The 72,089-nt window shown below is 46.3% G+C and overlaps 1 protein-coding gene across 1 annotated transcript; it reads right to left on the reverse strand.

Moving 5' to 3' along the window:
* Positions 1-4,420: 4,420 nt before the first annotated feature.
* Positions 4,421-23,689, reverse strand: GDF6 (growth differentiation factor 6). Its single transcript, XM_070630695.1, has 2 exons — positions 22,203-23,689; positions 4,421-7,529 (listed from the first exon to the last, which is right to left on the reverse strand). The coding sequence occupies exons 1-2, from the start codon at positions 22,624-22,626 to the stop codon at positions 6,568-6,570; spliced, it is 1,386 nt and encodes a 461-aa protein (XP_070486796.1). The 5' UTR covers positions 22,627-23,689; the 3' UTR covers positions 4,421-6,567.
* Between the last annotated feature and the right edge of the window lie 48,400 nt (positions 23,690-72,089).

Here is a 72,089-nt window from a genome sequence, read left to right on the forward strand (position 1 = left end):
CTGCTGTAAGTCACTTGGCATTCCCAAGGAAATCACTAGGTCTTCTGATTCTCTCTGTCCCAAAGAGGGTCACCCAAATCTGCCACTGTGGACAGCCAAATTTCTGCATCATGGATGTATCCCATTGGGTCATTGCCCTAGGTCAAGAGTAAATAATCCGGCTTAACTTATTTTAAAATTCCCTGGACACACACTGTTGTTTTCCTAGCTGTTTTGAGGAGAAAAAGTATATTAACTAATTTCAAATTCCTGCTACTGAATAACTATCTTGATTAAGAGCTCTCAAGAGAGGTGAAAGAATAATCACTTGGAAATATGAATTCTCAAAAACAAAGCTGCATCAAGAGGTTCTCATTTCCAATCACGTGCTTGTTCTCAGTTACATTCGGGGAATTCTGCCTCTAGTCACAGATGACACTGAAATATAATAAGTATTTATTAAATTCTCTCTTTTTAAATCAAACACATTTTATTCCAAATAAGTTTGGACTTCTTGGAAGGGTTAGCATTACACCCTTTGTAATTCTGAACATCTGAACAGTTCAGAGAACCCATGACTGCAAATGTGGCCCGTTTCCTCATCCCTCAACCCTAACCCTATTCTCCCCGCTTCCTCCATAGTTATGGAGGAAGGGAGATTACGCTTTCAGAGAATTTGTGAGTTGGACAGGAAAGGAATAAGCCATAAAAAGCAGAACTGAGGTAGAGGGAGTAGCCTGCCTTTAGGAGTCTGCAAAGTCTTCGGCTCAATTTTGGAACATCCTTTATTCCAGTTCTATTTGTAAAGTTGCCCAGAGTCTCACACAGTGCCTGCCAGACTATGGGACCGGACCGAGTGACTGCCCAGTGACTGCGTGGATGAGAACGTGCTCTGGATTCTATCAGAGTAGATCCTAGCTCCTCCCCGAGCCTCTCTAAGCTTCAGTTTTCTCATCTGTAAAGCAGAGTAAGAATAACTAGAGTTTTTGTAATGATTACCTAATAAGATAATAGTAATAATGATAATATTCCTGTGAACTCTTCAAACCTAGGAATGCTTTTTCATTAGCACAACTTTAGTATTGTGACCATAGAACTAGACAAGGAACAAGGGATGTGAGTTTCCACTAGATGTCATTTTACTATCTGTAAGAGTTGTACATCTTCCAGATAGGAAGAATATAGGAAAAAATACAGAATTCTGATTACCAGAGTCTGATGATAAAGTTGAAAGATATTGCGTAAGAATTGTGTAAGGCCAGGGGCCCGCCTGGTGGCGCAGCAGTTAAGTTCGCACGTTCTGCTTCTCAGCAGCCAGGGGTTCGCCAGCTTGGATTCTGGGTGGGGACGTGGCACCACTTGTCACGCCATGCTGTGGCAGGCATCCCACATATAAAGTAGAGGAAGATGGTCACGGATGTTAGCTTAGGGCCAGTCTTCCTCAGCAAAAAGAGGAGGACTGGCAGCAGATGTTAGCTCAGGGCTAATCTTCCTTGAAAAATAAAAATAAAATAAAAGAATTGTGTATTGAATAATTCAATAAAGAGGCAGTAAAGTAATTTTAAAGCCAAAGGTGAAAAAAAGAGGTGTCCTAAGATAGTTAAAGAAATGTGGAATCCAATTAATCAGTGAAGAAAGTTAGCTACAATCTTAATGGGCAGTGTGGAATTCAATTTACTCAAATCAGGAGGAAAAATTAGTTAATGGCCTATCTTGAACCCGAGAGAGACCAACTCATAAAAGACATGGATTTAGGGTTTCTGCTGTTTCAGCGACTATTGGAGTCGGCATGCTGGTCAGTGTCCCAGGGAGAATCCATCCACTCTTTCAACTGAAGCCTCTGGTAAATTTGCAGCCACAGTCTGCTAAAATGTCCTCGCCACCTTACTGGTGACATTATAATTTTTCAGTAATGGGTTAGTGTTTTTAACCCAAAGAAATTTTGGAATAGATTACAAAGATTCAGTAAATCAAATCTAAACTACTAACACTTTTAAGTTCAAAAATAGTGTTTTTTAAAAATCATTAAGACAATCTTTATACCTTTGGTATTTAAAACTCCTGCAAGTTTTAAGAAAATGTAGTTTATTAAGGTATCCAACAAGTTAGTCTTCTGACATCAACTTAAATGGGTAATTGAGTAATTAACTTTATATTCCTAATGTTAAGTCAAAAGGTTTAAACAGTACTGGAATGCTTAATTGAACTTAAGAATCATCATCTTCAGAAGTTTATCACCCTTACTTGGGGTAGTTTAAGTATATGGGAAGTTTTTTCCTGCTAGAGAAATCTGAAAAGTTCTAAAAAGAAAATTGAATATATTAAACCGATAAAAAGCAATGTACAGCATTTAAAGGAAGTTTATTAACTGGATTTGTAACTTGAATTGTTTGATTAAGGGAAGTTGGTCCCCTCAACTTGAGTTGAAGAGACATAAATCAAAGGCTCCCTTGAAAGTGCTTGTTAAAATTTCTAGATTTATAAGTAAAATAGGATTTGTAAATTTATTCATTCAACATATTTATTGAGTGTCTGCTATGTGTCTGGTACTATTCTGGATGCTAGAAATATAGCAATGAACAAAACAAGGGCAAAAATTCTTTATGGGGCCTACAGTCCTTAAACCTAAGAGCTTTAGGTAAAAACTAAGTTATTAAATGTTTTGCCTTAATACATTGAAGATTAATTTTAAAACAAGTTAGCTATAAATAGCCTCTTCATTTGCACAAAATTCCCCCAAGGGACACCAAAAAATTCAATTGACAAGTGTCTCCATTCATCCTTGTATCTTTAGTGCCTGGCTCACAGGCAACTCTCAAAATCACGTGGCTTCTGGAGTGCTGAATCTTCTCCTCTACTGTCTTTCATATCATTCACAAGAAATCTGAGTTAGTCAAGATTTTTTTCTTAAAATGCAAATGTCTCCAAGCTTCAGATGCTAGGAGATATTTACATCTTCATGTAATTCAATTAGATTGCGTTTCTCCTAACATCTGAGTAAAGGAGTAAGCTTTCTGATGGAGGGAAGAGAGGCAAATAACTTTGGAGATGGAAGCATTCGCGCAGAAAAGGGAACTATTGTGGATTGGGGACATAAAGCATAGGGCTGGGAGTCCTCAGGGCTGTTGGGACGTTGAGGGAACTAAGCGAGGTGTGTAGAAGGAGTGGTGGAAAAATGCAAAGAATTCTCAACTATTTCAAAAACAGCCTCCACCCGGCAAAGAAAAGAGCCTCTTTTTTGCTTTCCCAGGTGATTATCTGTTCCCCAAATCCAGAGGTCAAAATTGTTTTCTTAAAAAGTTCCAATTGGGTAAATAATGCTTTTGCAAAATGCAAAAGAAACTCAAACATTGTTTCCATAGGAAAACATTTCTCAGTTCTAAACAGCCCACTTACAACCAGTCTGTTGAAACATAACCTATTTGTAAACCGATCATTATTTTGATAACCAAAACTCACAAAAATTACACCTAAGGCAGTCCCAGAAAACTGCAGAGAATCTACGGAAGCCTGGCAATAACCTAAACTATGGATTTCCCGAGGCAAGCCCTAAGCTAAGAACTCACTGAGTTTTGCAACCCATACCCATTTTTCAGTTTCCCCTATCCTAGCAGTCACAATTCACATTTTCCAAAACTGCAGGCAATGCTGGTAGCCCCTGTCACAACTCCTCTTCTACCAGCTGGCTGCCCCCAATAATTGTGGCTAGTTGCAAATTCCCCACAATGACATCTAGGGACCAATTAAAGAGCAGGTAGATGATTTGGGAGGCATAGTTGTATAGTAGTTAACTCCTCAGGCTCTAGAGTCTGAATGAACTAGTTTTGAAACCTAACTACCACTCCCTGGTTAGATAACCACTGCCAGGTTACTCAAACTCTCTGCACCTCAGTTTCCTCATCTGTAAAATGGGGATTATAATAATATGTACCTCGTGGAGCTTCTGAGACAACGCATGTACAACATTGTTCCCGACATACAGTGAGCACTGGGACTTACACTTGTCTATGGCTCCCTAATTTACAGCAAGTGAAGAAACAGAAAAACATGTCATATCTTCTGCTTCCAGCCCGCCATAAATGTAAACAGTAATTACCAACATCTCGGTTGGCTTAGGTAACTTACAGCTTTTTTTCAACATTAAAGAAACCAAGAAATAATCCAATTCCTACTTGGGCTCTTGAGATGCTGGAATGAGTTACAGGTTTATCAACATTGTTCTAATAGTTGACAAGGATTCGGCTCTAATCTGGTGAATGAAAAGTTCATGAAAAGAGAGTTATGGAGGAGTTATGATGAAAAAGTGCGATGTTCTAAACGATGGATTTCAAAACATCAGTGCCTTTTCAGACATTTGGTCCCATACTGGACCAAGATATCACCGACAATAATTCCTTCAGAAAATGATTTTTCTAAATAGATCCATATAAACCAGGCTGAGTTATTAAGGAGGAAAATGAGTTTAATAATACAGTATTAGATTGAGTAGCATCCAGGAAAAGTGTACTGTAAAAAAAGTTTTGAATATCGATTGACCTCTAGTAACTTTAGTGTTGAAAATACTTGTATTATAGTGAGGTAGACAGTTTAAAAAAACTCTCCATTAGACAGACTTAAATTTTTGTAATAATATTTAAGAAAATGATAACATTATGAAAGAATGAAATATCTGATTAATGCTTAACTTTGTACAACTCGAATATAAACTTTAAAAATATTAGAAATTATAACATTTGAGTGCATATAACGTTTTGTACATTAAGATGAATTGCATGCTGTCCATTCCCTCTTTGCACTTTCAGTCACCTTAAATAAACAAATATATACAGCCTCAACAGAACGACAGTGCATCCACAGCAAATGTGCATTTTAAATTATTTCTCCTGGCCAAGTCTTTGTTCTTACTTAGCACTTTATACTAGCATTTATTATCCTTCTCACCCTTTTTTGGACAGTTTGTAGTTCTCCGAACCAAACAACCAACAGGTTAAGATGGGAGAGAGCAAAACCACTTAGGAGAAACAAAAACTTTTTTTAATGGTTGGTGCAAGTTCCCTTGTTTAAACCATTTCATGGTCAAAGATGAGAAGGAAGCCAACTCTTCAAAGGGCCTACTTACGGGCAATGTTTGAAAATAACACTGGTGCAGGTTGGGGGAAACTTCATGTTTTTGACAGTCTGGGAATGGGTATTTAAGTTGCGCTGTGCTCTCTCCTGCTTCCTTCCGGAAGATGAATTCCATCCCTGTCTCCTTCCTCACTGGCCTTCCTCAGCGCCCACCCCAAGCTCAATGTAACACTTTGCTCTTTTCACAGTTCCTCATTACTAAGTTTTAAAAACATTGCCTAACTGGTAATTACAATCTGAAACAATTCTTTTGGGGGAGCCCTGGGCTATTGCTGGCTGGTAATCTTCCAGGAATGTCAGAGAGAGGGGAGGGAATATAGATTTTAAAGAAACTTTGGAGACGGGGACTTGCGTCCCCTTTCATCCTTCTCTCTCCTGTTCCTGGCCTGCCCCTGCAGCCCATCTTTCCTGGGGCACACCACCTCCCCTCCCGACTCCACCCTTCTGCTTCTGGGGTCCTATCCCTCCACTGCGCCTCTTCCTTCCTCAGATAGCTCTCCACCCCTGCCCATTTTTTGTTTAACTGGGAAATCACCTTTCCCTGAATAGGGGATGTCTGAACTTTGGCAAATTCTGTTCAAAGAAATCAATTAGAAACAGACAGCAAGAAGGCTTTTTGGTGGGTTCCCTCCAGCAGGGTCTAACACACCTCAGTATCAGCCCCCTCAGAGGCAGGCCTTGTGGTTTCTCATTATCCTTCAAGGGGTTCCATTTGGACTCATTCTTGTCATTCCATCCATACCAACACCCTTTCTCCCACCAGAAAGAGCAACAGTAAAGGTAACAACCCAAGTACCCTGGCGAGATGCAGGTTGCCAGTTTCCTCTACTCAGAGAGGGCAGGGCAGAGCCGGCTACACAAGCTAGCGCAGGCCGGCTGGGACCCACCTCTCAAAACTCTTCTAAAGGCAGGGCCCATCCTGGCTTTCCTATTCCTGGTGCCAATTCCTCTATTTTAACACTTTTTGCTCAGGAGGTCACAAGGCATGGTTATGACATGACCAGAAAGATCCCACCTTCTTTGCACAGGTAGAAAACAATCAAACCAAGATGTGGTCAAGGGTGATTCTTCCTCTCACGCTGTTTCCCTTCTTAAACTATTATTTTTTTAATCCATAGAGCAGTTGAGAAACAGGTATGTGTCTCCCCTCCTCCCACCTTCTATCAAAACCTGTGAGATACACAAGGAAATCCAAAGCCACAATAATAAAGAAAAAAACTAAAGAAATCCTCCTTGGCTTGTTTTTCAAAGGTGGCCAGGCAAGGTGTGAAAATCCGTATCTCCCTCTGGGCTGACAGGTGGAAGGTTCTGGGAAGGCCGAGCTCCCTCCTCCCCCACTTGGCTGCTAGTCCAGGCTGTTTCCCCACCCACCCTCCGCCTCCTCCAAGGCCAGCTCCTCCCCCGCCTCTCAGCAGTCAGGCCTCCCCTGCGGCCCGGGCCAAGGCGGCAGGAAAGGCGCCGCTACCTGCAGCCGCAGGACTCCACCACCATGTCCTCATACTGCTTGTAGACCACGTTATTGCCGGCGTCGATGTACAGGATGCTGATGGGAGTCAATTTGGTGGGCACGCAGCAGCTGGGCGGGGTGGAGCCGGGATCCATGGAGTTCATCAGCGTCTGGATGATGGCGTGGTTGGTGGGCTCCAGGTGCGAGCGCAGCGGGAAGTCGCACACGCCTTCGCAGTGGTAGGCCTCATACTCCAGGGGCGCGATAATCCAGTCGTCCCAGCCCAGCTCCTTGAAGTTCACGTGCAGGGGCTTCTTGCTGCAGCGCAGCCTCGACTTCTTGCCGTGCCGCTTGCCGTGGCGGCTAGCGAAGGCCGTGCGCCGCCGCCGGCGGCCGGGCGAGGGCAGCCAAGGCCCGACGTCCGGGCTGCCCGACGGCGGCGGCCAGGAACCCTCGGCGCCCCCGCTCGGGCCCGCAACCTCGGCGGAGCCCAGCTGCTCGCGCATCTCCGCGAACAGGTTCTTGCGCTGGGATCTGGTGAACACGACGAGCAGGGCGCGCTCCTGCGGAGGCCGCACCCTCCGGCCGAAGCCCAGACTCCGCAGGTCCGGGGGCGGCGGCTGCTGGGGCCCCGGCGCGCGCGCCTCGTCCTCCCCGGCGCCCAGCTCGCCCCACGAGGCCCGCAGCTCCAAGCACAGCTGCTTCCAGGGCTGGTGGCGCAGGCCCTGCCACACGTCGAAGACTTCCCAGCCGGCCCGGGGCGCCCCCTGCGGGTCCAGGGTCCGCGCGTCCAGCTGCAGGGGCGACAGGCAGGGGAAGAGCTGCACGTGGAGTGGCCCGGCCGGCGGCCCCCAGGGCACTGCGGGCGCCTGGCGAAAGAGCCGCAGCTCCGCGCCCACCAGCTCTTCTTTGTCTGAGAGCGTGGACACATCAAACAAATACTTCTGTCTCCGGAGAGGAGTGTGCGAGAGATCGTCTGCGAGATAAAAAATAATTACAGTCAGTTTCACTTAAGGGGGAGATCAGCCCGGTGCTTTGCGGCCGCCCCAGGAGGGAAAGGGCGGGGAGCGGGGCAGGCAGGCCGGGAGGCCAGCTCGGCCAGCCCGGGGCCTGACCACCCCGGCTCCCCGCCCGGCCGGTGCTCGGCGAGGGGAGGGGGCCACCAGGGCGGGCCCCCTCCTCCCATCAGCCCCAGACTCCCAGGGCGGAAGTCGGTGGCTGCTGCAGAGGCGGCCGCGGCCGAAGCCTCCTGGGTTGTCCCCCAGGATCCTGCGTAACCACTAATGTGCCCTTTGTGGTCGCCAGCCTGGGCCGCGCCTCCCCCAGACCTCCTTCGGGCTGGCTCATTCTCATCATTCACGTCTCGTTCAAATGTCCCCTCCTCCGAGAGCCATCCTCGACCACCCTGATCTGAAGTAGCCTCCCTGGGTCACAATCGCAGGACCCTGGTTCATTATCTTCCCGGCACTTAGCACTATCTACTATGATCTCGTTCATATTTGTCTCCTCAGTGGTCCGTCTTTCCCAAGAACACCCCGCCCCCCTCCACCGGCCCGGAGGAGCTCGGACCGTGTCACGTCCATCTTGCTCACCACAGCGCCTAAAGTACACGCAGCTCAACAAGTGAGAAACTTCTAGAGCAGTCATTCTCAATCTGGTTGTCTGTTGTAATCATCTAGAAAATTTAGAAATTACCAGCACCAGGGCTTACTTCAGCCAATTGAATTAATATCTGAGGACAGAGCCTGGGTATTGGGGTTTTGTTGGCTTTTCCTTCGCTTTTTTTTTTTTTTTTTTTTTTTTAAGCTCCAAGGTGATTTGGTGGTGCAGCCCTAGTTTAGACCCACTGGTCTGGGTGGAAGTTGCTGCCCATTAGGCAGTTTTGCTGAATCTTTTAGGCCCAACACAAAGCTGACAGAATGAATAGCTGTTGCGTGATTTTTCTTTCTTTTTTAAACCTCAGCCATAGACACGCACGCACGCACACACAGTGATATTCTCCCCTCCTCCACCTACCCAGTCTGAAATCTTCTTGCTTTGCAATTAATCATGAGGACAAAATTTTTGGTTACAAGTGAGAAAAAGAAATTTGGGGCTCATGGCGACATATAACAGGCTTTTAAAATCCAAGGCGAATTATTTGGGACCAAGGCAAAACTGGGCTTCTTTTTTGATACATTTGTGCGTGAAGCCAATGCCACTTCAGAGTGCAAGGAGGAAAGCTACCCAGATTTTCCTGGGCTGCCTTCTCATAAAATATTTACAACCCAGCAAATACAAAAATCCCCAAAGCCCCCATCTTTCCCCAGAAGCTGGTAAAGTTTGGGTCGATTTCAATAATAAAAGTGTCACTGGGTCCCAGTCCAACCCTCACTGCCTGTCCAGATGTAGCCCCAGGGCACTGGATCTGGAGCCTCAGCCACACCTAGTCCCTATTCTGAGCTGACCGCCAGCCGGCTGCCTCACTCTGCTGCACATGTCCCAACCTGAGAGGGAGCTGTGGGGAGGGTTAGAGAGGTGAAAAGGGAAAAGCTGCTGGAGGCAGTTGATTTATGGAAGCCAAGACCTTCAAACCAGCCAGGGTCATTTTAAAATCAGTGCGAATTCAGCACACTTTCTTCTCCTTTTAAGATACCTGTGTCTGACAATGCTCGGCCACCACCCAGATCTCTGGACCTTTCGCCTTAGGCCTCACTTTCCTGCCTCTCATATTTCTCTCTCCCCAAACTAAGGATGTGATGAGAGGGACAAACCTAAGGCACTTGCTGCACCAGTGAAATGTTGTGAGGGCAGGCATATTTTTCATCTTTAATTCATCCACAAGCACAGAACAGTTCTGTAAGGTAGGTACTCATATTATTCCCATTTCAGACGGGAAAACCAAGGCTTGGATAAATTAAGTTAATTACCAACGTCTGGTGGCTGGTAAGTGGTGAAGTTGAGATACAAACCCAGATCTACTTAATTCCAGAATTGGAGCAGTTAGCCCCTAAGCCCCGTTGCCTCACTATTATAATCCAGGTACTGGAGTCTAAAAGCAACCAGAAGTGGCCAGGGTATAAGGTATGGGGGATGTAGTCCAAATGGTATTTGCAGGGCTTGCCAGGATTAAAACCTGTGCTCCCTTAGGAAGTTATTTCCATGTCTGCTTACATAACTCTTGAGGAAGTTTGTCATTGGCTGAAGAGCATTAGGCAGGTGTAAAGGCTAATGATTTATTTCTCTTTCATGCAACATGGAGAGATCAGCCTGCTTTTGTTTTCCTTCTTTTCTTTAAGTGTGGGCTAATAAATAGTCTGAGTCATATTTCTCCAGTCCTCAAGAGTGGTCAAAACAGAAGAAAGCATCTGTAGAAAGCGGGCTCTACTGATTCTGCAGTCTTGGGATTTCTGATGATCTTTCCAGCAAGATCAGCCCACTCTCACTCTTTCCAGGGCTCAGAGAAGAGTGCAAACGGGAGCATCAGCCCATATCCTAACTCCCTTCTCTCCCCATACCAGCTCCATCCCACAATTGGAGGGCCTCACTCCCCTGCGTGTGGACACTCTCGCCCCCAGGTCCAAGCTCCCTAGGCCTACAGGTGCACACATCAGTGGTGTGATCTACTCTTAGGAGGACAGACCCAATGAAGAAGCTGCCCAGGCCCTGGAAGTGGACTGAGGGCTATTTTGGCAAGAACTCTGTGGCTCCAGTACAATGGAGTAGTAGCTCTCAAAGCCACTAAACCTAGAACAATCCCTAAATTGACATTATTAGCATCACACAGGAACTTGTTAGAAATGCAAATTCTCTTGGGCCCAGAAGTTCGTGGTGGGGCCCAGAATTTGCATTTCTAATTAGTTCCCAGGTGATGCCAATTCTGCTAGTGGAGGATCCCACTTTAAGAACCACTAATCTAGAGGAGTGTGCCCCTTTGGCTCTTCAGATTCCCCATCATGTGGGGAGAGCACCCTGGAGGCAGGACAAAACAAGGCCCTCCAAAGCTCAGGGACCAGGGCAGGGTCTAAGGTGACTGTCCCTCCCAGTCCCTTCCTACCCCTCACAGCCATCCCCACATTTTTTTTAATCTTTCAGCCACATGCACTCTCACTGGGTCTCCAGAACTTCTAACCCCTAAACAGAGGGTCCGAGAAGGTGGCCGCTCTGTGCACCTCCCCTACAGGACCACATTCCCCACCTGTCTGGACCTGCTCTGGAGCCATGCATCACAGAAATAGCCCAGAGGAGGCATTCGACCTGGGGAGTGCACAAGCCACCAGCCGCTGAGACCCTGCAGACACTTTGTCTGCTGACCTGGCATCACAAGGCCTGGCTCTGCTGCCATGGCCACCTGTGGTCAGGAAGCTGGCCCTTCACACTTACTTCTACAAGCCTCCTGTCCCATTAAGTCCTGTATAAATGAGGGCTGATATCATCAAATGACCCTCTCTCCCATGCCCCTGTCTACAAACATGCACTTTTCATTTCAAAATCTATTTGTGGCACTTTCTTACATCCTGGAAGTGAATCCTAGCTTTTGACTTTTAAATTGAAATTGATCCGGAAAACATCATGAGAGCTTTTTATTTTGCTTTTAATTTGCATCAACCTGGTTTGTTACAACTTAGCTCACATCCTAGTGAACTCAGTATTTGTTGAGTATTAAACATATAGTCATTTCAAGTTACAATTGCTAGATATGTGCTTATCAACTTTCCCTGGCGGGTGGGTGGAGGAAGGAGAGGCGGGAGGCAAGGAGAAGGAGCAAACCACCCGCATGTCTGAAGAGAATTCTTCATAAGTAGGTCAGCCTTTTTTGAGTTAAAAACAAGTTGGGAAAAGGCTGAGGGCACCTCAAACGTGCACTTCTGCTGTGGAAACGACAAAAAATAAAAAAGAAAGCACATGAGGGAACGAGAAAAAGAACTAACCTCTTGCAAAGTAGGGACTTATAGCGCCCATTTTAAATGAGGAAACTGGCTCAGAAAAGTAGTAGTCATCTGTGCAGGGTCACAGCACGTGGCTGGAGGAAGCTAAGAAGCAAACACCAGATTGGCTAGGAAAGGATGCCCACGGTGCCAAAGACGGGACACCGGGAACCTGAGCCCCAGCGCGGCGGCCTAAATTTGGGACGCGCAGCGGCCGGTAACGCGCCTCGCCCGCCCATCTGCGCTCCTTGGCTGCTGGCAGCTCCTGGGACCATACTGTACAGGGTTTCCGAAATCCCGCAACTTGTTTTGGTTTGGGGCAGGAAGGGCCCACAGTGCATCTTTTCCAAGACACATCTGAGATATGTATGCAGCTTGAGGTCCCTGTTGGAAATCCTGGTTGGATTTTCTGTCACTCACCGGCCCCGAGGGTGCCCCGGCGGCTCCAGCTCTCCCGACCCCCAGGGCTCTTCGTGCCGCAGACTGTGGGCTCCCCAGCGCTCCTCAAGCATCCCACTGCCATCCACCGGATTCGAGGGGACCCTGGACGGCCACTGGCCAGGCTTCTGGCCGCCCCGCTGCCATCTCCCCGTCCCGCCTGCACTCGCCGCCGCGCCACGCCTTTGGCCGCTTGTCCTCTGAAGGCACAGACCCTAGCACTAGGCACTGGCTCAGAAAGCCGAGATGACAGGGCTTTCCCACTCCCCTAGATGGGGATGAGAGGAACGGGGACAATCGCCTTTCTTTACAAAGCAAACTCCAGATGTCTTTGCCCCTAAGCCTTTCCCCCACCCCTCATTTTCGAGCCAACAGCAGCACTGAACACTTATGGGGCAGCCTTTGTGCCAGGCACTGCTCAGGGCTCTGATGGGTCTGTCCCTGAGTCCTCACCGCAAGCATCCCAGGCCTGCCCAGCTCTTATGCTCATTTATAGATGAGGAAACTGGGGCTCTACGAAGTGTCTTCACTTGCCCACAGTCTTGCAATTACTAAGGGACAGGTTCTCATGGTCTTAATTCCAAGTGAGGCCCTCAGACCTGCGGCCATGCCCTTCCAGGGTTCTGATTCGTTGGTGGAGCAAGAGGGAGGACACTGCACACACATTCCTCACCAATGCCATCAACACCAGGTGAGCTGCCTTCCCCTAGGATTTCCCTTTTTATCTTTACCAGAATGAAGAAGACCTCCAAGCAGAGAATTCATGGCTGGGTTTGGAGTCTCTTCTTTCCTAGGTCCCTCAGCTTCAGCAATGTCCTGAGGTGCCAAAGTCCACAAGTGTACTGGGTGAGTTAAAATGAGACACCAGCCCTCTCCCATGGGATGTGAAGGCCTCTGAGTAATTTGTGCTCCAGGAATTACCCTCTACTGGGACCTCCCTGGCATCCCCTGTACTCTTGTCCTGAGTCTAGCCTCTGATGAGATCTGAGCCTTGGAAACTGCTGACCTTGCTAAGCATCCTCACTGAGGTGCGGATTCAGGAGGCAGTCCACACAGTTCACCCTCTCCAGGGTACTCTTGCTTGATCACCCAGCATAACCACAGCTAACATTGGTATAGCACTTACTGTGTGTTGGGCATGATCTAAATTCTGATAATAACTCATTTACACCTCAAAACCACGTATGGGAGGGAAATCACTATTATGCTCATGTTATGGATGAGAAAACTAAAACACAGAGCTTGAGAGTGACTTGCCCAAGGTAGTAAGAGGTAAACATAGCAGTCTGCCTCCAATATCTGTGCCACTACCCTAGGCTTCCCAGCCCTTGACCTCTGTGTCTTGTAGAAACCCAAAGTCTCCAGCTCTTTCATGCTGCCCATGCCTGGAAAAAGGGCAATAATCCCTGGCCTCCAAGAGTCATTCACTTTCGAATCATCAGAACTGAAGGGATGCCAATAATTAGACTTTTGAAAGAGAACTTACAAGGAAACTTAATTTTCTCATCTACAAAATGAGATAATAATGCCAGCTCACAGTCACTGAGAGAGGGATGACAAATGAGAGAAAGAGTGGGAATGAAGTCAGAAGACACATGCAGATGTTGATGACTACTGACAATGTGGAATGGGAATTAGAGTCTAAAACACATAGATTTGAATCCTGACCAGTGACTTGGTGGCTGGGTCACCTTGGATGGACTGGGTCACATAATCTCTCCCAGCTTCATATGCCTTTTCCGTAAAATAGGAAAACTACCCCTACTTTGCAAGGTCATTGTAATGGTCAGAGTCAAAGCACCAAGGACAGTGCAGGACACACTGAAGCAACCAATGAATACGGCCAGTATTACTGTAACTACCTACATCCAGGTAGGGGGAAGATGCACCTGTCCTCCCCTTGGCCTTCTCTCACAGTCCAGTGTTCTCAACAAGATTTCCAGAAGTAAGTGGAAGAAAGGTGATCAGCAGAGTGGGTGAAGAGAGAAGCAGAGGCGTCCAGTTCCTGTCCATCTGAAGTCTAGCCAAGTGCAAAGGCCCATAGGGGCTTCGGCCTTGAGCCCCCTACCCCACCCCCCACCCAACCAGGACCTGATCCTTCTCAGTCCTGCCATGCCAAATGCACACTCCAGTCCCTCTCACAATGCCAGGTGAACAATCCACCTCTGACCTAAACCTCATCATGGACAGGGCCCTCCTTGCCTGTTCCCTTCTCTGAGGGGTCAGGCCCAGTGTCAGCCCATGTGCCAACCCATCTGACTCCTGGGCTGAACAGAAGCAGCCCTGAGAGGCCTGGGGGTTGGTCTCCTTACCCACTCCCATATCCCCCTTTGCCGCCTTTTTGGGGGCACGATCTGGCCACTGAGCCAATTTAGGGTCAGGATGGGGGCCATGTCCCCAATCTTCTCCACCCAGCAAAGGACCAGGAACACCTTGGAGGGGAGAGGCGTTGTAGCAGTGAATGACCCCTTGGGCTGCCACGTGAGGCCTGGCCAGCGTCGCTAGTCCCCGGCAAAAGTCCCATCAGTCGGTCAGTGTGCATGCCTCCTTGTCACTCACTCACCCACCCAGCTTCGCTCTGGGTCTCTTGGCTTCCCCAAGGTTTTCTCCAATAGCTTGCCCTGCATTTCTCAGCTCCTTTCCTTCTCTCAAAGACCAGAGAGGCCCAAGGCCAGTTCTCCATGGAGTCTCAGAGAGGCTTTTTCCACCCTTTCTCCCAACCCATGAACCTGTGTCCTCCTCTATCCGACAGGCCTGGGCCTTATGAACTTCACGGGATTAAGCAGGTCTGGTGGCCTGCCTGGATCTAGAGGAGAATTCTCATCCTTAGCACAGCAAGCTCTGGCTCAGTGTGAGGCAAACGAGTGAGGTTGTGAGGGGCAGGGAAGGGGAGCCCCGACTTCCACCTGACTGAAAACCTAATTCTGCCCACCCTCGGAGCCTCAGCATAGCCTTCAGTGGCAGTCACCCCAGTTTCTGGCGGGAGACGTGGGCCAGCCCTTGTCCCTGAACACTGGGCACTAGGTATTGGTCAACCCCAGCAAGAGTCTGAAGGCGCTTCAAGGAGACTCCTTCTGTCTCTTGTCTCTCCAGAATGAAATGGATTCATTTATAGAGTATTTTCCATGAACTAAGTCGGTGCAAACTCTCCTGGCCAGCCGTTCGTTCTCAAGAGTGGCCCAAGAGCCAGAGATCCAAAACTGAGATCAGGGACGGTTCACCGGGCCATTTCCTTGAATTGCGGTCCCACCCGGGGCTCCCGACCACAGCAAATCAAATCTTAATTTGACATCACTGCAGATGAAATCCAAAGGGAAGTTTGGTACCGTCCCCACACACTGGACCCTCTCTGCCCATCTTCCCGCTGTGCCTAGACGTCCTCCGCGCCATCATCCTACGCAGGTCACTGCCCTTCCCCTGGGGCCGCTAGTGCAGGGCCTGGACCAAGCTGCTCTGCTGGAGGCTGCCCTCCCTGTACCGTCCTCCAGTAGGGTCACCCGTGAACCCAGGGGAGTGACACAGGCCCTGGCCAGGGGGGAGGAGGGGGAGATTCGCAGTTTTGAAACCGTCCTCTGGACTGGAACATGATGGGACCGTTTGACTTGAGATCTTCGAGATTAAACGTAGAAGAAAAGGTTCCCACTTTATTTGGTTTCCCCTTCCGGACCACTTCTGAGGTTGCAGGGGGCGGGGATGGGTGGTTCAAATTGGCGTGTTGTGGTGGGCAGGATGTTGGACCCTCAGTGCCCAGGCGACCTGCGCAGGAGAAAACTCAGTGATGTGTTCTCTAAAGTGCTGGACCTGGACCGGGCGCAGCTTCTGAAGAATGGATTGCCGCAACTCCTCTCGGCTGCTTTCACCCTGGGCTGACTCCCGAAATAACGTCAGCAAAGTGAGATTCATAGTGGCACCCGTGGGCCATCGTCTAGCATTATTCCATTTCCCTTCCCCTAGGGAGTCAAAGCGGCAGTTGGCTGGGAAGTGGAGTGGAGGCTGGACCAATTTGCTTAAAAGTCAGACTTGGAAAGCTGGCGCACAGAATCTCTTTGGTTCCTGCGTTATTTAGGGATTGGGGGTGCGTGTGTGTAAACCCCTCCCGACCCCAAAGCCAAGCGTCCGCGCTGCCATGACTTCTGTTTTCTGCTGGGCTCCTCATGCTAACTTTGCACCAGCCTGGGCCAGAAGCCCGCCGGTCCCCTCTCCGCTACGCCGCCTGCGGGGTTCCCTGAACGGTGCCCCGCCCCCAGGCGCCCGGGCCCTTCGCTGCGCAGCGCGCCCATCTCCGGGAACGCTGGCCAGCGCCGCCCGCCGCCAGCCCCTTCCAAGCGCCAGCAGCCCCTCACCCCAAGTGGACCCAACCCTCGGCCCCCAGCAACGCTAACGGACTGTCCTGGAAGACAGAGGACGGCAGCCCTGGAACCCATTACACCAAAGAGGACCTGTTTGATTCCTGTGAACGGGGACAACATTTAACCGACATTGAGCTTAAAAATAAACAGCTATGGCTTTAAGGTGGGGGAGAAAGGCGGTAGATGCCAAGCAACGAAATGGCGTGGTGGATTCTCATTCCCGCTTTCCTCACCTCGCGGCCTCTGCTCGGACTCGGACGGATCCGGTCCAGAAAGCATCTCTTGAGCAGGGTTAACGAACTAATACCCTTTACTTTACTTAAAAGCCCCCAGGGATTATTGTTGATTTGCTCTGGGTCATTTGATGAACGCAGCAGTCCTGGCAGGAAACAAAGGTTTTCGTTCTACCCTGTTTCTGTCATACTATCTTTCCCACAGCTCTCCGTCCCGTTCCCTTCTCCCTTTCCCCAAGCCTCCCCAGGAAGACGTCACCAATTTCAAGGAGGTGCGCAGCTGGAAGCCCGAGAACTCCAGCTGGGGAAAACGCGTGGCGCTAGGGCCTCCATGGGCGCAACACCCTGCGTTTCCCGAAGGTTCAAGCGACAGGCGTCCTCTCTGGTCGGGGAGGGGAGCTGTCATGTCCTGATTCACTTTTCGGGAGAAGGGATTCACAAGGCCTGTCGTGGGCTGTGGCTTAGGTAATTTTAATTTTTAATGTGCAGAAACTACAAGGATGTTTGAGCACGTTTTTCGATCCCCTTCCCCCACCAGCAAGTCTACCACGCAAACTCCCAAAGCCCCAGAGCCCACCGCCCGAGGGAAAACGCGCAGTTCCTTCTCAGATTAGCCTCCCCGGCCGAGGAAGCGCACCCGCCGTTCCGGCGCAACCTGCACTGTCGATGCAGAAGACTTTAGATGTTCTTAGCTTCTAGCTAAATGACCCTTGTAAGGGTCTTGTAAGGCAGCCCGTTAAGGCCTTAGGGATGGGGGTGGCAGTAACTGTTATTTAACAATAAGCCAAGGGCTAAGGGATTGGTTTTATGGCCTTAAAAATGTTTTGCTCATTCCAACCAGAAGAGCAGAACAAAATTCTAGTTTAAAGCTTCCTTCCCTTCCCGCCGGGCTTTTTCCAGGACCTTCCAGTTCACCGTGCGGGAGGAAGACCCTGAACCTCGATGGCGACGCAAACCCTGCGCTGGCGCTCAGGCGGCCGCGCCCTCACACGCACACACTTGCACGCTCAGCAATCCTTTTCCAAGGCTGTTCCCTCTTTCCGGGGAAATAAAGCCTAGATTGGAACCTTCTGCCGGCTTCCTCACTTGGCCGTCTGGTCTGCATTAGTGTTTTTATAAGGGACTGAAACAAATCGAATACAAGGTCACCAAATAATTAACAGTTGTGAATTCCCTCCGTCCCCATTAAAATACTTCCCTGCTTATATTTCATTTTCCGCTTGCCAACGACAACAGGGTCCGGGCAAAAGCGCTGCTGCGTTGACTACACAACTCTGCGGCCCAGGTCCACCCAGAAACTCGCTGTTTTGCATAAACATGCGGCACCAGAGGAACTTTAGTCGCGAGGGAACTGTGCAGCTCTTAGAACGCCCTTCCCGCAGCAAGGCTTTCCCCACAATCGCCCTGCCCTTCCCCCTGATCATCGCGACCCAGAAGGGAAACTGAGAAGCCAACAAGCAATGGGCTGCAAACCCTCCCGAGATTCATTTCTAGGGTGTCAAGTTCCTCAAGGATGTTCCGATCTCGTTTTGGTTTTTATCAGTTCCCTACCACCTCCTTTCTGAGAGCCCTATTGTGACAACAACAACCACCAAAAAAAAAATATTTTAAGAGTATTCTTATTTCAAAATCATCTGGAAACCTAACTCACAGCAGTGTTCTTAGGCTCATTTTGGTTTCCTCATCCTTGAGAGGATTTTCCCCCTTGTTGGAATTTTCTGGTATTTCTTACTACACAAATTAAAAGTCCGAGTTTTGCTTCTTTCTCTCTCCGTCCCCCACTATCTCTCAGCTTATTGAATGCATAGAAGTTCTAATTGTCTGCCTTTCCCAGGCCCCAGAGTTGGGGGTCTAGGACTCCAGGACTAGTGGTCTTTTAATGAGTTACATCCTGTGCTAACTGTAATTTCTCTATATCCAATCTGGTCCATTCTGATCTTCAGACTGCGCCAAGACACACATGCACACAGTTTCTCACTTTATGGATCCAAAATCATTTTTAAAGCACAATATGAAAGCATTTTAAAAGATCAGGGATAACGTGACTTGTGCCTTTTACAAGGATTACAAAGAGGAAGCAAGGCACCGCACAGAATCAGGCCCTCACATCCAAGGCTCCACTCCAGCTCCTAACTCGGTCTCAAGACATTACAGAGGAATATTTGGCTAGGTGGGAAATCGGCCTTTTTTTTTTTTTTTTTTTTTTTTTTACTTTTGCTTCTTGCCACCATCCTTTAGAAACTTCCTCACCCCTTACCCTATGCATATAGTGCCATAGGTAAGCATGCAGGGTCTAGAACAAGATATGAGCTACTCTTCTCACTAGCTCTGTGACCTTGAGCAATTTGCTTAACCTGTCTTCCTTAATTCACCTGCAAAACAGTAATAATAGCACTTTCCCTGGAGGTTGTTGTTAGAATTAAATGAAATGATTCATGTAACAGATTTTAGCACAGAACTGGGCACACAGTAAATGCTCAACATATCTCGGTTATTATTATTACCTCTAGGTGTTTGGAGAGCAAGCTGAAAGGAAGGACACATACACAAAAAAACCAACTCGCAATAAGGTGTCCTCAGGAGATGTGGGAGAAGGTGACAGGAGGTGAGGTAGTGCAGAACGTACCCTTTTTATGGGCCTAAAGCATTCTTCATTCACTTGGGACGGAATTTATCCCTGTTCTCCCACTCTTAATCGCAAGCTTCAGGTGTAACTTTTAGGGTTTCGAAGTTCCCGGGTGAGGAAGGTTTTTTACAAATACTGTGCATAAGTAGTTCATGCCTTGTGAGCCGACTTCAGGATTCCTTCCACTTTCTTTACTCCTCCCCCTGAGGGACCCCCGCTCCTCAAAGCCAAGCCTGCCACACTCGAAGGCGATTTAAACATCCCCGAGGCAAGGCGCCAAGTTAGTGGGGCTGGCCCAGCTCTAAGCTGGCTCGCTGCTCTTTCCTCCTGGCCAGGCCATCCACGGGTTGGGGGAGGGGATGTTAGAGGGTTTGGCGCGGTTAAGAGTCCCCACGTGAGAGGGGAGGAAGTCCTCGCCAGGAGCCGGGGATGCGCGGCTGGCGGGTCCCTTCCATCACGGGAGACTAGACACCGTTTGATGTGTTATGACATGAACCCTCAATTAGATCGCTGAGTTGAAACACTCCAATCAGGGGCCCGATGCTAAGCAAGCCCCGGAAGGTCCAGCCTGAGGTCACCGCCGGTGACACATCAAATCAAAATCAGTGAGAGGGAAAGTGAGGCTTTCCCTTTATCAAGCTGGGGCTGTAGCCCGCAACGTAACCCCCTCCTCTGCGCGCCCCCTCCAGCCCGCTGTTCCGCACTCCTTCGCCCCCGCGCGGTGTGGGATCAGCCACACCACCTTTCCAGTCAACTAACTGCCTTTTTTCGCTTTTTCTGCGAACCTGAGGGCGTGGAGGAGACCGCGCCTTAGAAGTTAAGGTCCAGGTGGTCAAGCCGCATCTCCTCAGATCGGGGACTGCGCGCAGCTCCACGGCTTTCAGGAGATGAAGCCGGACGTCTGGATCTTGGTCTGGCTAGCCTGGAGACCTTGGCTCGGGAACAGAGGCCCCCCTAGCCTGGGCTCTCAGCCAGTCCTTTCCCTGCCTCCGGGGGCGCCCAGCTCGGTGCCCGAGGAGAAGCTGCAGCGCGAGCAAGGGTGAAGCGAGGCTGCGTCTGAGCTGGACCTGAAGCCCCCAGAGACCCTTCACACTTGCCTGAACGCTGCAGGCTTCGATAGACACCTCCGAACAGCCTGCAGGGTCTCTTGGTCCCGTGCCAGACTCACAGTGCGCAGCGAACGAATTAGGGGTGCCTGCTTGGGGGAGGGGCAGAAATTCTTGCCACTTCCCTTCGTGGGGGGGGGGGAAGAAAATGCGCGCCCAACTGCCCGCCAGCCTGGGCCTCCGGGATTTCTTCCCTTGGGGAAAGACCTCTTGGGGAATTTTCTCTGATCTTTCTTAGTCTCTCTCTCCTTCGACTAGGGCAGTAGAGAAGGCGGACGATAAGCAGATTTGGAGGGAAGGAGACAACGGAGACTGAGCCGGGGGTGGAGGGGCAGAAGTTGGTTGCGCTCCCGAGCTGCGCTGGCAGCGCAGAGGCCAGGGACTCAGTTGCTGCGCTACGGAGAAGCCACGTGTATTTGCTAAGGTACTTTAGTAGTCCTAAAATCACCATAAAATACCCGCCGTTAATTTTCCGCCCAGACCTTTCAGCAGCTCATGGACCTCGCTGACCTCTGGCTGCAGCGGCGAACCTAGCGTGGGCAGGACCCTTGTCCGCAAGAAAGGCGGCTGCAAGAGAGGAGGATGGGGGCTGGAGCCTGGGAAGAGCCCGGGGCTCAGAGCCGTTAGCCTGCTCTGAAGAGCTTCGAGGACATGCAAGTGCCCAAGGCAGCCAGGGCGGAGCAGCCCTCTCAACCCAAACCCCAGAGCTCGCGGGTTCTTGGGCCACCCAATTTTCACTGACCTGGAAGTGGGAGACCTGGAACGCGTCAAAGCCGCGGAGCTAGGTCTGGGCAGGATAGCAGAGTGGATAGCTGCCTAAATCTCTTTTATGTCCTCTTTCCTTTCTTCTTGTCCTCTTCCTCCCCTGTCCTCTTCCTAGCCTTTTTCTCCCTTCCTTTCCTGTCTCCTTTCATGTTATTGTCTCCCTTCTTTAGGAGCTGAGTTCCCGGCGCCTGTGGATCCTTCCCCAATTTCTGGAAACAGGGAGAGCGCGAGGCTCTCGAAGGCGCTCGCCAAGCTGCGGACCAATGTGGGTGGCAAGGAGGGAGCGCAGGGGTTTCCGCAGACACCCACGCATGCACCCACACCCACAGAGGGGACCAGAGACGAGGCCCCCGGTAGAAGCGCAGAGAGGAGCGCTGCCTGGCTGAGAAAGATGGATGAGCACCCCCACGCACCCGTGTGGATTGAGTAGCGACAAACCCGCAAACTTAGCTGCCTTGCCCCTGCCCCCCGCCCGCCGCACCAGTTGCTGCCGCTACCTCTGCAGAAATGACTTGGTTTCGGCCTCGGAGCGGCCGAGAGCGCGCTGTAGGAACAAGAACGCCCGAGGGCGCGGGGCTCCCGCCTGGCTGACGATCCCCACACCCAGCGCGGGGACGAGCCGAGAACTCGCGCAGCGGCGGGGCCAGGGCACTGCCAGACGCTGCTCGCGGACTCGATCCTCCGACCGTGGGACTCGCTTCTACCGGAGCTTTTCCCGGAGCGAACCGCAGCTCCGGGCTTTCCAACGCTCATTCATGCCCCAGGGCCCGCCCGCTCCGCTAAGGTAGCTCAGGCCTTAGACCGCGCACGCCGCACAACCCGGGACCCCGTGGCACGGCTTCCTTCAGTCCCCGCCGCGATCCCTCTCTAGCCCCGGTCATTTGTCTGCCACCTCCCGTCCTCCATGCTTCCTCCACCAGCCACCAGACGAGCGGCCACCACGCTGCTTTCTGCAAAAGACAAGAGGAAGAAGGAAGGAAGGGAGAGAGAAAGGAAGGAAGGGAAAGAAGGAAGCGAGGAAGGGAGGATTGCAAACTGGAATAAAATCTGCAGCCGCATTCAGAAACTTACTCTGGCTTGAAGAAAAACAATTTAAGAAAAGAAAGTGGGTGGTGTCCAGAGCGGGAAGGGAATTCACAAATGCAGCCTTCTGCCAGTGCCAGAGTAGCGCCCTGGCTGCGGAGCTCCGGGGGGAAAGGAGTCAGGCGCCTTCTTTGTCACTTACCTAGTCCCCTGTCTACAAAGCTAGTGATCGTATTAGCCGACTTGGAAGACTGGAAAAAGCTGGCATTGATGCCCAGCTTCTCTGCGATGGAGTAAGTCCTGTAGATTGACAGCATGTACTCGTGGGGCACCACGCGCGGGCCCCTGCCAGGCGACTCCTGCGCCTGGTGCTGCTTCGGCGGCCGCCGCCGCCGGGGCTCATCCTGCCGCTGTGGCTGATGCTCCTGACGCTCCAGGGGCGCCTGGGCAGTGGCACTCTCTTGCGGCGCCCGCGGCATCTTCCCTTCCCTGCGGCTTCGTATTCCCTTGGCGGAGCCCAGCTCCGCGGACGACGAGGATGAGATGGAAGCCTGTTGGAAACCGGGCAAATCCCACAGGAAACTGATGAGGAAGACGGCCGAGAGCAGGACCCTGGGAGTATCCATGGCGAGTGAGTGGCAGTCTCCCCGAGAGGCGGCGGCACAGGGCTCGAGGGGCACAGAGCGGCTGGACAGCGGCCGGGGCCCGGCTCCTCGGGCGGACTCGGAGTGCGAGGAGCCGGGTCCCAGCCACACAAACCCCGGCCCTGCCACGCCCCCTCCCGCCCCTCGCCGGGAGGGGAGGGGAGGGGAGGGGAGGGAAGGGAGGGAAGCGGAGGGTGGGACGAGAGGCCGGGTGGTGCGGGCAGGAGGTGTGGGGGAGAGGGGCCGCGGTGTGCCCGTGTGGCAGGGAGACGCAGCGCCCCCGCGGGACACGCGCGGGGTTGCCGTGCGGTGCGCGCAGAGCCGGCTCCCAGCGCGGGCCGGGAAGGGCTGCCACGGCCGCCCCGCGGCCCGGAAGCCTGGGTCATCCGCAGCGCCAGAATCCCTCTAGCGCTGTCCGAAGCTCGGTCCCTTCGCAGGGCCGCGCCGACTCTTGGTCTTGTCCAGCCACCTCCACTTTCTTGGGAGCGTGCGGCCCAGGAGGAGGGAAGCTGCGGCGCCCCCCAGAGATCACTCGGTGTAGGAGCCTCTGCAGCCGACAGCGCGCTGGCTCCGGGCGGTGATACCTTCTGTCCCTGGCCCCAACCGCCAGGCCAGCCGTTCGCTCCCCTCAGGGGCCTGCCCAGGACCAGAGAAGCTTCGCCGCTTGCCTTTCGCAGAGCTCAGCTCTACACAGCCCCTTTCTTTCGGTGGGGTAGCGATCTCCACAGACAGGGCATCTGGTCCCCACCCTCGAGGTCAGGCAAAGGCCACGAGTCTTTATAGTCTAGATGGATGCTAAAAGCTGCTGCGCTCCCCTGCAGGCCCCAGGCTTTGCTCTCAAGTCCCCAACCTCTTCTAACGCTGGCTTCAGCCACTTCATTTCTCCTTCGTCGGCTCCCTGGGTCCTCTTCCCTCTGGAGGCCTGGCTCCCGCCTCCTCTGCATCCCCATTTTCCGTCTCTTCTTTTCCTCCGCCTTCAGGACTTCCTCCTTCCCCAAGTTCCTTCTGCATTCCAATCCCTCTTTCCCCAGCCTGCTTTCTTCTCACACTGCCCTCCCATCTCTCTCTGCCTTCCCACCCTCTCCCTCCTGGGCCTCCCCCCACCCCTTCCAGTGGACCCCTCCCTTTGCGGCTCTTCCCCAATCTGGTTCTCTTCAGCCCAGCCTCACCCCATCACGAGTTTCCTTTATCTGTCCCCAGATTCCCCGTGCCTATCTTCCCCGCCCACTGCCTCGCTCATTCCTGGGGCCTGGACGCTGGAAGTCGGGGTGGAGGGCTGCTTCTCTCCCACAGTGCTCTGTGCCCTGGAACGCTATGGACATAGTTTCCCTGTGCATTTATTAGGTGCTCAGCCACCAACCATGAATTCTCTCCTTTAATCATCCCAACAGCTCTGTGAGATTGTCCTTACTATTTTCACTTTTACTGCTTAAAAAAATGAGACTGAGAGCAGATAAATGACTTTTCCAAGGACACTCAGCCAAGGGATAGTGCAGCCAGGGACAGAGGCCAGGGCTCAGACCCCAAACCCAGTGTTCTTCCCACTACACTGTAGAAGAGTGGCTCCCCGGCCCAATATCTCTATTTCATTTCCTGCCCTTTTCTTTATGGTTTTATTTGATCTCAGATGGTTTCCTCCCCTGCGCTGCTCTCTATGTGCAGGGTTCCCAGTCTCTCTACTCTCCTCCCTGTTACTTTCTTCCCCCTCCTCCCTTGGGCCTTTTCAGCCCTTTTTCTGTCCCTACAGGGACCACTCACCTGGCAGACTGCAGGAGGAGGGAGTTTTCCCGGTTCCCTTCATTTTTTAACTTCCTTGAGGTCTGGGCTATGCCCTCTACCCTGGGCACTGGCCTCCCCCAGATAATGGCAAGCACCCAAGAGAACTTGTTTATCTGACAAGGTTCTAAGCCCTTTACATATATTATTTTATTTAATCTTCAAAATAGTCTTATGAGATAAATGCTGTATATCCCTATTTTACAGACAGGGAAACTGAGGCCCAAGGTGACATGGATCCAGAGACAGGGCTCTAAACCATTGGACCATTGAGACGGCTACTCTCCTCTTGATCTGCTCTGTGGATGCCCCTTCTGGCCCTATCTCAATCCTACTTACGTCCCCTAGTTTTAGTTCATGATTGTCAAGTTCTGACACTTTAGACTCAAAGGTGCCTTAACCATAACCTTTTCTTCCTTCCCCTTTCTGTGCTTTAAAATGGTTTGTTATTATTTAATAAATTAACCATAAAAGGAAATGGAACTGAAAGAAAAAAATTTTCTCAGATTTTTGCCAGTACAACAAATCAAAATGTTTTTGCTTTTATGGGTTCCCTTCCATTCCCTCTTTATTTTTTGTGCACGTCTTATTTTCAAATTGTTGCAGTTTAGGGATAGCTACTATGTTGTATCCTTCCTTTGTCACTTAACATTATACCCAAAGCATGTCTGCTGGTCCTTCTTTCCATTTCTTTGTTCGTTTTGTATTATTGTCAAGTAATTTCCTTCAACACCTCTCCTCTGCATCTTTCTGGCCCTCTCTGCAGGTCTTCACTACCCCTCTTCTGGCCTGCGCATGCCACCACTGCAAAACCAGAGAGTCAAAACTCCTCATTTCTCACTTGCAGAAGCAGCATTTCCCCTTCTGCCTCCCTGTCACCCCTGGGATGCATGTGGTCTCATCTGGCCTGCTCAGCATCTTGTTCTGCACATCCGCCTCTCAAGTGTCATCCAGGAGAGGCTTCCTCCCATGGTCTCTCTCCATCCCTTCCCTCGGGGAAGTGAACACTTGTGGTTGTGTTATCAGTATTTTAATTTCTATCAGTATGGAGTCTGGTTAATGATGATTCAGGGTTTCAGACCCTCCATCCAATAAGAATGCTTCCTGCCTGCAACTGCAGCCCTGCATGTTCTCTCTTCATTTTGCCCACAGCAATTATTATCTACTACAAGTTATCTGTAAACAGGAAACAAAGTAATGAGCCTATTTGCTGTGGTTTAGGGTCTTTCAGCACACTAGACGGAGTCACGTGTAAGAGTAAATGACACTGGGACAGGGACCACAGAGGATGTGGTGTGTCTTCCCAGCTTCAGGATTCCCCTGGGGCAGATATTACTCTTCTTCATTTCTACCAGCCTCAGATCTATGCAGGGGAAGTGCTGCCTGCTCTTTGCTGGAAAGGGCTGCAGAGCTCATTTCACAGGTGAGCAAACAGAGGGACAGACAAACTCAGGGGAGAGGGCCCCAGGTCACCAGCTAGTCAGAAATCTAGCCAAGAATAGAAGGTAAATCTTTCTTACTCCTAATCCAGTGCCTTTCCTGTGTTAGAAAACATTTCATACTTCAAATGTCATGGCGATGACACACAGTAGCGTAGAAAGCCTCATGTCTTCCTCCGTCAGGGGTGTGTTTCAAATAGGAATCCACCCCAATGTTAACGAGGCCATGCCAAGGCCTTTGCCATGTGTGTGTTTGTTAAAATAAAGATACAACGAGCAAACTGCAAGTCAAAATCTGCCTTTAGATCTTCTCAGAACATTTTGAGAATCTGAAATAATGAATTTAAGTTTTCAGTCTAGATTTAGATTCCCTCATAATTTAAGAATATAAAAAAGGGTGAGAGGTTCTTGAGCTGAAGCGGGAAGGTCTAGTGTAGGCACATTTGGCAGCTTAACGGGGCCATTCTTCACCTGGTTAGATTCCCCCATAAATGGAGGGAAATACAGACAACTGTGCAGTATGGTGTGTCCTGCCCCCCTGTGGCCGCTGAGTGAGTTACCTGGAGAACCAAACAGTGCTGGACAGGGGAGCGTTTACAACGCTTGCGAGCGGAGCAACGGGTAGTGACATCTATCAGAATGATTTTAAGAAATTAGAGAGTCATATATAAGATGTGTGTCCCACTTGGTAACAAAACATCCATAAATGAGAGATCTGCCTGTCCAGAAATACAGGACCCAAAGCAAACAGAATTGGCCTGATACTATCTCAAATCTGTTATTGTTTTTAAATTAGTATTTCATATTAACCCAGGAAAGATGATCCTATTAAATAAATAAAGAAGTTTATCTCTTTTATTATTTCATTTTGCATTAAAGTGTCACTTGAAAGGTAACTTTTATAAAAGTGACTGAGGAGATTTGATTTTCTGGGTCCTACCCACAGGTGAAGTAACCATTCTTTAAAGGCCCTGGAAATACATCCTAGGAAGATATTCCAGAGCCTGCAATTTGCACAAATGAAATCATGTCTTCATTTTGAAGTACTATTTCCATAAGGTCCCAGTTAAAATATAAAAATTATCAAGTAGGACCCTCATTCACATTTTACAATCATTATTACACTATTCTGAATAAATTGATAAATGAATAATCTGATAAGATTAGCTAGCTGTCACCTGTGTGGTCCAAGAGAAATGAGACTTAAGACTGGTAGATTTTGATTAAAAGAAGGCTAATGAGGGAGCCAGCCCGTGGCTGAGTGGTTAAGTTCACGCACTCCACTTCAGCGGTCCGGGTTTCGCTGGTTCAGATCCCGGGCACAGACAGGGTACCGCTCATCAGGCCACGCTGAGGCAGCGTCCCACATGCCACAACCAGAGGCACTCACAACCAGAATATACAACTAGGTACTGGGGGGCTTTGGGGAGAAAGAAGAAGGAAAAATTGGCAACAGATGTTAGCTCAGGTGCCAATCTTAGGGAAAAAAAAAAAGAAGAGGGCTAATGACAAAACAGACTAGAGTAGTGGGTTTAAAATTCTATTCGTTTGAGCTTCAAGAGCATCCAGCAAGAGAAATGAAGAGGAAACCAACCAGGTGGGGCTCACGTCGCCACATTTGCTCCAACCTGAGCAGCCCTGGTCTTGTGTTTCTGACATTTCCACAAAATTTCATCTGCAGAAAAGGTCTCTCAAAAAAGGAAAAAAAAAAAGGATCGGGGTGGCCCCGTGGCCGAGTGGTTAAGTTCGCGCGCTCCGCAGCAGGCGGCCCAGTGTTTCGTTGGTTCGAATCCTGGGCGCGGACATGGTACTGCTCATCAAACCACGCTGAGGCAGCGTCCCACATGCCACAACTAGAAGGACCCACAACGAAGAATATACAACTATGTACCGGGGGGCTTTGGGGAGCAAAAGGAAAAAATTTAAAAATCTTTAAAAAAAAAAAAAAGATAAAAGAAAAAAAAGGAAGGAAAGCCATTGGCTTAGAGTGCTGAGCAGTGTTCCTCAAAGGGGGTGGCAGTGAAAAGGCATAGAGGCCTGAGTAGCAGGAAGGAAGGTGAGGACTCTGCTTTGGGAGGTGGAGGAAGGGGAGGAAAAAAGCCTCTTAGGGAGGGGTACAAGTAAGATAAAACTTATCCTTCACAACTTAGACTGGAACGTCCCAGCCCCATTAATTCTCTCGGCTTCTCCAATTTATATTGAGACTGATCATTCCATCTCCTTTGTTTGCTTTGGCACTCCCATTCTTTCACAGAATGATTTACAGACAAGTTACATGAAATGGAATGAAGAGTTGTACCCAATGATGTAATACTCTTACCCTCTCCAGGCTTCGGGACCCCACTCTATCAACCGAAGGGGATGTGACTCGTGCCTGTCCCATGCCTGCCACCAATATGACAGTACTGAGATTGGCAGGGAGTTCGAGTTCCAGTTCTGGATATTGAAAGAAGCATGAAGACCCACTGGGGGTATCAAATCAACCCAATCATTCCTCTCCTTTACTTGGTTGCACTGCAGGGCACATGCAACCATGTCCAACCATGTAGTAGTTTGCCAACACCAGTGGTTCTCAAAGTGTTGCCCCTGGACAGCAGCATCAGCACCACCTGGGAACTTCTTAGACATGGCAAATTGTTAGGCCTCACACCAGATCTACTGAATCAGAAACTCCGGGGCTGGGGCTCAGTGATCTACACTTAACAAGCCCTCAGGGGTTTCTGATGCCTGCTGAGGTCCAAGAACCATTGATCTACACCATGAAATAAGGGCAAACTACCTGCCAACAACTTCAAGAAATGCTTTGATTTTTAAGAGAAAGCTGTAAAGGAAATGCATAGTATGCAACTTTATTCTCAAATTAATGATTCTCATTCTTAATGAGCAAATAATTTTCCTTCTGCATGCAAACCAGGTATCTTTAGTTGCCTATGGTCACACCAGGCCTAATGTGGCTAATCCAGCCAGATCTCTAAATACAAGTAGGGTTGAACCTGTTTAGAACCTGAAAGGGAGTCAGAAGCCAGAATGAAGCAGAGTGTAGACATCTTCTTATATACCATGGATACAAAATCAAAAGAGGAGGGGCTTGAAGCCGACAGTCATTTCTTCACTCTACAAACTCAAAATCTTGTAGCCTGAGTTCTGTCACCTCAAGTGAGGCGCAAATACATCCCCCTAGGTTTTTAATGCAGATTACAAACATGCAACAGCATATGTAAATTCTTATTACAGATATTAGTAAGTATGGCGATCATTAATTACTCAACCACCTGGGTTTTTTAAATATCAAATAATTCTCTGTTAATTTTAGTAGTGCTCAATCTTTATACTTTTGCTCTGGAATTATATTTTAAAACTTCAATTTAACTAGCTTTCACATCCTCTTAAGAATTTATTTTTGTTAGGTAACTACTCTAAAAAGGCAAAATTTGTTTGACATAGTGAGCTTTTACTGTATTTCACTGTGAATTTGTGGCAACACTTTTCTTCTGTAATGATTCAACATGTTTTATGTTTGTCCAAATATTCTAGATTAAAAACACATTGCAGTTTGCTAATAGGTATTAGGATACTTAAATTCAGCAGATAAAGTGCCTTCTCAATTGAGAGTATAGGATGCTTATGAGAATAAAGATGATTAAATTCTAGGAATGATTTGATCCTTGCCAAATCTTGCATAGAAAATTACAATTACATAGGAAATTGTCTTTCCTGTTTAGGATCAGATTTGGTTTTAAAAATTACTACCAACTTTGTAAACATTAAAGTAGAAGTAATAAAGATGTGAAATTTCACACAGGGGATCGACAATATTTGAGTAATTATAAGCATATGGCTACTTTACATGAGATCTCTATTAAAAGTGTATTTACTGGGGCTCTGGGAAAACAGGGGTTCTCAAATTCAGGGGTTATTTGCATGCACTGAGAATGTCACATTTACTATCAATTTATCAGAATCTATTTTTGCTTCAGAATTCTAAATAGTATTAGCTAAATGATTGCAGTGTCTGTTGTTTATTTCCCTATCATCTATTTGTTAATAACCAGATTTTACTTGTAAAAGAAATCGCAAAGAACAATTAACCACTTCATTGAAAGTGGTGAGTGCTTTCTCATTTTAGAAACAATTTCATATATTTTTTGTTAATTTTTAGGGCATAAGCCTACACTGACTAGTTTCAATATGTTCTAGTCAAAGAGAAATGATTGATGTAACTATTATTTTTATGTACTTTTTAAAAATAATGCTTCAATGTATCTGTTCCTAGGAATCACTAAAAATACAAATTTGTTGCTTATTTGTTTAGAATTGATAATAATATGGGTGTATTTAATGCCACTGTAGTGTACACTTAAAAATGGCTAAAGCAGGGGTCAGCACCAGTGCACAGCGGTTAAGTTCTGGTGCTCCACTTTGGTGGCCCAGGGTTCACAGGCGCGGACCTGTGCACGCTTATCAAGCCATGCTGTGGCAGGCATCCCACATATAAACCAGGGGAAGATGGGCATGGATCTTAGCTCAGGGCCAATCTTCCTGAAAAAAAAAAAAAGTGGCTAAAGCAGGGGGCAGCCCCTGGCTGAGTGGTCAAGTTCCCGTGCTCCACTTTGGCTGCCCAGGGTTTCGCCGGTTTGGACCCTGGGCGCAGACATGGCACTGTTTATCAAGCCATCTTTTTGTTTTGTTTGTTTTTTTTTTTTTTTTTGAGGAAGATTAGCCCTGAGCTAACATTTGCCACCAATCCTCCTCTTTTTGCTGAGGAAGACTGGCCCTGAGCTAACATCCGTGCCCATCTTCCTCTACTTCATATGTGGGACGCCTGCCACAGCATGGCTTGAGGAGCAGTGCATAGGTCCGCACACAGGATCCCAGCTGGTGAACCCTGGGCCACCAAAGTGGAACATGCAAACTTAACTGCTGCGCCACCAGGCCAGCCCCTCACCAAGCCATGTTGGGACAGCGTCCCACACAGCACAACCAGAAGGACCTACAACTAGAATATACAACTATGTATAGGGGGTTTTGGGGAGAAGAAGAAGAAAAAAAAAGAAGGTTGGCAACAGGTGTTAGCTCAGGTGCCAATCTTAAAAGAAAAAAAAAATGGCTAAAGTGGTCAATTTTATGTTGTGTATATTTTACCACAATAAAAAAGTACGAAGATTTAATAAAACAATTGAAGAAATGCCAATTTGTAAAATAATATGCTTGAAGACAGAACTTTCTAGATAGCTGTGTTGACGATTTTGCCTTTTTAACCTCTTTGCTCAGAGTCTGTTAACAAGCATAACTGGAGGTGAATTTACACTTCTCTGCACAAATGTCAGGTGAAAGATTTGCATTAGTCCCTTTGGGCTTAAGATCCAGCTCTTCTTCGCCTCTCCATCTGTACTGTGAGAACCACCCTCAACTGCTCTTCTTATTGTTTCTCCTTAGGAGCTCATTTCAGTTTGTCCTCAGTTACCTCCACTTCCCTGACCCCTCGAGACTTTCTGATTGCAGTCTCTCTCGTTGTATGCTCTTTCTGCTCAGCTCAGCGACTGGCTCTCATCGTCCCCACTGCTGGTCCATTATCCTCTCTCTTAGCATTGCTGCTGTCTCCTCTTTCTCCTGCCTTTCCTCCGTCTCTTCCTCATTCCATCACTCTTTCTAGTCTTCTCCTTTAACTAGCCAGAATTTACAACTGGTGCACATTTAAAAACTTTCCTTCCACATTGATCCTAACTGAAGCACCAAATGAATTGAACCTTATATTTTCCTCTTAAAAAAAAAAAATCCAGTAGTGCAGTGGTTAAGTGCGCACGTTCCACTTCGGTGGCCTGGGTTTGACGGTTATGATCCGGGGTGTGTTGACCTAAGCACTGCTCATCAAGCCATGCTGTGGCAGGCGTCCCACATATAAAGTAGAGGAAGGTGGGCACAGATGTTAGCTCAGGGCCAGTCTTCCTCAGGAAAAAGAGGAGGATTGGCAACAGATGTTAGCTCAGGGCTAATCTTCCTCAAAAAAAAAAATCCTACCAGTTGAAACTAATCTAATTTTCCTTTTGTTTAAATGTGTCCCTTGATAGATTTATTTCCCCACAGTGGCCCTGAAAGGGGGAAAAAGCCCTTATCTCCCATGTGAGGGTTTTATTATTTGATATGTGTTTAAATACAGCATCAAATAGATGCTCATTCCTTCCCTGTGTGGTGCATTTTTACGATTGGGTGGAGCCAACACTACAATTCCCTTGCTGCATTTTTTTGAAGGTTCAAATGGCTGCCATGGGTAGTTTGACCCTCTCTTAGAAGTCAGCTCATATTTTAGCAATATTAGGCACTACTCAGCTTGCCAAGAATATCACTTTAGGAGTGTAGCACAATATTATCTGAAATTATCGTTTTATGATAAATCTCTCCTCAATCAGCATTTTGGCTTCTTCTGGCATTCAAGATCTGCCACATTCCAGCCATAACTTTGTCTCCCATTGCCCCTGAGCACACACCGGGCAGCCATGTTGACACATGGTGTCCTGAATCCCTCGGACCTGCCTGTGTTTTCTCACCTTCTACTCCTGCTCATGCATGTGCCTCACCTGGAAGGCCAGGCTGCCCGAATCCGCTCCACATCTGCTCTTAACTGTCGTAGACATGTTTTATGGTGCCTGACTCTACCACCACTCCTGATGTGTCCTGCAGGGGTTAAGTGTGTGGCTATGAAAAAAACTGCCTTGGGTGATTTTACCAGCTTTCCTGCCTTCCATGTTTTCTGACCTGCTCCACACATACACACACCTCTTAAGAAACATTGGTTGGGGTTTGTCTTATAGAAGCAATAATTCTCTAGGGCCATACATCACAGAATGTTCCTGAAGAACCACAGGAAGGATAATTTGATGAGACTCACTCATTTTTTTTTTTTTTTAAGAGGAAGGTGGGCTGGCTAAGGACCTCACCATATGAGGAATGACATAGCTGTGAGTTTCTTTCCCTTTTTTATGCTTTTTTGGTGAGGAAGATTGGCCCTGAGCTAACATCTGTTGCCAATCTTCCTCTTTTTTTTTCCTCCCCAAAACCCCAGGACATAGTTATATATCTTAGTTGTAAGTCCTTCTAGTTCTTCTGTGTGGGATGCTGCCACAGCATGGCTTGATGAGCGGTATGTAGGTCAACGCCCAGGATCTGAACCGGTGAACCCTGGGCCCCTGAAGCTGAGTACACAAACTTAACCACTACGCCACCAGGCCAGTCCGAGACGCACTCTTGAGAACTCCCAACAACCATGACAAGGAGAATCATAGAAAGTCAGATTTAAGAAAGGCCTAGGAGATCAGCCAGTTTAATTGGCCCAAAATAGGCAGGATAGAAAATGGTACAGGTTACCTGGGCACAGATCCTGGCTCTTCCATGGCAGGTCTACAGCCTTGGCATATTACCTCGCCTTGCCTGGCCTTGCCTTCTTCAGCTATAGCATGGAGTCGACACAGCCTCTATCTCACAGGATTGCAGTGAGGATTAAATGAACTAATGCATGTAAAACACTTGGAATACTCGCTGGCACAGAGAAATATCTTAACTCTTAATATTTACAGATGAGAGAAGTGAGGCTGCGTTGGGTCTTGTGCAGGGTGTCACAGTCAGTGGCAGAGCGTGGACAAGAGTGGGATTGAGAAACGATGTCCTGACTCCCATTCAACCAGGTGAGAGAAGGGTGGATGCCCCCTTGTGAAGTTCATAATGATTTTTTTAAGGATGATTAAATAGATCAGAAAGAGGACTGACCAGAGAGCAGAGATTCCTACTAATGCCATCTTCCTTTTTTTTTTTAAGATTGGCACCTGAGCTAACATCTGTTGCCAATCTTTTTTTTCTTTTCTTCTTCTTCTCCACAAAGCCCCCCAGTACATAGCTGTATATTCTAGTTGTAGGTCCTTCTAGTTGTGGCATGTGGGACGCCGCCTCAGCATGGCCTGATGAGCAGTACCATGTCCACGCCCAGGATCCGAACTGGCGAAACCCTAGACCGCCAAAGCAGAGTGCACAGACTTAACCAGTGGGCCAAGGGGCCGGCCCCTAATGCCATCTTCTAATCACTTTCCAGACATGCTGGGTTAAAAACAAGTGGACACTTTTAATATTGTGACCCAATGCCAAATGCTCTAGATTATGGTGTTTTACTGACTATGGGTTGTGACACGTTAGTGGGTTATGACATCAGAATATTGAGTAATGACCAGCAGTTTTTTAATTGAAAGAATGGAGTGGAATGAAATAGAATAGAATAGAAAATATCAGACTGCCTTATGCATAGAACAAATATTCTCTTGGAAAACATTTATTTGAGGGTGTGTGTGTGTGTTATGGGTTGCCCTTATACGATTCTAAGGGCTGTGGTTAACTTTTTTTTAAAAAAAAACAGTTCTTTAGAAAGATTCCCTAACACTTCTCAGCATGGCATATAGCTAGAAAATAAGAAATCAGTAAGGAACAACAACCTCCTTAATTCCTTTGGAATAAATAACTCCATCCGCAAGGACCTTTCCTCTTAATTCCTTTGCCTAGGTGCTCACCTCTTTCACTGATGCTAGTCATTCCAGGCAAAAGAACCAGGAGAAAAGAGGAGTAGAGAGCAGTGGGGCTGCAGGAGGGGGCTCCTCAAGGCTGCCTTTCCCCAGAAAACCATCCCTCAGGCCAGCCAGGCCCACAGCCTTGCCCACAGCCTCCAATTTCCACTGGAACAGGTTGCTTTGGCCACAAGATTGATGGCTGAAAAAATATTAAAGTCATCAGCTCAAATGAAAGAAGGATTAAGAGCTGAGTCAGTGTCTCTCAGGACAGAGCTCATCCAAGGAAGCCTGTTAAACAAGCTGATGTTTCCTTAAAAGTTGTCTGCAAAATGTGCAAACTGACAAAATGTTTACAGAATCTCTACTAGTACACCAGCTAGGGTTACCTTTAACAAGTCACTCTGATTACTCCATAATTACCACAGTCCTGTGGTTATCTTTCTTACATGGCTTGAGATGCAAGAAAACCAACAACTGGGGCCGATTCATTCAGGCTGCCATTCTCCCCCACAAGGAGCGGAAGGAGATCTTCACAGCAACCCTTCACTGTAATTATTTCATCTGAGACTCCCTTTTACAAAATTCAAAGACATAGACAGCAAACTTAACTGGGGTATTCCTCACCCTCTTCCTTGCACCCACCAAATCACTGTTTTTGAAGTTTATTAATTTAGAAAAACTCAATCCATGCTCTTTATCCTCAGGGCACACTAACACACTTGTGGCCAGGTATTTGAACATCTATAGGGAATTAATGAAGAAGCCTGTGGGAAATCCTAGCAGAGGACCTGAGAGATAGTAGTGTGACTCCAGGGCAAACCACCTGGATGCTGGTAAACTTGCTGCCTTGTAGGGGCATCCTTTCTTTAAGAATTAACTTTAAAATGTCTGGAACCTACATCCCACATAGGGTGGGAAAACCAGCATCTTCCCTGTTCCTGATATTTCTGGGGATTCTTGGAGGAGTATGTTTCCTCCAGATCCATCTTATTCCAAGATCTTGTTTATGCTGAATTCTCACCTTCTTCTGTCCTTCTGTGACTGTCTCTCCTTGCCACCTTGCCTTAAATGTAGCTATTATCCTTTTGATTTCTGGTTCCCCGCGGCACCCGAGGACGTCACACCTGGCAGGCTGGTACTGAAGGTGTAGTGAAGTTAGACTGCCACGTGGCCCGGAAGATGACTTAAAAGGCAACGTTAGATGTCTTTGTTCTTAAACAGTCCTCATCGCCTCATTGTGGCCCACCTCTGAGACTTTCTCCCTGGCCGTCTCTACTCCCCATCCCCTGGCTTCTACCATGTTTCCTCATCCCCCACTTTCTCTGTATATTGTCCAGGGAATCTCAAAATCCCACTTCTTTGTTATATAAATCAAATCAGCTCCTGCTTCTTCCCCTACTGGGGCTCCAAAGACGTTAGGCCGGTTACAGTGCCTTGCCAAAAAACAGAGTCAACCACGACGGCCAGCCTCAGCCCACTGCATATAGAAGCCTGCAAACATGTTGAAATTTAAAGCTTATTTTTTCTTTGAATCAGACTAAATTCTTGGGTAATGCATGCTTACTCTGATCTGGAATATGCTGCCCAATCTTCAAAAGTAGAAACATACAAGAGTTTGTAAAAATTTGTTTCTAACAGCATTTTTCCTTTTCTCACTATTATGGATATTTAATAAGCCATTTTGACTCAGAAACTAATTTTTAAAACATATGACATTTAGAGTTTGTACAAACCAACCATGCTGAAGGAATTTTCTGAGCAAAAAATAGTATGTATTCAGACTTCCAGGACTCTTCAGTGCAACATTTTGTTGCTGTTGTTGTTAACACACGCTAGCCAGTGCACAGCCAGCCCAGCCCCATCTCCAGCATGAAGTTCAATGTAATTAAATGGGTGAGTTCACCTTGGCTCAAGGAAAATTCCCAAACCAACAGCTTTGGCTGAGTCTATAAGCCTTTAGCTAAATTAGTCACCATTTGGCTGGCCTGATTCCTGCAAGGCAAAAAGTGAAAACTGAACAGGACCATGTGTTCTAGTACATGTACACACATAACCTAAGCAGAATGCCAGTATAGATACCCCAGTTTCTCTGCATCTATTCTCGAATTGTCCTGACTAGATATTTTAGAGTAAGGATTAGGAGACTTGGTTCAGAGTTTAGTCTCTGTTTAATTATATGTGGTCCATAAGGAGAGAACTCAACAGGTAATAGCAGTTTTCTCAGAATAGTTGTGTTCGTATAACATGGCATTAAAATCCCCAGAGGCACTACTTTACGTTCCATATTGGAAATCTTATTCTGGAAAAATAATCATTTTTAAAGTTCGTGCTCTAAATCTTAGGCAGACTATAAATCTCTTTTTTATTATGGGTTCATAATTTTACCCATTTTGATGTTTCTGGTATGAACCACCTTATCAGCATGATGTCCAAATAAGGTCTCATCTTTTTTTAATAATCAAGTAATCCTCTGATGTTAACAGAGCATCCCATTTCCCTTGTTCTCTACTCTTACCTCCTTGCCACCTCCAGGTGAATGGTTCAAGAACCTCAGAGACTTACTGAATCCAAAAGACCCAGTCTTTCCCTCTCCCTTCTGAATTTTACTCTCAACCAAGGATGCTCCACACTTGGGTTCCTGGTTGAAGTTTTTATGTTTGTGCCTTGGCATTATTCCCAACTCTGCCCTTTCTCACAGGATGTCAAGATCAAGAATGACTTCCAGACTCAAATATACACTGGATGCCCCCTTTTCCTTCAGTGAGTTCTCTTCGAGGGCCTTTGGGATCCTTTCTGCCACAGACTTTAGTTGAGACCATCTCAGTCCATCAAAAAAATTCTAATCAGAAAGGAAGGGCTCTGGCTCTTGATTTCTTCTCCTCTTAGGAAACTCCTTTCCACTTGTGTGTATTTCCCGTCCTCCTCCAAAAGTGCCAGATCTACTAATTAAGGAGTGTTGGGAAAAGCATCTTTGCTTGGCCACAGAACAATCCAATTATACCTACACCTCCACCCAAGGCCAATGAGTGCCCCCTTCTATTTACACATGTGAGGGCTATCCAAGCAACGTTTCCCTGCAAAAGAAGATATGCTCCTCAGTGACAACCCACGAGAGGTAATAAGCAAGTTCTCTTGCTGAACAAACCATAGTCATAGTAAAAGTTAACAGTGAAATTCCTGCTTGTCATGCTATGCTTTTAAAAACGTGTTTGTAAAGTCTTTATTGTTGTTCTCCTTCTTCCTGTAGGACCAACTAAAGCCCACCTTAGAGCTTTGGGAAAGAAATTCATAATAAAATAAATTTTGGGTTCAATACAAATGTTAATGCGTTTGTCTGACACTTAATTAAACTTTGTAAATTTCCTCCCCGATCTATTCCTCTCATAGCGGTCCTTCGGTTTTTATTGGTCCAGTGCCCTTTACCCCTTCTTCTGGTAACAGGACCTTCATTCTTTTGGGACATCTGTGTTTCCCAACTCCAACGGTCTCTCCCCCCAGCCCCGGGGAGGGACAGGACCAAGGCTGGGCCAGTCATGGGACTCCGCCTGCCCCCGGCCTCTGTGATTGGTCTAGGGTTGAAGAAACACAGGTGCTGAGCCAATCGGGACCCTTCACCAAGTTTTTGCTGAATGGAGTTGGGCAAGATGACCCCTTTTTGCTCTACTAGTGAAGTTCAAAAGATGTCAGCAAAGAACTGCCTGCAAGTTTGGTTCTAGCCCCTCAGAGAAGACTGGCACTCGCAGGAGAGAGTGGAGGCCCCATCCCGGAGACGCTAAGTGAGAGGAGGTCCTGACGGTGTGGAGTCTCCAGTCCGTCCATCTGTCACTCATCCCTGCCCTGTTTGGCCTAAATTGGTTTCAGTTGGGTTTCTGTCGCTTGTGACCAAAGGAGTCTTGGCTAGTATAGAAGTTGCTTCTAGCCACTGAGGTCGCCAGATCTAATCCCAAAGCTAGCACGGTCAGACGTTCTTTCGATTTGGTAAGCGTACCCAGCGCCATTCCAACAAATCCCAATTTCAGTTTAAGCTTGTTCAAGCTGGATTTCTGAAACTTGAGTTTGACTTTGCTGGATTCATTTCCCCTTTCCTCAGTTTCTCTATGGGTCATGGCCCTTAGGAAGAGAAAACGTTTCTGCTCCTCTAGAGACAGATGACCCATTCAGTTCCATGAATATGGTCAAGGAGAGAAAAAGAAACACCTCTCTCAGGTCAAAAGGAAAGAAGGAAGTAACAGCTCCAGGCGGGCAGGAAGAGTCTCCCTGAAGTTTCTCCTCAGTGTGGGACTTGTCCCACTCGTGCGTCTTGGCTGGTTAGTTTTGAGAGCTCATAGAGACCTTATAATGTGTCCCTTTGCAGTTGCCTGCTATTGGAGTGTGCTCACTGCCTCACAGGGCCTGGTACCCAGACACTACGTGACCATTATGTGTGGAATGAATGAGTACACAATTAGGTACAGAATTACTGAAGGAGAAAGGCACCATTACCCCTCCATACTGAGTTGTTCTCTTCCCATATTCCAAGAGCACTGTTTACATGCCAGTCCTTACCCTACTGTACATATATTTATCTCCCACAAGACAACAAACAACCTCAGAGAAAAGGGCCACACCTAGTTCATCTCCAGATGGGGCACCTGTGGGACCTGGTGGCAAATAGCCAGTGTTTAAAAAGTAATTGATTGGATGGTAGACGAATGAACAGAGAGCCTGAATTATGGATTTTTAAAAATGTGTTTTATCATTCTGAAAACTATAACCGCTACCAGTGCTTCCAAGTGAATGCCCTGCTGAGAACAGCTTCCATGGCGCTGGGAGACTCCTTGATAGGTTCAATCTGTTTACACGCAACAATAAAGCCGTGGACCAAAAGCTTTGCTCACCCCGCTGAGACCTTCTTTGCAGTTTTCATTTGCGGAGCAAGTGCTTTCTCTATAAGCCTAGTCTGGATCAGGCCCATTTCAAAAAGAAGACAGACTCCCAATGGAAGGGCCCTGACGGCTGCTCATGGCCCCTATGGTGGGCTACCTGCAAAGGGAAGCTCTGGGGACTACTGGACGGGGGTGGCCTGATGCGAACTGTGGCTCCACAGAGCAAGCAAGAGGCTCTGCTGCTTGGCTTTGAGAGCAGTGAGGAGGCAGAGCCTGGAAAAACTTCTCGCTGAAATTATGTAAAACACTTCCTCACCCTCCATGGGAGGTTCTGTGCTTCTCGTGTCCAGAATCACTATTCATTACCCCTGTGCCTGGAGTTATCAGTTCCTTGGAAACCGTTTAAACCAGCCTTGTGTTACTTATTCATCTCGAGATTGGACAGAAAGGAATCGAGGGGGTTCTGCCCTATCTTGCTGTTGGTGACCTTAATTCACAGCAAAGAGCCAACTACCGGCTCTAAAACGGATCTAAAATATGGGGTTTTATTTCTTGGTGTTTCACCTGTCAGGTTCTTACTCTGATCAGAGCAGCGGCAGGAGTCCAGAAACCAGGCTAAGGGCGCCCTCTGGTGTTCAGACAGCAGCCTGAGCCTTGTCGATCCTGGAAGCTGGACGCAGCAGGGGCGGGAGCCCAGGATATAATTTAAGGCCGCCAGGAGAGCAAGGCTTCGATACAGCCTGATTGTCCTGTTCTTGTCTGAGGTGGAGAGGGTCCCACCCTGCTGCCCTGGAAACTCAGCTTGGGAGCCCAGCACCACCCTGGAGATCTGCTGGCTGTGAGGGGTTTGGTCAAACCAACCTCCTTTTATGTTTAAAAATATAGAATGTCGCTGTCCTCCACCCGTTGGGGAGAACAGTGCCCCACTGTCCCACACTCAGTGTGTCCCTCATATCCTAACTGAGACGAGGCTGAAGAGAATTTGTATAGAGTGTGCCACTCTACTGGGTGTAAGATGGTTAAACACACAAACACTGCGTCAGGGGTGGGGAGGGTTCGGGGAGAGAAGAGCGAGTCCACATGGAGGCGGCCCCTGTTCTCTGGCCTCCGTGTGTCTGCGTGAGGGGGAATCCACTGCACAGCCTGACTTCCTCCCACCCGGAGATGATTCTGTCCATCCAAAGGTATCTACAATACTTCACCTCAGAGCGGCCCAGCGAGCAACAACCCAGCACATGGGCTGGGCCACAGGGCGTGGGTGCTCCCCGGGGAACTGCCCACCTCAGGATGAACCCAGGCATCTAGACGATGGGCATCTCCATGGGTCTCACCAGAAAATGGATCCTGCTCCCTCCAAAGTTTCTGAAAATTGTGACTTCAGAGCTCTGAGGGTCCAAGGAATGAGGAAGTAGCCACAATAAGTAACTTACACTGAACTTCCAACTCAGTTGTAGAATGGAACCCAGAGCAGGTTTTTATTTAGAGAAGTAAGCAAATGGAAGGGTTTTTCCACCTTGTGGCATGGAGCAATTCACATCTGTTATATGAATTTACTGATTTCTGCTTCTCCCGCTTCATTCCGCAAAGGCTTTGAGGTATATAAGGAAAAAAATCTCCCAAATGAAAATAAACTCTAATGAACAGTTTTGGGGTGAGGGCTATCTAATACCCAGCCCCTTTCCCCTGTTTGAGGAATTCCCGACCGTTTGAATCTGGCTGGGCAGCAGGGCCGTCTCTCACACAGACACCTGGAAGGCCAGCTACTCACTTTGCACTGCTGCCCTGGCTGTGAGGCCCTGCACATGGGACTGGTCTTGTCCAGTGCACGCTCCCACTCGCGACTGTGTGTCTGCAATGACAGAGGCCCTTGTCCAGGGGCCGTGGCAGCAGTGTCCTCCCCAGGTTGACCCTATGATGTGACTAGGCTGTGATTTTGACTCCCCAGCCTCCATTGCTCTCTGCCCTTTCCTAAGCCAAATATTTTATCTTCCCAGAGCTTAATCACAGTGAAGATGATTATAGAGTACGAAGTAAAGACGTAGGAAGAATAGAGAAATGCAGAGCTAGCCCTGATGGCCTAGTGGTTAAAGTTCAGTGCTCTTACCACTTCAGCGGCCCTGGTTCACTTCCCGGTCATGGAACCACACCACCCGTCTGTCAGTTACCATGCTGTGGTGGCGGCTCACATAGAAGAACTGGAAGGACTTACGACTAGGGTCTACAACCATGTACTGGGGCTTTGGGGAGGAAAAATAAAAGGAAGATTGGCAACAAATGTTAGCTCAGGGCGAATCTTTCCTTGCCAAAAAAAGAAAAGAACATTAAAAAAAAAGAGAAATGCAAATATGCAGACCAGTAAAGCTTATATAGTTGCTATATATGAGTTAAATATTTGCCCCTGAGCTTCCTGGCAGCTGAAGTGAAAAGGGAAATATGGCCTGTTACCCAGCTCTTAAAGACAAAAATACATACTTGCTCCCCAAAGGAAGTGAACATTTTGCTAAGGGTTGAACTTTGAAAGGAATTTCTCACACTGGGGTTTCTCATAGTGGCTCCTGGGACTGTAATGTACCATCTCTTTAATACTATCCAAACAGCAAATGATTCATAAGGTGGTTTCTCATAGCATCCCTCAGTGGAAGCCCAGGTTAGAGCACAAAAATTTAACTCAGTTTAAGCCACTCTTTGAAAGGGGCGAGTTTATAGTTTTTCTGATGGTGTAGCATCTGGAATGTTTAGAAAAATGAGGGAATGGCATACCTCTATAGGTATTTTTCATCAAAGATAGGTTTTTGTAAGTGTTGAATAGGATATAGTTTGAAGTTATTGTCTATGATAAAAGCCTAGAGAATTCTGGATTGTTAGAAATAAAGCAAGAAAATGGTAAAACTGGCATCCTTTCCTGGGAAGATAATGGTAATGATAATAATGATGATGATGATAATAATAAGATCTTTGAGTTTTAGGTGCTGAATATACAGGTGCTTTTAGTAGCTTATTCATTCATCAAATGTGGCAAGCATGTACATACAGCAGTGAAGGTTTTACTTGTGGAACTTATCCTCTGGTCAGGGGAGACAGACAATAACCAAGTAAACAAACAAGGAAAGATCATTGCAAGTAACTATAAGTGTTCTGTAAACAATAAAATGAAGTAGTGTGATAAAAGTGTCAGGAGATGGCCATTTGTGATGGGGTGGTCAGAAAAAAACTCTTTGAAGAGATGATATTTGCTCTGAGGCCTGAATGAAGAAAAGAAACAAGCCACAGCAATGTGGTGGGAGAGCCCTCTGGGCAAGGGAAACAGCATATGCAAAGGCCCTGGGGTGGGAGCAAGCTTTGCATGTCTGGGAAATAGAAAGAATACTATTATGTCATGAATCCTTATAAACATTCATGACATGTTGTTGTTGTTCTCATTTTACAGATGAGGAAAAGCTAGAGAAGTGAAATAAGTAGGTCCAGATCCTGTAGCTCAAGAGACAGAGTTGGGATCCCAGCCAGGCTTCCCTGATCTGCTCTGAGGAAACCAGCTCTCTTGTGGGTGGCCATGCTGCTCTATGTGGAAGAGGGCCAAGGGCACGAAGCCCTTTACAGCAGGGATGTCCCGATTCCCTCAGCTTTCCACTCACCTGGTTTCTTCTCTGCTCTTTTGCAAAATGTCCACCTTCTCTTCTCTCTTGAGGTTCTAGCCCTGTGGCTCTTCTCTCTCTAAGCCCAGGGGCAGCTCCAGGAAACTGAGAAGCAATCCCACATTTATCTTGCAAAGCAACTGAGACGAAGGGGATGAAAGGTGTGGGGGCTGTGTGTGAGACTGCAGGAAATCTGACCTGCCAGAAGCCTTGTGGTGACGTCAATTTCAGAAAAAGAATCTTTAGGGTAAGAGGAGGTCATTTAGTCCATCCTTCTGCCTTGGAGCAGAAGCAGACTCAAACAGTTTCAGGCAGGTAGAGACCCGGCCCTACGGCAAGGAGTGGGGGCTAACTCTTTCTTCAGAGATGGACATTTCTGACTGAATAGGTGAGAATCTATCCATGCAGAAAAGGATTAGCAAATAAACTCACACAGATAGAATGCGACAAAGCTCACGTTCAGGTGGATTCACTGAAACAGGGAACATGTCCTTCCCGCCCACACCTTCCTCTTGCCCCAGGGTTTTTCCCTGGGCTCCGGGGCATCCATTAGAATAGTAGAGTAGCAGCTGATATAACTGAGGGTTTATTATATGCCAGACACATCCTGAATACTTTAATGTTTACAATACATTTCAAAGTAGGAACAAGTATTCTCATTTTACATGTTATAATTAACAAACTCTTATTTAGCACTTACTGGGTTCCAGGCACCATTCTACTGCTTTCCACACATTAACTCATTTAATCCTCAGGGCCATCTTACGTTGTCAGTATTATTATAAACCCCATTTTAGGGATGTGAAAACTGAGGCCAGAGGAGGTTTAGGTTAGGTCCCTTGCCTGGGTCACAGAGCTGGTAATTAAGAGAAGCGGATTTAAGTCCAGGCTACCTCTAGCGCCTTCATTCTTAGTCTATTTACAGCTATTATGGGAAGTTGCCCATCCCAGAGACTGCGTTGGGGGCAGTAGGGTGGGAGGGCTGAGCGGGGAGGAGTCCTTCCCAAGGGTTCTTGGGGCCCCCTGTGGCTGCAGCAGCCTGCTGCACAGGCAGAAGGTGGTGGGAGCCTCACCTCAACCCTCCCACCTCCTCCCAGGGCAGGAAAGCACCAGTTCTTGCCAAGGTTCCCCAGCCCAGAGAGAGTCCCCAGGCCTGTGTTGGTCCCCTGGACCATTCATGTTCGCCTTGCATTTTGCAGATTAAAGTGAGCTTTTTTCACAGTCATTCTTTCATTTGATCTTCCCACACCTCTGTTAGCAGTATCCCTCCCTCAGCCCAACCTCCAGGGAGCTGCCGAGACTTCCTTCTCCCATAACCCTCTAACCCTTTCACTCACTGTGAATGGCTTCCCCGGATTCTCCGGGGAGAGACTGCACCCCCACAGCACCTGCAGGGCCCCTCCAGGGCTGGCCCACACTTGCTTCGATAGGCTTGTTCCCCACGCTCTTCCTACATGGCACGGGTCCTCGATTCCTGCTGTCTCTGCAGTCCCCAAGCATGGCATCCTCTTCTCGTATGTCTGCCTCTCCTCAACTTATACCTGGAATGCTCTGTCCCAATCGCTTTTCTTTTCCTGAAAATCCCCTCTTCATATTTATTCAATAATAAATGATAAAAGCTAGCATTTCCTATGTACTAGGCACCATTCTGACCATTTCACTCATATTATCTTACTTCTCCCTCTAGGATGTATCCTGTTACCATCTCCGTTCTTCAGATAATGTTCCCAATGTCACACAGCTCGTGAGTGGCAGAGCCCAGACGCAAGCTGCACTAAGATGCCAAAGCATGGCTCCTGACCTCCACGCTGCGCAGGCCCCAGGCTGCTCGTGAGGCAGCTGAGTTCTAGCACAGAGTTCATCCCCGTGACCTCATTGCACCACCCTGCAGAGTTAATACAATTGCACTCCTCACCTCTGCACCCCTCGTATGTGCGTCTAGAAAAGCATGGTTGCAGGGGGTCTGTCTCCCTCTGGAAATACTGTTCTCCTTCTCCCCCTAAGCTTAGTCAGCACTGCAGTGGGACTCAGGGGGTGTTCAATAAATCCTGGCTGAGCTAATTTTCCAGATGAAGATGCTCAAGGCTCAGGAAGGTCAGGTGGATTGCCTGGACTGCACACTGCTGGGTGCCCTAATGTGAGCTCAGCCAGGTCTCTGATTCCATATAACACGCTCTTTCCTCCTCCCTACCTCCCTACCTCCCTACCAGTTTTCTGTGTAGACCTCCCCGTGGAAGAAATAACTCAATTTGAACAATTCTTGTCTCAGAGGCATAGAGAAGCGGCCATGATAATTTTTTAAATTCTCAAGAACTCTCTGCTTACAAAAGCGTCTTTAATCATCTGTCACTGGTCTAATGACAGGCACCTGCAACTCTATGTAAAAATTCCTTTCCCTCTAATATCCTTCCCCATAAAAATGCAAATATGTACGCTAAGGGGAAGAGTAACACACTGAGCTTTTCCAAGTTAGTCATACTGTGGTGTCAGTAAGTTTGCCCACCCTTCCCAGCAGGAAACTTCGCTGACTTCTGGTCTTTAACAGACTGGAGGAGCGAGCGAAGGGTCCTGCGCCAGGGCACAGAGTGGACACAGCAGTCCATGTCATGGGCCCTGAGCAGGGCACGGGCAGGAGGGGCTCATCAGAAGAAGGCACACCTGGAAGAAAGAGAGGCGGGTTTGGCTTGAGGAGTAGCCACCAAAGCAAGGCTGGAGAGGACTCCAGAAGAGCCGAGTCTCCAGGAACAAGACCCCATCGTGGCTTAAAAGACATTGGTAGATTGATAAAATCCCTACCTTCAGCTACCTGAAGTATCCAGGGTTTCAAAAGGCAAATAATTTAAAATAGATACCTAGACAATTATAACTGTCCACTTCACTCTGGTCTCTGCTTCGCTTACAAATGTAGGCATATTGGTGCATTGTACCGGAAGTGCTCCAAGACCCTGTCTGTTTCTCTAGCCCCTATGCTCCGCATCCTCTGCCTTCCTGGTATCACAGTATCCTTTTTGGACTCCACACCTTGGTTCCTGCTCAAGAACCCTGGCTTGGATTTGCTAACCCAGCTTCAATTCCCTACTCCTCAAGGACACAATGCTGAGTCTCTTTTCTCCAGCCTGACACATCCCAGCTTTGAAACATCTGCTCAACCTTGTGCAATCTGCTCAAGCCAGGCTGGCCCTACCCCCACCATGCACCCTTTGGTAGAAGGGGATCATATATTGGTAAATAATGAATCCTGAAGTGGACTTGACCAACTCTCTTAAACAGGACATTAGCTAGATATACAATATGGTGCCACCTGATGGCTCAGAACAACAAGGTTCTCTCAAGATCATGGTCCTCGCCCTATAGAATATTCAGCTGTTTTGTGTTGAATATGGTTGAATAAAGAGGAAGCTGAGGGGCTGGCCTGTGGCGCAGCAGTTAAGTTCGCATGTTCTGTTTCGGTGACCTGGGGTTCGCCGGTTCAGATCCCGGGTGCAGATTTGGCACCACTTGTCAAGCCATACTGTGATAGGTGTCCCACATATAAAGTAGAGGAAGATGGACACAGATGTTAACTTAGGGCCAGGCTTCCTCAGCAAAAAAAAAGAGAAGGATTGGCAGCAGATGTTAGCTCAGGGCTAATCTTCCTCAAAAAAAAAAAAAAAAAAGAGGAATCTGAAATTGCAGTGATTCCATTTATATATACACACACATGCACGTGCACATGCATGCATGCCCATTTTGGGATTCCCGTGGCCATCTCCAGTATAACAAGCTTTTAAACACATGTAGGCCCACATGTGGGTGTACTTTCTGCTTCTGAGTTAGCTTTTGACAGCTGGATGCAGGGAGAGGCGCCCACAGAGAATACAGGTTTGGTTGCTCTCAAGGAGGGAGGTAGCCAGCTGTTTGTTTCCTTTCTAAATGCCAAGCCAGCTGAACTGGGCTCACATCCTCTCAGTCTTCTCACAGCAGGGGATTTTGGGGTCAGGGAATAAAACTTCTCTGCTGAGCTTCCTCCATGGGGGCGTCAGAGCCTGATTTTGGCTCGCCCATTGTCACTGAGGAGCAAGCCGCAGGAGGCGCCTCTGAACCACTGTTTCTCAATCTTGGCTGTACATTAAACTTACCAGGGAATATACTAAAAACCCCATCCCCCAGGCTACACTCCAAACTATTTAAACAGAACCGTAGGGGTGAAATCCAGGCATCGGTGTGTTTGAAACTACCTAAATGATTCCAATATGTAACCAAAGATGAGAACTACTGCTCTAGAGAAAGCTGTGGTTCAAGTGATCACCGTCATTACTAACATCATCGTCACCATTATCCTCACCCTCGTTTATTTAACTTCTTGCCCCATTTTCTCCCAAAGCTACATCTTTTGACATAATAGAAAAATCACCTGGCTGGGAATAAGGCAACAAGGGATTTTTTAGATTCCATCACTAACCAGTTGTGCGATCTTCAATAAATTCCACAATTACTAATGTTACAATGATGATGATGATAACAGCTTCCCTTTATTTCACCCTCATTGTGTGCCAGAAACTGTGCTAAGAGCTTGACATACTTTCTTTCACTTAATCCTCATAATCACCCCGTAAAGTAAGCGTTGGTTTACAGAAGAAGAAACCAACGTTCGTAGAGGAGCAGTCAATTGTCCACGATTATAGAATAAGTAGCAGAACCAAGACTTAAACTCAAGCTGTCAGACCTAGAAGCCCATCCGCTTGACCACTCTTCAATGCCTCCTCTCTCAATAACCTGCCTGATTACACAACTGGTAGAGACTGCAAGGTTCCCTTCCACATCTGCTCAGCTTCAAAGGGCGCCCCCCTAACTAGTCTGCAGGACTGCCCATGTCATTGACACGAAAGTTCAATCAGACGGGCATCTCCTTTGCTGACCTACTCACTTTCCTGAAAGAAATAAGAATGACAAGGAAAAACCTTCTCGTGGATAGAGGGATTTAACAATCTAACCCAGTGAAAAGGCCTCTGTATTGAACTGCAATTCAGGGGACAAGCAAGTGAGTCCCTCATTTAAATGTCCAGGGATTTCCATTTGTAAGAAGAAAAACACAATTCATAGGTAAGATTTAAGACCAGAAACTGCAGGTTTGTAGGCTGGTAAATTTTTCTCGCACTATGTTCCATATGGCAATAGCAAATGCAGTCTCTGATTTCTTCCATTTCTTTAGAGACTATAAAAAAGTATACACTTGCAAAAATCAACGTTTCCTTTTCTGTCATTTCACATAATAGACAAACATAACCTTCATCCCACAATAGAAATTACACTGTGCTTTTAGATGGCCCCAGAAATATGTACTTAGCAATATCTAAACTCATCGGGCAGTTTAATTTCAAAGTATTCTCTGCCAGAATGTCATGGGAATGCACATTCAGATGGTTCCTGGGAAGCTTCGAGGACATCTAAGGCAAGGTCTGAAATAGATTAGAGCAACATATTCCAGGAGAAATGTTTTGCATGCCCTTCCTGGAGGAGACTGTCGTCGCTCTCAGATGAAACCCTCGAGGCCACAGTAACTCACACCTGACAGGACATAGTAGGCAGAAATGGGCGAGAGGCCCATGGTCATCCCTGTGGTATGTGACCAAGTGATGGGTGTCTCTCCCTTTACACAGGTGAAGAAAGTGCCTTCAAAGGCTGTATACCCAGGAAATTTCATTACAGACTTTGTAAGCGGGGCAGAGAGGAGGAGTTGGGAGGGGGTCCCACTGGAAGTTTATTCCCTCAGGGTCCTGGACCATATCAGTCATTTGTAATGCGAAAAGTATGAGACAGAATGAGAGAGGAAAAGAGGGAGAGAGGGGAGAGGATTTACAAGAGAGAAAAAGAGCCAGAGAGAGAAAGAGATGTCTATTTTCTTCAGGTGCTTCACGCCCGCTCTCAGATGGCGAGGCTGCCTGAAGTAATAAGGGACCGTGCGAGCTGCACTCCATTTAAGCCAAGAATCAAACCCAGCCTCCAGTATTTATTCATGTCTCCATTACACAGTCAACAAATATCGAGTCCCTATTTTGGAGGGACAGTAGTAAACAAAAGCCCCATCCTATGAAGTTTACGGCCCCATGAGGGAAATAAACAATAAACAAAAAAACCAAATAGATAATACAGTCAGCCCTTCGTATCCATAGGATCTGCATCCATATTCAACCAACGTCGATGGGAAGGCCTGCGATGGTTGTGTCTGTACTGAACACGTACAGACTTTTCTCCTTGTCATTGTACCCTAAACAATACAGTATAACAACTACTTACATAGCCTTTACACTGTATCAGGTATATCAGTAATCCAGAGATGATATAAAGCACTCCAGAGGATGGGCCATTTTATAAGAGACTTGAGCATCCAGGGATTTTGGTATCTGGGCAGCTGAGTCCTGGAACCAATCCCTCACGGATAGGAGGGAGGGCTCTAATATAATGCCAGGTGGTGATAGGCATCATAAGTGAAAACAAGCAAAGAAAAAAATAGAGTAAAGGGTTGAGAGTGGGGACCGGCTGGGCGTGCATTCTGAGGACGTGAATTGTGAGCAGGGCCCTGGAGCAAATGAGCAAGTGAGCCCTGCTCTGGCAGAGAGCTTTATAGGCAGAGGGAACTGTGAGTGCGAAGGCCTTGTGGTGAGTGTGTGCTTGGCTTTTGGGCGAAGGCAAGAAATGAGAAGCTGACAGGACCAGCTCGGGAAAGCCCAGTCATCTGGCCCTGACACCCAGGCTCCACTTCCAAGTTCTTCCTAGAGCATCAGTACCATATTGCTGTCCACAGATTAGATAATGATGACTCGGTGTCACAAAAACGTGATTGCCTTGCAAGCGGGCGGTGATGATCGACCTGTGGACGTGCACGATCAGGATTGGCATCTTAGCACCACAGATACACTATCTGCTTGTATGCTGTACGTATATTTGTACATGTGCCTTATGTTTGTTTTCCATGAAATCTGCTGTATGTATTTTTTTTACATATTTAGAAATCATCACTTTATATCAATTCAGACAGCTCAGCACAGTGCAAATGATGGCAGAAAGATCCATTTGTTCAGACTCCGCTTGCTTTTTTGTTTGTTTTGATACAGGGGGATAAACCAAAAAAAAAAGTAGTTTTCATCATTCGTGTCTTTCATTCATTTCACCGGGGGGGGGGAATCCCCAGGGCCTTTTAACAATCTTGGAAGACCCGATTATCCCCTGCTGAGCTTTACTCAGGACAATGCATGACAGACTCAGCATAATTCCCAGGAAAGAGCCTAGTCACTGCATCAGAACTCCCTCATATCAACCATCGTTTTCTTTTGGATGACATAAATAATGGCTCTTCCTGAAAGGATAGCTCATCTTCCTTGTCTTTTGTATAATTATAAATTGCCACAACCTCTTCCAAGTAAGACCTTGAAGCCCGTGGCGGGTCCTCTTCAGCACGAGGATCACTATATCCAACCAAAGCTGCTTCCTCCTCTTCCTAAGGTTCTGGGGAAGGAGGGGAGGGGCGCATTACAAATATGTCGTATTTGTATTTGTACATAGCAAATGTTTGTACATGCTTGTGCTGTATGCAAATATACATACAATATACACAGTATAGAATGCAGTGTGTATATTAAAAAAGTACAAGGCGGGGTTGATCCAGTGGTGTAGTGGTTAAGTTCACAGACTCCATTTCAGCAGCCCAGGGTTCACTAGTTCAGATCCCCAGAGCGGACCTACACACTCTCTCATCAAGCCATGTTTTAGTGGCATCTCACATACAAAATACAGGAAGATTGGCACAGATGTTAGCTCAGGGCCAATCTTCCTCACCAAAAAAGAAAAAAGTACAAGGCTTACTTTTTATTCAATGCAAGATTAAGATGACTAAGTAGTATGTTGAATTTTTTAAAGTGAAAAGCTATTAATATTTGCCATAACTACACTTGCTGAGCAACTGTTAACATCATTTAGCTAAACAAATTATAATGTATGAAATTACATATGCAAATCAGCAACTTAAATAAATATATAATAACAGCAATGTAATCAAATTTTGGTGTGTGTATGAGGAAGATTAGCCCTGAGCTAACACCTGTTGCCAATCTTCCTCTTTTTTTTCTTTTCTTTCTCTTTTTTTCCTGAGGAAGATTGGCCCTGAGCTAACATCTGTGCCAATCTTCCTCTATTTTTTTGTATGTGGGACATCTCCACAAAGTGGCTGGTGAGTGGAGCAGGTCCATGCCAAGGATCTGAACCCATGAACCTGGCCTGCTGAAGCAGAGTGAGAAGAACTTTAGCCACTTAGCCACAGGGCCAGGCCCCAGTCTTTCTCTTTTGATTGTCTCTGAGCTAACGTCTGTGCCAATCTTCCTCTATTTTGTATGTGGGACACTGCTGTAGTGTGGCTTGATGAGCAGTGTGTAGGTCTGCACCCAAGATCCAAACCCACGAACCCTGGGCTGCCAAAGTGGACTGTGTGAACTTAACCTCTCTGCCACCAGGCCAGCCCCTAAGAAAAATTTTTTTAAAGTCATTCAAGACTGTTATTTGCCAGCAAAAGTAAATCAATTGGGAAATTAAATTAATTTCTTAAAAATTATTTTTAGTGAATTTAACTTTTAATTTTAACTCAGTATGAGAAAATAACTTTTACTTTAACCAACTGCTAGATATTCATTTGGTATTGTGGACTTTTTTTCTTTTCAGCACTTGTCATTATTATTAGCAGAAAAATTTTTGCAGAATTAAACACTAAATATATTTTTATTTAATTATTTATTAATTAACAATTTTTATTTAATTCTCAAAGACAAATGCTCTGAGGAGCAAAGACAGACAATACTCACAAGGCAGCTGATACTAGCCCACAGGCTCACACTGGCCACCTCTCAAAACGCAGCTCCGACACGGTGAGAGAACGACCTCCAATCACAAGCATCTGGGCACCATTGTTTTGCAGTACTGATCTGATGTGCATTTTCTGTATTTCCCATGAACTCAACATCAAAGGTGCTAGTGTAATACCCAAGAAAACCCAGCGAGAGAAATTAAATAGGAAAGAGTAATATTTTATCAAATAGAGTTGAACTTTGGAGGCCCACAAAAAATTGTTGTAAGATTTTTTTTGGCCCCCAAGAACCAATTTTCATCCCCTGAGGTACAATATAGTCCTTCCAAAAATGCATGTCCTAAACTGCGAGCTCCTCAGTCATCAGGTCTGTGTCCTTTTCATGTTGTCCTTTTCATCCGTAGCACAGAGAATTGCAGAGAGTTGATAGTCATTAAATATTTGATGAGTGAGAGAATGAGAGAGGGAGGTAATGACTGAGTAAATTAGTGAATAAACATTATTAATCTGAGAGACCCTTGTGCTCTGTGGTACTCGGTGAAAGAATTACGAAGGCAGAGAAAGGAAGGGCATGGAGTGGGTTTCAGATAAGTGGAAAAGAACCTTGGCTTGAGGACAATAAAGTTCTGTGTTGGAGAGGCAGCATGGAAAAGCAAGAAGTCTCCCATTAGAAGCTCTTTGTTTCATTTCCAGCTCTAACATTGGGTGCTTTATGATTTTTAGCAGTTTACTTAGCCTCTCTCTCAGTTTTCTAACCTGTAAAATGGGGATGATAATACCTATTTCATATAGAAATGATCAAAAGTAAGTAAGATATGTCAAAAAGCTCTGCAAAGCAAAAATAATTGCAGAAATATAATTATTGAGCCTAAGTTGTGGAAATATAAGAAAAGGTCAGACTGTGACAAGCCTCAAATGCCACATGGAGGTGTGGAATTGATGCAGCGGGCAGCACTACTGATACAGGTTATTGGAAAGAGAACTGAGACTAATGTTTATTGAGTGGCTACTATGCGCTAAGAACGTATCTGTCTCACTTACCTCACTTAAACTCCACAGCCAATCTATAACATAGATCATAATATTCTCACTTTTCAGCTGAGAACACTGAGGCCCAGAAGGTTAAAGCTGATAGAATTTACTGATGGATTGGATAAGGGGTGTTAGGGAAAGGGAGGAATTAAGAATGATTCCTAGTTTTTGGATTTATCACAGTGTGAATAGTGGTGCTACTTACTGAAATTGGAAACGCTTGGCAGGAAAGGTGGGGGCAGGATTAAACAGCTTTGTGGTGGACATGTTAAGGTGCAGATGGCTTGGAGACATTCAAATGGAGGAGACTAGGAAGTTGGAATTCTTAATGTGTGGCTCAAAAGAGAGATTAGAGTTGGAGCTATAATTTGGGGACTCATCAGTATAAATGTTATGTTTTTACTTTTTTAAACCATGTTACTGAGACTGCTGAAGGAATTATGGATAGAGACGAGAAGAAGAAGGAAGTTAGGGAGAGTGCCACATTCAGTGCTTAGGAAGGCAGAAGCAAATGGAAGAATGTGGTGCCCTGGTGATCAAGTAAATCAAGTGTTTGGAAAAGGAAGGGATAAACAGCTGGGACAAATGCTGTGGAGAGGTAGAAGAAGATGAAGATTGAAAACTGACCTCTGTGGCAGCATGGAGGTGATTGGCAACCTTGTCAACAGGGATTTCAGAGGCATGATAGAGACAGGCCCCAATTAGAGAGGACTGAGAAAAGTGGGAGGTGAGGAAGTAGAAGCAGTGAGTGTGAACATTCCTTTGAAAGATTGTGCTACAGAAGAAAAAGAGAGATGGAGCTGCATCCAGAGGGGAGGTTGGGTGAAGGGAGCGTTTTTTAAAACAGGGAAGACTACAGAATGTTGGTATACAGAAGGGAAAGATGGACAAGAGAAAGGAGAAAGCATGAGCAAAGCTCTGGTAGGTAGGTGAGAAGTGGTAGGATCTAGTACGTGAGCAGAGGGGTTCACCTTAGATGGAAGACCAAAAAACAACCAAAGTTGATCCTTTCTAACAGGAGGGAAGGCAGGGCATGTGGGTAGATGTGGAGACAGGTTGTTGTTCTAATAGTAGGACGATGAAATCATTCTTTTCTGACTGCTTCTATTTTCCCTTCTCAGTGACGTGAGCTTAGAGGTCCTTGGGGAGAGTGAGGAAGGGGGTGGGTGGGATAGATGTTTAAGGGCAGAAGAGAAGGTGTGAAATAGTTGTCTTGAGGAAAGGAAGAGTGAATTGAAGAGAGAAAGATGGTAAGATTACCAGGTAGTGCAAAGGCTTACTTGAGTTGTATGGTCACAAGTTTAAAGGAGGGAAAATCAGCATGCTGTGTGTTTCCCCCAGCTGAGCTAGCTGCTCGGGGGCAAGCACAGCAGAGTGGTCACAGAGTTGGTTTAATTAGAATTGGGAGTTTTCCCAATTCTAATTATGAATATCATGGAGGAAAAGAAGGCTCCGTGGTATGGATAAGAGAGTGACTACCATGATGGACCACAGAATCCATGCTGGGTTAAGAAGGAAATGAAAAGTTTGGGGCAGAAGAGGCAGCACTGAGGGACAGTGAAAAAGTGGTGAGGTCAACGGTTTTGAGGTGCTGATAGGAACAAAGAATTTTTAGTGGGAGAGTACTAAGCAAAGGAATGAATGTGGGATGCTGGAAATCAAGATTTTGGAGGTGGTGCAGTTATTGACAATGGCAAGATTTAGGGTAAGACCATGGGAGTAAGTGGCTAACTGGAGCTGCAGGAAAAGGTCACTGGAAGTGATGAGGTCAAGAGACTGAGGCCAGAATGTTGGATAGACTATCTGTGTGGATGCTGAATCCACCAAATGTGATAACAGGAGTGAAGATAGAAACCTCGGCTTCAGAGATACTGTCAACCATCTTTGGCTCACAGAGGCCTGCTTATGCCACAGTGTTTCACGATTCCCATGATGTTTATTCTTCTTTATTACAGGAACCATCCATTTCTGGAGCTACACTGAGAGAGTTTCCATTCTTTGTAACCATAAAGCCACAGAGTTCACCAGGAATTCTTCCTATTTTCTATTAAAAAATCAAGTTTTATTTTATTTCCCGTGAATTATGCTGACAGAACCTGGGAGCTAGCATGAGAGATGAGACGAGGTTGGGTCCTGGGGTGGACAAAAAGAAGAGAGGAGACTGCATACGCTCTCATTTGTCTATTTTTGACAGTAGACTGGCCAGGTTACTCTATAATTGCCCTGAACTTTGCTGTTACAAGATACATGCACACTCTAGCCATGGCGGATACAGGCCATGCTCTACACATGGGTGTCAGCCATATTGGGCTTTGTAAATTCTACTTCTAAACTTTGATCTGTGTCCTAGATTCCTACACACCATCTTTTTGCAGAGGAACTGCAAAAGTTTCTAGTCAGATCATGCATTTTACTCCACTCTCTTGACTCTGGGACAGGATCTATGATGAGTTAAAACTCAATTCAATCACCTAAAATGGTTCATTTTCAAAAAAAACAGAAAAAGAAGAAAAAGAAGGGAAAGGATAAATGAAAAAATATACACAATGATGTCATTTGACAGATTCTGCTTCATTAAAACTTGTTGGCACATCATTGAAAGTGACTGAAACTTCCGACAAATTCCATGTTTGGCCAGCCTTCCATAGACTATAACCTTCAGGGAGACACAGCTGTAGCTGCCCTTCCAAAATGAAAAGAAATTATTATCAGAAATAAGTCCCTAAAATAGTCGTTTAATGTGTGGCAGATGTACCCCACAAGATAGCATATTGTCAGAATGCTGGTCTTTTCCCTATTTCTCTGCAGAAAAACCATGCAACAGAAACTGATTTGTCAGGTGTATTAGCACTAACTAGATGTTCTCTGGATGCTTAAGTGTCCCTGTGGATTGGCCCAGACAACTTACAAACAGCTGCTGCCTAACAATTAGGACACGTGGAACAGATGAACGAGTCTAGCACGTTGCAAGAAAGAAACAAAATCCTAAAGGAAAGAACCTCCACCCCATCATGATCATCAAAAGGCATTTGGCATGTGGAATTCTTGCTTCCCTGTCCAGTGACAGCACCAGCTTTTGTAAGGGGTGTCAGAACCTGAGGCTCCTGGGACTTTGTCTGCCTTTTCCTTACCAAGGAGCCATGACAGGATTCTAGACTTAGGCAGAAAACTTGCCTACAGGTTTCTATGTCCTAGGACTAGCCATGCTGTAACCTAGAGCTCTATGTGCCAAAGCACCACCAGCCCCAGCCTAGTGAAAATCTCGGCACAAAGAGGTTTTGTTTGTTTGGTGAGTTATTTCCAGGATGTGTGCTTGATGCCACATGGTGTGTGCGTGTGTGCACGTGCGTGTGTGAGTATGTGTGTGATTTTAAGTTCTGTTAGGTCCTGAGACTTTCTGTGGAGGATGGGAGAAAGGCAAAAAAATTAACCTCATTTCTTGGATGAAAAACTGAGACAGGAAAATAGAAGTTTGTATTTGTAATTATCAGAAGAACGCTAGCACTTGACAGAGAGTTCTTTAAAGGTATGAACTGTAGCTTATTCCTCTTTGAATCCTCAGTGCTCTGAGGATTAAGAAATAGTATATGACTTGAATACAAATTGGATGTTTCAGTAATGTGTGCTGAAATTAAATGTGTTATGCCTATGATGTTCCAGGCACATATATTATCTCATGTGATCCTGAAAACTATTCCATCACATAGATATCATTAGCCCCATCTCACAGATCGGAAAACAAACTCAGAGAGGTTCACTAACTTTTTCAAAGTCACACACAGCTAGAGTACAGTCTGTAAAATCAAGTCGACTTTCCAACTCATGATCTTTCTATTATGCCATACTGCCTCCTTTTCAATTGTCAGTCAGTGGCTTTACCACTACCCTGCTTAATGCAGGCTTGATTACAGCGCTTCAACAGTCGCTGCCTGTCTGTCTTTGCAACCAGAGCATGAATTTCATGAGGGCATGGACTTCTCTTAAACCATACCTTTAAAGGAGAACACTCTACCCTGGGGCTGGTGTCTTATTTATCTTCGCATCCTTAGTGGCTGGCTCAAGGCTTGGCACATTGTAGGTAATAATGTAAGTAATAAAAACTGAGTAAATCAATAAACAAATTGATTGTGAGTCTAAACCAATCTACACAGAAACAAAGCTCTTGCTATGGACTGTGTTCGGGAACTTCAAAGATATTATTCCATGACTCTGTGAGTCTTACCATGCAAACAATTTCTCAGTGATTCATTCTTCCCTTCCTGCCATGATATATTGTTATGTAGCCATGACTGTAAGGAAGCAAACTCTTTTTTGAGAACAGAACTCCTCGAAGTTGTAGCACAGAGGAGCTCTGGAAGGACAATCTCCAAGCATGACCAGGCCTCATGGAGTGGCCCTTGTCCACCTCTCCAGCCCCATTCCCCAGCTGCCTGCCACCTACTTTGTCATTCCAGATGTCCCAGAGAACCTGCAGTCTTCCACCTCCGAGCCCCCATCTATCTCCCAGCTCTTTAACTTTGCTCCCGTTGACCCCTTTTCCCTGGATTCATTCTCCTCCTCCCCCCTGCCTACCTACTCACAATTCCCATTCATGTCTTATGATTCAGTTTAGATGCCGCCTCTTTTTGGAGGCCTTCCTGGATTTCCTCCCAGGCTGAAGGATACACCTCTACCTGGTGCTTCCATGTGTTTCCTGATCACCATATTTCCACCTTCCACTAGGCTGTGAGTTTTTCAAAGACAAAAATTGTGGCTTAATTATCTTTGTGTCACCTTATCAATGGGAACTTGGGAAAGGAAAGAAAGAGGGAGAGAGAAGTTTTCCATAGATGGTGAGTTTGGGACAGTGAAACATAAGGAAAGAGGGTAGCAGTTCCCAAAACTGGAGCATAACTTAAAGAAAGACTAAGTTGGCTGGAACATTTTAAAATGTCAGAGGAAAAGATATAATTACAGTAGGGCCAACAAAGGGAATATGCAGGAGGGAACAGAATGAACTTCCTTGGTATTTGCTGCCCATTGCGAGGGAACGGACACCAGCAGAAGCAATCTGACTCTCTAGGTATATAGACATTGCGGGGTTGTTAGTCTCATTACTTAAGTGATTCTTACAGCGTGTGCTGGACTTGTACAAGCTTATATAGTTGGGCCAACTTTGCATAGTGCACATATTCTGTAGAAATGAATATTTATGCTGAGTTAGTCAGACAAATACACAACTCATTGGAGTTTCTTTCCACAAAAGCTATCAAGCTGAAAGAAAAGTCGAATCCATGTATAATAGGATTTGCTGAATGTTCATCCCGGGGCTATGCCAATGTGAGACTAGTAGAAAAGTAATTCTATGTCTGTTAGGTGGTTAAAAAGCAGTTGCATAAAATCATCACCAAGTATCATTTTCATAGGGCCCCAAGTCACTCTTACCAAGTAATTCTAGAGTTAGGAAACCTTCCAAAGAATTCCTGCAGAGCTATACTGGGATAAAACCTGGCCCACTGTGAATATAAAATGGCAATTTTATTTAAACAGTTGTAGCTCCTTGGGTCTCTTCTGGCTGACTCTAATATTGCTCCTTGTCTATGTACTTTGGACACATTTTCACTTTCCTCTGAAAAGAGTTTATTGCTTAATCGTCTTCCTCTTGCCACTTCTCCCTTCTAGTGAGCTCTGTGTTGGAACAACGGAATAATTTTTGCTTGGTGATCTCTTGATGAATTTCTTAGGAAAGTTATCACTAATAACCTCTAATACACGTCCCTAAACTTGGCACACTGACCAAGCCACTTACCCTTCCTAGCCCATCATTTTTCCAGCTGTAAAATGCCGCTGATAAGTGTTAACACCTCAAGTTTCTCAGCTGCAAAGGGTCCTGCTGGGTAGCCCTCCTACCAGTGCTTTGCCCAGAGTGAGTAATGACTTTCAAAGCCAAATTAAAAAGGCTGACTTCAATTATTGTCCCACCTGTGTCACTTCTCTGGCAAACAGGGGCTAATAAAAGGCATGTGACCTGGAAAATCTTCAGTAGTTTTTTGCAAGGTATTTCTGGCTTATGACCAAGAACTTGAACTGAATATGCATTGGCCAAATAATCTCATTATCAGACTTAGCCATCAGGATAAGCTTGAGCTTCATCCAATAATAGATTATGATTTAATTTTTGATCAGAGGAAAAAATAGATTGATTTATGCAGCCAAGAAATCATTATTGGGTATGCATTGTGTGCCAGGTGTGGTGAAGGATGGGGGTGGGGGTTAGTTATTGTTTTTTTTCCTCAGTGGTGGGAATGAGCCAACCAAAGAGTAGAAGTCATGTGTTTTGGGGCTGTGGATAAAGCAGTTCCCATGGCAATGGGCATTGACAAACGTGCTTATCAGTGCCCAACAGGTAGTGTCTGAGCAAGGGCCCTGTCCTTGTTGCACTCTTCTGGGACCAGCTCAGGACAGCCATGAGTTTATCTGTTTTTTCTATCAACACCTGGGCCAGAGTAAAGGACCACACTCACCTCCCTGAGAGTGAATAGCATCGATGGGAGGGCACATCCCATCAGCTACATCAGCCTAGATTTGCAACCTTCCCTCAAATCAACGCTAAAAATCCCCTCAGGTAATCATCCAGTCTTTCCTTCCCTTTGCAAGCAGAGGTCTTGAAACAGAAACCTGTGTGCACTGCCTTATTTACCGTACTCTGCCTGCTCTCCAATTCATCCTCACCGCCACTCACTGTGGGATCCCGTTACATTACTTTACTGCTCAAAGGGCTTTTCTGGCTCCCAGAGGTCCACCATACCAAGTATAAATGGTTCACACTTTCAGTTTGAACTAAGATCATTTCTACCTCTTTAATGAGAGGTATTGCAATGAGAGAAATAGCTAAACTTTATTGAAACCTGTTATGTGCCAGGCATTGTGCCAAGTGCTTATTAACTCATTTGTCTTCACAACAGTGTGAAAATGATACAATTATTAGCCCAGTTTACAGATGAGCAAAATAAAGCCCAAAGAGGTTTAGTAACTGGCCCAAAGTCAGCTGTCCCAGGGCAGAATTGGAAATCAGGCCTAGATCTGCCTGATTCACCTTGAGCCGTCTATGCCAGCAGCTGCCTCTCATAGCTTTCTCAGCAGGCCCATCTAACCGAGCCCTTCCCCCTCCCCATCTCCCATCGTCACAGGAGGGCAAGGGGACATGTGGTCATCCCTGAAACAATGTCCCTTTATATTCCTTTAACGTTCTCAGTGTGGACAGAGGCCTCCAGACGAGCTTCCCAGCTGGAGGCTGAAATCATGAGGGAACACAACTGCACTGTGGAAGAGAAGCCCCATGTTTCTAAAGGACACCGCAGCTACACTCACCCACAGCCCTGTGAGAAGAGAGGGCCTGTGTAGATTGTGTCGTGTTGGCAAAGACCTCCTTTGGACAGAGTAGAGGAAGCATATCTTTGAATTAATTTCAGTGAATGCCTATATTTTTTACTGCACTTTGTCCCCTCTCCAGTTTATCTTCTCTGTCACTCACAGTGGGATCTAATCTCATTACTGCTCAAAGAGCTTTTCCAGCTCCCATGGGGCCACCCTATGTAGCGACCCCGTCCCCAACACATACTACATACCACTGACCTCTTCCTCGGCGCGGCTCCCTGCAACCCGTGCAGGCTGTATCAGGTCAAGTGTTTTGTTTCATAATCTCAGTAGATTGTAAACCTGTCAAGGATGAATACTTTGTCTTGTTACCTTTGCCCCCAGCATTGAGCAGAGCCTGAGCATGTCTTGAACAGCTCAGCCCCGTTTCCAGCTCTCTGAGAAGCCTTCCTCACACCAATCCACGTGCCATCTCTCACTCCGAAGCAGAATCAACAAAGCCCTCCTCTGAGTCCCCATAGCACCACATTTGTACCACCAGCAAAGCACTTGTGTTACAGAGACTTGCATGTGTGTCTGTCCCCTGCCATCTGACACCTGGTTATCTCTCCACCTCACCTCCTGTACTGTCCTCTTGTTTTTCTGCTCCAGCCACACTGCCCTTCCATCTGTTTCTCAACCGAGCACATTCCCACCTGAGAGCTTTGTACTTTCTAGGAATTCTCTCCCTCCAGAGCCACATGGCTCGCTCCCTCACTTCCTTCAGGTTTCTTCTCAAGGGTCACCTCCTCAGAGAGGCTGCCCCCAAATACCCTACCAAAGCAGCAACCCTACTATCATTCTCCAGCCCCTGCTTTATTCATAGCACTCACCTCTACCTGCCTGATATTATCTACTCCTTTGTTTGTATGATGACTGTCACCTAGTGAAATGTAAGCTCCTTCAGGACAGGGATTCTGTCTATTCTTTCTTAGAACAACGCCTGGCACACAAGAAGCAGTTAAGGAATATCTGTTGAATGAATTCCCTGAAGACTGTGAGACCCTTACGAGCCAGGATTGTGTGTTACTCCTTCTTCAACCCCCAGCCTCTGGTAACAGTGGGCCTGGGACAAAGCGTGAGCTTTTTCACTTGGCTCATGGTGCAGATTAGAGGTGTGTGCAGATAAGCAACTGGCCTTTACTGACTGTCTCCCCTGCGACTGTCTCTGCTGTGTGCCTTAGGTACGATGCTTTGTTTCACCCTCACAACTCGAGGAGGGAGCTGCTATGGCCCCCAGTGAAGAGAGGTGGAGAGGTGTCAGAGAGGTGATGCGACGTGTCCAAAGTCACAGCTAGCGAAGGGCAGAGTTGGAATTTGAACCCTGTTCTCACACCAGCGCCTATATTCTTCCTTCCACCTGTTGCCTCTCCTGAGACCCCAGCTACATTTAAGCAAGTGAATATTTGACTCATATAAAGTCCTGTAGTTAATGAAGTAAATCAAAGTAGAAAATTTTTTTCTAATCAAGCTATTTTGCTTTTCCTGATTTTTAAATTTATTTTTCCCACAGGTCAGTGATATTTTCGGCTTGCCTTTCAAGAGGAAGTAGAGTGGAAGTGATTATGATAATAACCATGACAGTCATTGAAACCAGTTGTGAATAGAAAATGCTGTATAAGGCACAGAGATTGTGAGGCTAAAGTCATTGTTATTGCCTTCGAATTAACCATATCTTTCTCAGAGAAATTAATTAGCTTGCTCTTGTGGCTCTTTCAATTTAACCGAAAGCATTCATAAATTTATTGTTTAAAGAAACCAAGGGATTTGCAAATACACTCCATTCCCAGCGCTCAATGACAGGCTGCCTTCTCTTGTAGGTGTGCTGTTTGGGACCGCGCCCTCCTGGGGTGTGAGGGAGAATGCAGCCCCAGACGGAGGGAGCTCTCACTCAAACTGTGTTCAGGGAGGACTGTTTGGAGACTAGGGGGTATTTTGCAAGAGGAGTGAAGCTTGGACGGATTTTATAAAATTACTGATTTTTAAATATTTTGCGTTTTCCTAAGTCTGAAGTCAGTACCATTGCCAGATGACGTCATTATCTTGGTGGTTGTGGCCCATGAGCTCAGAGTCAATTAAGGACACATCAGGAGCCAACCATCTTGAGTGTAGACATCTAGAGGCAATTGTTTGTGCTGCTTTGACTCAGTAAATGTTTTGCAGTATGGTGGTCTTATCGATTAAAACAAAACAACACAAAATGAAAAAGATACTTGCCCTCACTTGTTTAAGAGCCACCTTGTCTCAGCTTTAAACACAACCTGCGTGCTGCTGACTCCTCAGTTTACACTGCCAGCCCGAACCTCTCACGTGGACTCTGCATCCGTATATCAGGGGCTACTCAGTATCTCATTTGGATGTCTAATAGGCATCTCAGAGAGAACACATCCCAAACTTAGCCCTTAACTGGCCCTTCACCTCACCAACCAAAACCAGCTCCTACTGCACTGTGATCTGTCCCATCTCAATACTCCCCATCTCAATGCCCCGACTCTACTCTTCCAGTGGCTCAAGCCAAAACTCTTGGAGTCATCCTTGACTTCTCCCTTCTCTCACACCATACATCTGGTCTACCAAAGATCCTCTTGGCTTTACTTTGAGATATATCCAGAATGTGGCCTCTTCTCACCACCTTCACTCTGCCACCCTGGTCCCAGCCACCATCGTCGCTCAGTTGAACTCCAGCAATTGCCTCCTAACTGGGCCCCCCGCTTCTGCCTTTTGCACCCCACACCCCAATATAGTCCCCCAAGTGATTTTTTAAACAAAAGTCAGATCATGCTGTTCCACTACTCAAAATCCTCCAATGGTCCCCCATATCATGCAGAAGATAAATCAAATTCCTTAATATGACCTCTAGGGCCTGTATTACTTTCCAAGGGTTTCTATAACAAATTACCATGACATTAGTGCCTTAAAACAACAGAAATGTATTCTCTCGCAGTTCTGGAGGCCAGAAGTCTGAAATTAAGGTGTTGGCAGGGCTGTGCTCCCTTTGGAAGCTCTAGAGGAGAATGCATTTCTTGCCTCTTCCAGTTTCTGCCGCATGCCGGCATTCTTTGGCTTGTGGCACATCTCTCTGCTCTGTCTTCCCATCACCTTCTTCTCTGTATATCTGTCTTATAAGGATTTATGTGATTGCCTTTAGGGCTCACCTGAATAATCCAAGATAAGCTCCACTTCTCAAGATCCTTAATCATATCTTTGCCATATAAAGTAATATTCACTCTTTTGCCATATAAGAGAATATTCACAGGTTCCAGGCATTAGGGTATAGGCATGTATATTGAGGGAGGAGCACCATTTAATCACTGTAGGGCCTTACAAGATTTGCCCCTGTCACCTCTCCGGCCTCATCCCCTACTCCTTTTACCTTTGTGCTCCCATCTCCGTACTCACTGGCCTTCTTGCTGTGCCTCACGTAGACCAAGCTCATTCCTGCCACAGGGCCTTTGCATCTGCTGCTTCCTCTGCTAGAATTCTGGCTCCCTCATTTCCTTCAAGTCTCAACTCAGAAGTTACCTTATCAGTGAGGTTTTCCTTGATTGCCTTATCTAAAATTTCATGCCCCCTAGCATTTCATTTACCCCTTCCCTGCTTTAATTTTTCTCCTTAGCACTTATAGATTTTACCATTTTATCTAACTTATTATGGATTTTACATAATCGTGCATTGTCTGTCTTTTCCCATTAAAATGAAAGTTCCCTCACAGGGATGGTTCAACATCCGCAAATCAATCAACGTGATACACCACATCAACAAACTGAGGGATAAAAACCACATGATCATCTCAATAGATGCAGAGAAGGCATTTGACAAGATCCAACAGCCATTTATGATAAAAACTCTGAACAAAATGGGCATAGAAGGAAACTACCTCAACATAATAAAGGCCATATACGACAAACCCATAGCCAACATCATACTCAATGGGCAAAAACTGAACCTCATCCCTCTGAAAACAGGAACGAGACAAGGATGCCCTCTATCACCACTCTTATTTAACATAGTACTGGAGGTCCTGGCCAGAGCAATCAGGCAAGAAAAAGGAATAAAAGGAATCCAAATAGGGAGGGAAGAAGTGAAACTCTCGCTGTTTGCAGACGACATGATCTTATATATAGAAAACCCCAAAGAATCCATTGGAAAACTGTTAGAAGTAATCAACAACTACAGCAAAGTTGCAGGGTATAAAATCAATTTGCATAAATCAGTAGCATTTCTATACTCCAGTAATGAACCAACAGAAAAAGAACTCAAGAATACAATACCATTCACAATCGCAACAAAAAGAATAAAATACCTTGGGGTAAATTTAACTAAGGAAGTGAAGGACCTATATAATGAAAATTACAAGGCCTTTCTGAGAGAATTGGATGACGATATAAGGAGATGGAAAGACATTCCATGTACATGGATTGGAAGAATAAACATAGTTAAAATGTCGGTTCTACCTAAAGCAATCTACAGATTCAACGCCATCCCAATCAGAATCCCAATGACATTCTTTACAGAATTAGAACAAAGAATCCTAAAATTCATATGGGGCAACAAAAGACGCCGAATTTCTAAAGCAATCCTGAGAAAAAAGAACAAAACGGGAGGCATCACAATCCCTGACTTCAAAACATACTACAAAGCTACAGTCATCAAAACAGCATGGTACTGGTACAAAAACAGGTGCACAGATCAATGGAACAGAATTGAAAGCCCAGAAATAAAACCACACATCTATGGACAGCTTATCTTTGACAAAGGAGCTGAGGGCATACAATGGAGAAAAGAAAGTCTTTTCAACAAATGGTGCTGGGAAAACTGGAAAGCCACATGTAAAAGAATGAAAATTGACCATTCTTTTTCACCATTCACCAAAATAAACTCAAAATGGATTAAAGACCTAAAGGTGAGACCTGAAACCATAAGGCTTCTGGAAGAAAACTTAGGCAGTACACTCTTTGACATCAGTATTAAAAGGATCTTTTCGGACACCATGCCTTCTCAGAGAAGGGAAACAATAGAAAGAATAAACAAATGGGACTTCATCAGATTAAAGAGCTTCTTCAAGGCAAATGAAAACAGGATTGAAACAAAAAAACAACCCACTAACTGGGAAAAAATATTTGCAAGTCATATATCTGACAAAGGCTTAATATCCATAATATATAAAGAACTCTCACAACTCAACAACAAAACATCAAACAACCCAATCAAAAAATGGGCTGGAGACATGAACAGACATTTCTCCAAAGAAGATATACTGATGGCCAATAGGCACATGAAAAGATGCTCATCATCGCTGATCATCAGGGAAATGCAAATCAAAACTACACTAAGATATCACCTTACACCCGTTAGAATGACAAAAATATCTAAAACTAATAGCAACAAATGTTGGAGAGGTTGCGGAGAAAAAGGAACCCTCATACACTGCTGGTGGGAATGCAAACTGGTGCAGCCACTATGGAAAACAGTATGGAGATTCCCCAAAAAATTAAAAATAGAACTACCATACGATCCAGCCGTCCCACTACTGGGTATTTATCCAAAGAGCTTGAAGTCAGCAATCCCAAAAGTCCTATGCACCCCAATGTTTATTGCAGCACTGTTTACAATAGCCAAGACGTGGAAGCAACCTAAGTGTCCAGCAACAGACGAATGGATAAAGAAGATGTGGTACATATATACAATGGAATACTACTCAGCTGCAAAACAGAACAAAATCATTCCATTTGCAATAACATGGATGGACCTTGAGAGAATTATGTTAAGTGAAATAAGCCAGCGAGAGAAAGATAATCTGAGTATGACTCCACTCATATGAGGAATTTAAAATTATGGACCAAGAACAGTTTAGTGGATACCAGGGGAAAGGTGGGGTGGGGAGTGGGCACAAAGGGTGAAGTGGTGCACCTACAACATGACTGACAAACATTAATATACAACTGAAATTTCACAAGATTGTAACCTATCAATAACTCAATAAAAAAATAAATAAAAATAAATAAATAAAAAAAATGAAAGTTCCCTGAGGGCAGGGGTGTTTTCGTGTTTGGTTCGCTGATACGTCCCCAGCACCTTGCACGGTGCCTGGCACATAGTCTTTCAGTAAATATTTGTTGAAGCACTAGAAGTATTGAGAATTTAACTACTTGATAGACACTCTACTAAAGGTCTTGTATGCATTACCTTATTTTAATCCTCACAACAATACAAGGTCCAAACTATTATTTCTATTTTGCAGAGGAAGAAACTCAGGTTTAATAAGCCACCCAAGATCACGCAACCAGAAAGAAGCCCGACCAGGATTCACACCCACACTGTCTGACCCCAAAGCCTGTGTGCACAATGGCTAGAAAGACTACTTGTGTTGGTCTGCTAGGGCTGCCATAAAAAAGCACCACAGGCTGGGGGGCTGAAATAACAGACGTTTATTTTCTCACCATTCTGGAGGCTAGAAGTCTGAAGTCAAGGCATTGGCAGGGTTGGTTTCTTCTGAGGCCTCTCTCCGCGGCTTTGAGATGGCCGTCTTCTCCCTGTGTCCTCATGTGGTCTTCCCGCTGTGCATGTCTGTGTCCTAATCTCCCTTTCTTTAAAGACACCAGTCATACTGGATTAGGGCCCACCCATATGACCTCATTTTATCTTAACCACTTCTGTAAAGACCCTCTCTCCAAACACAGTCACATTCCGAGGTGCAGGAATCAGGACTTCAGTATATGAATTTGGGGGCACACAATTCAGCCCCTAACACCACCTCTCCATCAGTCAGCTGACAAAATAAAGAAAGGGCTCCCCTGTTCTTAAATCCTTGATCCATAGTCCATTTCTCTCTGACATCTTTAATCTTTCTATCTCTAGTGGCTTTTTCTCTTCAGCCCACAAATACGTATAAATCTATCCAATTAAAAAGAAATTCTCAAGTTTCCTATCCCCTTCAAGTTCATATCCACTCTACTTCACTTAGCTGCCAAACTTCAAAAGAGTCTTTCCTAGTCTTGTTTCGGTCACTTGCAACCATCATTCTCCTCCCAACATCTGTTGGCTTTGTTTTTGCAAAAGTCACAAAGCTTAGACCACTGGCGTCTTTGCGGTCTTCGTCACCTTCACTTACCATGCACATCATTCAACACACCTTTGGCTCTCACTCCACACCATATTTTTACTTCTGACAACTATGATGCTTTTTGGTTGGCAAAGGGGCAAAGAAAGTCAGTGGGTAATTCCTTGTTGTTGGAGTAAGAACAGAGACGTCTATTTAGGATTTAGTATTCAGGGTTCCCAGATAAAATACAGATAACCATGCAATGTTTGAGAAATACTTATACTAAAAAGTTACTCATTGTTTATCTGAAATTCAAATTTAATTGAGAGTCTCATATTTTTACTTGCTAAATCTGGCAACCCTGCTAGTATTCAGTTAGGTGACTGGCCTCTCCTGGCCCTGCGCCTTCAGCAAAGTCTGCTACTCACAGTCAGTGGTCATTTGAGGAGTAAAGGAACCAAGGGAGTATCCTAAAGGGGCAAGTGTTTGAGGAAGGGAGAACACACACAAGAGACCGTAAATTCAGAGAGAGCAGCTGATTAGGAGAGAGGTCAGCCCACCCACCAAATCCCCAGAGATCTAGCAAAAGGTATACTATGTACCTACCTTATATGAAAAAGAAATTCAACATTAAAGGAAGCAATCATTCATAGTGTCTGTGATGTAATTTAGAATACTCCAGAATAGATAGAGTTATATATATGTAATCTACACCCTAGGAATTCTCTATCAGAAATATAGTTAGCATTTGGAAGACCCTATTAGGCATCCACACTCTCGAAACAGCTACTACAAAAGCTTCAATGACACAATCAGGTTTGTAAACTAGCATTAAGAATGTAACAGAAATGTTCTACTGGGGAAATGAGTGGCGCTGAAGACGTGAGGATTGACTAGAAATGTTGTACAGACACTTTGCATGAATGGGATATCAGATCTGGCACATGCAGCGGCCTAACACCTTTGGAGGGGCCTGTTTTAATCACCTCCTATCGAACCCCTTGGTGAGGGAGGGATTCCTACCCAGGGTTAAGAAGACGACCAAACATGCGACGCTCAACACCGGACAGCTAAGATGGGCAGTCACATATACTCACAGCCTGGGGGAGGAGGTCACCAAATGCCACCTGGGGCCACACAGGATGTGCACTCGGGAACAGAGTGAACAACCAGGGACTCTGAGAGGCAGGCTGTGTAGTATCAAGAGGGAGGAGTGACCCCTGGCTCCCTTGGGAGGATGTAATTGGCTTGTTTGAATAATTCTGTGGGCTGGAAGGGAACTGCAACCCATCACTTAGAGATAAGCAGGAAAGGTTCCTGGTCCCCATGATAAGGAGGTTTGTTTGACCAAGGGACCTTATCCACAGGAGCAGAGTGGGGAGGGGAACTTGTGGTTAGACCATTCAAGGTCCTCTTGATTTTACAAGATGTCAAGGCAGCACATAATATTGGGCCTTGATTTTAGACCACGTGGCCCCCTAGGCTTAGGGCTGTATTTTGTCCTGAGTGCCCCTACTTCCAAGGGGATTTATCCCATCAGCCTAGGAGAAAAGCTGATTCTACCACCATTGTCACATCTGCCTTGAGAGAATATTATGTACAAAGTATTGTTGGAGATGTAGGACTTCACTAAACTTAAAAGTAAAGTTTGGATGAATGTCTTTTGCTGCACCTGCTAATAAATGCATGTGGCATAATTCCTCTGAGCCTTGCCTGTTCCATTGTAATACACCTCCTGATGGAAATATTTTGTGGGAGATACCATATACTTCTCATGTACTATAATCCTCATGCTTCTATTCAAACTAGTCTGGCAACTGTGAAAGGCCAACAGGGGCCCTAGTGGTCTGGAAGGCTTGGGGATGCCCATGGGGCTGACACTAGGAAAACACAACAGTCCCCCCAATCTGCAGTCAGTACCCTTCTCTTCTCACTCACACTCGCTCTCCAATGTATCTGCTCCCAGGGCTTCAATCATCATCTCTCTGTGATTTTCCCAGGATCGTTAGATCTTGCTCTCCTTTAGAGTACTAGATTCACCTTCCCACCAATCTGGCGGACATTTCCACATGCACCATTAATTCACTAGTTCAACTGTTTTTCAGACATTTTATTGGGTAGTAAGTGTTCTAGACACAAAAATACATGTGAAATCTTTCTGTCTTCATGGAGTTTATGGATGGGAGGGGAACGTCACGCAGGCAGACAAACTCAACACATCCGATATATTAACACCATCTTCTATTCTCAAACGAATTCCTTCTTTTTCACTTAAAGACATCACCCTCTCACCACCTGCTAAAACTTACAACTCCAAAGTCACACCTGTTTCCTCTCTCTCTCCATCATCCACTCAACTCCTTGTTACTTTTCTGCTCTTGACCTGATGCAGTTGCCGTTTGCTAGGTAAGAGCATAATAATATAATTGTGATAAAGTTTTGTTGGGTTGAAACGAATTTTATGATGATCCCTTAACCTCCATCTCCAAACTAACCATCCTAATATTTTATTAAGTTATCATTTTTTTCTTCTCCCCAAATCCCCCCAGTACATAGTTGTATATTCTAGTTGTAGGTCCTTCTGGTTGTGGCATGTGGGACACTGCCTCAGCATGGCCTGAACAGTGGTGCCATGTCCTCACCCAGGATCTCAACCAGCGAAACCCTGGGCCACTGCAGCGGAGCACATGAACTTAACCACTCGGCCGTGGAGCCAGCCTCTAAGTTATCATTCTTCAGGTCCTCTTTAACATAGATTATTGTCTACAAAGAGTTATTCTTTGTGCATTATTAATGTTTGGCTTACATCTTTAAAACATATCTCTTAATCAAGTTTCTCATTATCTTTAAGGTAAATTCCTAAGACTTTAAAAAGTCTGAAGACTCCCTTATCTAGAAGACCGAAACAAACCAACAGACATGGTCTGGTTTTTTAAGGCCAGATCTGAGGCAGGGAAAGAAACATCTTTGCTGCTTAGAAAGATGCTGATGGTGCTGTTCAGGAAGGGACTCTAAGGATTCCAGTGTTAAACAAACTCTAATAACAAAACACTTTCAGCCAAAAGAGAAAGCTGATCTCCTGACATAAAAGGTGCCAGCAATACCACCTTCCTCCCCTCAGAGCAGCTTCTGACGCCCAGTGACGCATCTTCCATCCTGGTTGTGGGAGAGCCAATCAGTTCCCTTTGAATGAAACCTTTATTCAGCTGTTTAAACACTCCTGGGAGAAGGCAGGGGGAGGACAAGAGAAATATTTCAGAAACAAATGGAGACCCAAATGCCAAGTTTCTGTTCTTATTACTGTTCAGGTTTTGGCCCTCTGCAGACGGTTTCAATTCCATGTTTTTCATTAAGCTGATTTGTTTGGCAAAATCTAATGATAAATACAAACCTCTGAGGTCAGTCTCACCTTACTTGGACAGCCAGAGCTGGGAAGTGCAGTTTCCGTGCTCGGGAAACCGTGGAAGCTGCTGATCTGCCATTGACAACAACAGACAAAGATATGGGCCAGATAATTTTTTCTTTACAAATGTACGAATCTAGGGCTTTTCTCCCTTAAAAACCCAACATACAAGCAATCCTTTGTGGACAGTTCAGTACCAGTGGCTAGGTGGGGGAGGAGAAGGCAAGGTGGATATTCCAAAAGGATGAGCACACGGAATCCGTAGACAGGCCAAGGTCTGTCCTTAGTTGTTAATAAGCGCCAACACTTGACCCCTGCCTCTTCTCCCTGTTTTCTTAACCTCAGCTAGTCATAGGCAGTCACACTCCTAAAAGGGCAAGACAGTAAGGGGAAATGCGAGGGACCAGGGGCCGAGACATTCTTCAGACCAGCTGGTCAGTCTGGAAGAGTTGATATTGACCTCTTGGGACCCAGATCCACTTTCCTGACTTTTCCCTCCAGGTTAGGCGTTCCTGTAGCTGCTTTTCTCCAGGTCAGTAAAATAAGCCCTTTTATCCCTCCTGCCATTGTCAGCTCCCCTCACTTAAAAACAAGAGTCTAAATGTGAAGAAGAATCTGTTTTCGTGCTGGAAATCTGAGGGCCGAGCTGGAATTTTAGTTCTGTGTCACAGCCTGTGAAGCCATCACAGGCAACATGTATGAGGTGCTCTCTAAGTGTCATGCACTGTTCTTTGTGCCTCCTTAATCTCAGTCTTATGAAATAAGTAACATTACCATCATCCCCACTTTTTATGGATCAGAGGACAGAGGCACAGAGAGGCTAAGTTACTGGTCTAAGGTCACACAGCTAGTAAATGACAGAGCTGGGATTTGAACCCAGGCAGTCTGACTTCAGAGTCTATGCTCTTAATCACTCCCACATAGACTCAGCCTGTCCCTTAAGTGAAGGTGTGTGACCAGTGGCCAAACAGCCTGGGAAACACTTCTCCCCTGCACTTATTCCCATGGGTGAAGGGCAGCAAATAAGGGCTACCCGTAAGAGCAAAGAGAACCATACAAGGAGAGGGCAGCAGCATCAGTGACTCCTTGAACCAGGTGCTGCCTAGAATACAGGTCTCACTGTGCTGAGCCAGCCACAGGGTCCCCACTTGCCAGTATGCCAACCAACCCATCAGAGAGGACTGAGAAGTGCCTTAACGTTGTGCTGTTCGTGGTGGATGCCCACCCTGATGCAAGAGAAGGGAAAGCCAGCAAACTGCTCTCAAATGTAGATGAGATTGAGGTGCCAATGCTGAACATTGTATATATATAATGGGATTAGTGCCCTTATAGGAAGAGACATGAGAGAGCTTGCTTCCTCTCTCTGCTCTCCTCCACGTGAAGATACAAGAAGATGGCCATCTATAGACCAGGGAGCAGGCCCTCACCAGACACTAGCCTGCTGGTGCCTTGATCTTGGACTTCCCAGCTTCGAGAACTGTG

Source organism: Equus przewalskii, chromosome 8 (genome assembly GCF_037783145.1).
Source record: "Equus przewalskii isolate Varuska chromosome 8, EquPr2, whole genome shotgun sequence".
Lineage (NCBI taxonomy): Eukaryota > Metazoa > Chordata > Mammalia > Perissodactyla > Equidae > Equus > Equus przewalskii.

Coding starts and splice junctions, on each gene's coding strand:
- GDF6 (XM_070630695.1), bottom strand. CDS start 22,626: ATGGATACTCCCAGGGTCCTGCTCTCGGCCGTCTTCCTCATCAGTTTC. Junction 7,530..22,202: donor CTTTGTAGACAGGGGACTAG/GTAAGTGACAAA, acceptor TTTATCTCGCAG/ACGATCTCTCGCACACTCCT.